The sequence below is a fragment of the Arachis ipaensis genome, chromosome B3 (assembly GCF_059453495.1).
Source record: "Arachis ipaensis isolate K30076 ecotype BB chromosome B3, ASM5945349v1, whole genome shotgun sequence".
Classification (NCBI taxonomy): Eukaryota; Viridiplantae; Streptophyta; class Magnoliopsida; order Fabales; family Fabaceae; genus Arachis; species Arachis ipaensis.
In genome coordinates this window covers 123,687,217-123,759,305 of record NC_142438.1, presented here as the reverse complement: position 1 = coordinate 123,759,305, position 72,089 = coordinate 123,687,217, and the positions used below count along the sequence as shown (strand labels likewise).

General features: G+C 36.8%; 1 protein-coding gene, 1 long non-coding RNA gene and 1 other non-coding gene across 8 annotated transcripts; 1 reads left to right on the top strand and 2 right to left on the bottom strand.

The window, feature by feature from the left end:
* Positions 1–34,605: 34,605 nt before the first annotated feature.
* On the bottom strand, positions 34,606–34,713 carry LOC148572338 (small nucleolar RNA R71). The gene has a single exon (XR_015880395.1). It is a non-coding gene; the product is annotated as a small nucleolar RNA R71 (small nucleolar RNA).
* Positions 34,714–54,431: 19,718 nt separating this feature from the next.
* Positions 54,432–60,715, top strand: DGK2 (diacylglycerol kinase 2). Of its 6 annotated transcripts, XM_021119268.2 has the most exons (10): positions 54,534–54,649; positions 54,757–54,800; positions 55,061–55,125; positions 55,475–56,628; positions 57,420–57,795; positions 57,868–57,944; positions 58,266–58,385; positions 58,496–58,660; positions 59,295–59,432; positions 60,174–60,715. In XM_021119268.2, the coding sequence occupies exons 4-10, from the start codon at positions 55,555–55,557 to the stop codon at positions 60,324–60,326; spliced, it is 2,103 nt and encodes a 700-aa protein (XP_020974927.1). In that variant the 5' UTR covers positions 54,534–54,649; positions 54,757–54,800; positions 55,061–55,125; positions 55,475–55,554; the 3' UTR covers positions 60,327–60,715. The 6 variants fall into 6 exon arrangements, with proteins under 6 accessions (XP_016189682.1, XP_088365783.1, XP_016189681.1 ...); XM_088509657.1 differs by lacking the exon at positions 54,757–54,800 and having other exon boundaries at positions 54,451–54,649; positions 55,067–55,125; XM_016334195.3 differs by lacking the exon at positions 54,757–54,800 and having other exon boundaries at positions 54,501–54,649.
* A 1,551-nt stretch (positions 60,716–62,266) lies between these two features.
* Positions 62,267–65,273, bottom strand: LOC107630909 (uncharacterized). The gene is made up of 3 exons (XR_002359687.2): positions 63,712–65,273; positions 62,948–63,059; positions 62,267–62,707 (listed from the first exon to the last, which is right to left on the bottom strand). It is a non-coding gene; the product is annotated as an uncharacterized LOC107630909 (long non-coding RNA).
* Positions 65,274–72,089: the final 6,816 nt, after the last annotated feature.

Sequence of the window (72,089 nt, the reverse complement as noted above, 5' to 3'; positions counted from 1 at the left end):
TCTGCCTCAACCCGAACTGACAGCAACCAAAACCTCAGCTCCCAGTCACGTTCGCAATAACCATAGCAACACTAATCGCAACATACAATAATCAGGACTCGACCCCACGTTATCAAAACTCATTCATTAACCGAACACAACAAAATACTAACGCGAGGTTTTCCGAAACATAAATACTTACTGAACTAGCGAAACGAAGCAGCTGCGATTTCGAACAGGCCCCGCAACAGCTCCGGCGGTGGCCAGAAGCTCCGATAGATCAACTATAAAGACTGTGCAGCGTTAAAACCTTCTCAAAATGCAAAAGGCAAAAACCTCAAATAAAACTCTTACCGGCATACTTTTTCAGCGACGGCAGCAAGGTCTCAAGTAGCAGAAGCTCAGCCCGGAGCTCCGGCGGTGATCCCGGAAGTCATAGGACCATCCCCGGCGGTCAGAATCACAGAGATGCGGCTCCTTTCTCTGGCAGCGACACCTGTGGCGGTCGAAACCCCTTTCTGCCGCGGCAGCTTGGCTCACCATCATCAGCAGCGGCGAACTCCGGTGAGGGCAAGGGCGACCCTAGCGACGGCGACCACCACAGTGACAGCAGCGATGACAGCAACGTTGCTTTTCTCTCTGGCTGTCGCGTTCGCTCTCCCCTGGACCCGATCGGCGACTGACCACCTTCAACAGCAAAGGAGCAAATGACAGCGGCGGCTGGGCGGTGATGGATCTGAAGCAGGGAGGTTCGGCCGCGTGAACAGTACCTTCCCTCCGCCGATCTCCCTCACAGTCGCGCATTTCATGGCGGTGGCAGATGCTTCATCCATGACGACGCTACAACGCGGTGACAGATCAGCAGCAAGGTGCGGCTCTACGGAACGGCGACGCATGCCAAAACGGCGGCGGTGAGGCAACAGGCGCAACCGGCTGGATGACGGCGCAACATGGTGGCAAACTGAACGGTGGCGCCAAGCCCTTTCCATCTCCTTCCCTTCTTCTGGCTCGATCCCCCTTTCCTGATTCTGTGAACTTGCTAAAGGTGAAAGGGAAGACAGGGCAGGGTTAAGGGAAAAAACTGTGTTGAGGGAGGTGAGGCTGCTGCCTGGTTCCTTTTTCCCCTACTGCTGCTGCACGTGAATGGAGATAAGGGGAGAAGAGGTGCGTTGCTGATGGGAAAACTGGGTAACCGGGTTAGGGTTTTAGGGTTTCATTTTGAAAATTAGGGTTAAAGGCATTATGGTAATTTCACATAAAATTGGGAATAATATAGTAATTGAAACCCAATGTAAATCCAACACTAATTGTATATGGAAAAATATTAATTGCTCATCAATTTCACAAATTATTTTCCATAAAATGCCCAAATCAAAATAATTAGAAATAATATAATTAAACCCTTTATTTTTCTAAAGTAGCAGTATTAATATTTAAAATATTACTTATCTAATCCAAATCATATAAAATCCTTATTATTTCATAACTACCAACTTTATAATTTGAATATAGAAAACATTCCAATAATTATAAAATTGGATAATAATCATAACTTATCTCAAATTCAATAAATTGAAACTTGCCTTAATTACCTTTAATAAAATAATTTCTGAAATTAAAGCTACAAAAATACTGAATTTGAGATTAGCTGATAATAGCCCTTTCTCAAAAGTCTGGGTCTTACATTCTACTTACCTTATAAAAATTTTCGCCCTCAAAAATTGATACAAAACGAAAGAAATTTCATAACAGTTCACCCTTGAACACATTTAAGGAAGAAGCAAAAATATCTCAACATATATATATATATACGGTTTTCAGATACTTGGGTTGTTGTATGCATAAGGATGCAAGGGTAGGAGTGTGATTACAAGGCAACCATTACAAGATAGGCTCAATGCACAAGGTCATATGATCTCAAGGATTTACAAAAACTTGAGGTGCCAAAATAGGGTGCAAATCAAGATAGGTGTTCACAAAGCAAAGTGGTAATTAGTGTGGTAAAAGGCTGCAAGGCATGTTGGTATTTAAACAGCGGCATAACATTCGCTAACAAATCTCGTTCCCACTTTAGAACTTCAATCTCCCAACTCTACCAAGCACTTTACAATCCCCATATCCTATCATAAGCCTAACAATCGCAAACCCATTCACAAGGAATAAAACACCACAATCATAACGTTGCACACCTACCGCTTCAACTTTCGTATACACATATCACGTCTTAAAGAACTAACGCATCGCGTTACTACGTCTACAAGTCGCACGTGACATCCAACAACTCTAAAGTCTACTCAGAAGAATACAAGATTTAGAACGGAGAGACAATTGTCAAGGATAGTACTCATAGATTTGAGATAATGTATCAAATTCCAGATAAACAAGGATGCTCAAGCAATGAAGTTTGCTAGACACAATTCAATTGACAACTTCAAAGATAACCATTGAATCAAAAGAATCCAATAGGGTCAATAAGGAGAAAATCAGCACATTAGTTTGAAACAAATCCAAGTTGAGTCGAAGAAGTATGAAGTTTACAAAAAAGAATATCTCAGACCCAAGACAAGGCTCACAGAACTCAAGAGCACGATTAAAAATACTTTCAAATACATTATTCATGAAAGAGTCAAAAACTTGCAAAAAACCACTTTGCAGTCTAGAAGAAAAGTTGAGCAACAAACATTCTTCAAGAGAGTAGCAAAAGCAATAAATGTGGCTTTACTTCAATACAATTTCATGTTGAAGTAGATCATGTAGAGTTTTAAAAACAAAATGCACATAAGTTTGGCTAAGAGCTAAAATATTTCCCCAAATATTTTAGAAAGATAATTAGATGCACAACCTAACCAAAAGCAATCATAAAACTCGGAAGAAAATCAAATGCTTGTTCAAAAATTCTCAAAATTCATATTCAAACAAGCGTGTATAACATTTATAGCATGGACGAAAGAGGAAGTTAAACTCTCTTTAGAAAAGAAATTCCGAGGTAGAAATTTGCTTACAATTTGGTAAAGAAAAAAAGTGGTGCGTTACAAACGAACCGGTTTCCACTAAACAAGGAAGATTTTCAAAACTTCATTTAAAATAGCGCATGCCAACTTTAAATTAACTTCGTCAAAATTGAACAATGTTTTCAATCTCAATCAAGCAACAGAAAATAAATTTCGTTTAATATTTCTTCAAAGAGAATTCAAAACTTCTTTAAAAAGTTCAAAACAAGACTCCAAAAGTGTTCTTGAAATCACCGTCTCAGAAGAACATTCAAGAAGTCTAAGACATACTAAAAAGGAGTCAAGCCATACTAGAAAGGATCTTAAATCAAAATAGTTCAAACAAGATCCACTAGGTATAAGACATCAAACAAGCTTTCAATTGATCCAAAAGAATACAAAAGTCATAGGAAAAGGCAACCCAATCATTAGTAATTTCCCAAGGAGAAATATTTGACTAAAAACTCTTGTAAAGACAATGAGAGGATAAACGATGCACTATTTTTGAAACAAATCAAACTGACTCATATAAGAATGAGATTCACCAGAGAAAGGAAAGTTGTGATTGATTGTAGTGTTCCCAAAAGGTAGATGTATAATTAAAAACAGAATCACGTATGACATTCATAGAGGTGAAAAGCTTAAGAAGGAACGAGTTCGCTCATAAGAAAGCCACGAGTCTAACATTTTCAAAAGAACAACAATGGCATAAACAATGTAGTATGCTAAATCAAACTCAAATCAAAATGAATTAAGTAAAGTTTATCAAACGAAACTCAACCGGGATAAAAGCGAGAAATCCTTTCTTTCCAAAATTTTGAAAAATACCCCAAATATATAATCAATTGAAGATGTGCATTGGAACTATAGTAAAATTACTAGAAAGTCAAATTGTATTTGAAGTAAATGCAGTTCCGCAAACCAGTAAAAGTACAGGTGAGGTATTAGAAATAAATAATTGTTAAACTATATAAGAAATCTTCAAAGTTTCACATATAGATAAGTGTATATCTAGTCAAAAGTAATTTTTATAAAAATCTCAAAATTAGCTGTAATCACTGTCAAATAAGAGGAAAACTGAATCAACAAGTTCTCTAAGATTGAACTCGGAACCCGGAGTTAAAAGTCACAGCACATTAAGACAAGTTCAAGGCTATATCAAAGAATACTTGAATCAAGAAGAACTCAAACAGAGGAAGATAGATGCAACAAGGATCTTAAACCAGCATATGCACTTAAGGTCAAACAATAATGCATATGGATAGAGGAATAGAGTTGAAAAATCAAACTACTTTTTAAAAGGACTAGCAAACAAGAACTTCAAGTTAGGATATAAAAGAACAGGTCGACTCGAACAAAATTCAAGACACACAACTGAATAGCCTCGAGAAATAGTTTCCAACTTTTCCAAAACCCACGATTCGCTTTACTCAAAACTCGGATTTCATCTACGATAACCCATCAGTGCTTTCATATACATAATTCACTAGTATTAAGCCGGCCAAACTTAATACCAATAAGTATGCAATGCAAGACTAACAGCGTTAATCAATAGACCGTCATGTGCATAAAGCTCTAATTCTCGTCTTTCGACAAGACCTAATACATGACAAACGCTCAGAGCATGCAACTGAAGCATAGTCGGTCCATTCCTCAGGCTCTACAAGAAAGACTGCTCTAAAACCATAATGTAACACCCTAACTACCAAAGCTCACGCTTCCGGCTGTGCGACTCTGATAGCTCGGATATTACAACGACTTTTATATTATTTCATACTAAAATATGAGCCTGTTTAAAACTTTAAACCGCAAAACCGCTCCCACAAATACATTTGCTATACAACGTACATCCATACATACCATACAACTTACAGAAACTCATAAAGAGTACATCCATATATATACATACAAATATATAAATATTATTACAAGCATTAACCAATACAATCCCTATCCCTCTTACAGAATATATCAAGATAAAGGCGAGGGTACAATAAATAATCTAAGGCAATACAAAGCATCTCAACAACTAAATAAACTCTTCGTAACTTCTGCGCCCATATCCTGAAAGGGGAAAAATGTAGGGGGGTGAGAACATCATCCTCGAAAGGGTTCTCAGCAGAGAGTTTTTGGGAATTACCGTAATAGGATACGTGAAGATAAACCGTACCAGTGATTAATAATCGTCTTATGCCCCTTTTTCAAAAATAAAGGTTTACAATAAAGAGAAATCTGAAATCCTTTTCTGAAGGAGGAAACTGTTCTTTTAAAACAATATTCAAAAGTGTTTCAAAAGGTTTATCTATGCTAAACCAAATTAGCCTTTCATACATTTCCAAATCATAACCACAAAACCGAAACCAACCATCGGTCCATCTCAATTCAACCACGGCCCTAGGCCCAAACAATCCAACCAACAACCAATCACCACAATCCAACAGAGTCCCAGTTGCAAACACAGATAGGAAGTTCAAGCACAAACAAACAGTTATAGCAAGTAGAACAAATAGCAGTTAATCACAAGTAGTCACAAAGGCAAACCAAGTACAATATGCAAACCCAAACAATGTCACATAGATGCATATGATGCATGCCTGTCCCTAGTGGCTGATGATATCATCTGTCGGTTATATAGCCAACCCGACACATCCTGGTAGCTAACCATGGACAGAAACACCCATCGCGGAGCAAGTAGGTTTGAGCTACAACCCCATTGCTACTACCCGCTCAACCCAGAGCCAGTGGAATAACCACTACTGCGGCTACTACCCAGGCGGGTGTTTAAAAGCTCAAACTGGAGTGAGTGGAACGAACCACAACCCTTGCTACTACCCAGGTATCTCAAGCATATATTCATTCAGTCCCAGCCATGGATCAACATCCATCTCAGCCATCCGGCTTAAATTCATAATTCATAGTCAGTCATACGGCCCATAACTTATTCGGCAATCAGCCATAAACCAATATCATATACAGCCATTCCGGCTTACGGTTTAATCCAGAACCAGCCAATATTCATAATCATACACAGCCATTCCGGCCCATAACAAAACAGCACTTCAACCATTCAACATCATCAAATTCATAAAACCGGCATTTAAACCACAAATCACTTTTCTCAAGCCATTTCACTTTGAAATCAAATTTCAACTCTTTTCAGCCTTGGCTTTAAAGATCTCATTTCTCAAATCATCTCAGGCTCATAAGCCAAATTTACTCAAAGTGAGTTCCTTGTTTAAAACAAAGCCACCCTCGGCATTCTCTTTCCAAAACTTCCAAAACCATGGCAAGTTAAGGATTTATTTCAAAGTATTAAAAACCACCCGTCCAACAATGGGATTTTATAACAAAAGCTTCTCGGCAGAGTCCCAAGTCTTTAGGGAAGGTCAACCTATATCAATTCCTTAAATTCATTGAAACTCTTAAAATCATGGATTCTCGGTTCAAGTAGATAAAACTGAATTTATTATGAAACCGACCATACAAAATCACAAGTTCCAACCCGGTCCAAAAATTAACTCATTTGAAAAGGAACCGGTTCATTTGAATCAAACCACTTTCAGATTTCTTTTTGGAACCCATTTTTCTAACTCTTCCAAAATGCCTCAAACTTAATTACTCAATCAAAAGTCTAGATTCCTTTGAAATCACTAAAAGCTCCTTTTTATATTGAAATCAATATTAGAGCATCATTCTTTCCTTCAGTGATTCAAACGATAAAAATAGTTCATTTCTAAATAAGTCAAACTCAAGGCATAAAGTTCACTAAATAAATTAAGTTTGAAAATATAAATATTCTCTTAATAAATCAAATAATACAACTTCTCAAATCCAATCCTTTTTAAATAACTTTTCAAACAAGACTAGGATTTTGTAGAAATTTCGGCAGCACCTTCCCTAAAACTTGGACTTTTGCCACCCAGTTCAGGTCCCAACTAAACCGTTTCTCATTCCTTTTCAACAGCTCAAAACCAGAAATCAATTCAAAGCAAGCTAAATCCAACAGTCGCCTCAGTGGCATATCTCAAGAAAACCATTTCAAAATCAACTCAATATCAACCGATTTAACTCATTTCCAAAGCTTTAAAGAAACGGTTCAGTAACAAATCATTTGTCCAAGATCAAGTCAATTAAAGTAAACCAGGCTGAATTCAAAAGTGCATTCGACTTTTCACATCATCAAATAGTTGACTCAAATCAAATCAATCCTCAACGGATTAAACTCAGATTTCAAATCTTTAAAGAATCACTTCAAAACATTACATTTCACAAAGCCGCACAACAATTCAACCAAACCAACATCCATAATCACTCGAGTCAATCAAATAACACATAAGGCAGATACAATCACCAAATACACAATATCTCACAACAGTATCCATATGTAATAATTCCAATACTTAAAATATAGTTTTTAGAAAGCGCCCCTACCTCAAAACGCAAATCCATAACCCAAACGCCTCATCAAGTCCTTTTCGCCTCAACCCGAACTGACGGCAACCAAAACCTTACCTCCCAGTCACGTTCGCAATAACCATAGCAACACTAATCGCAACATACAATAATCAGGACTCAACCCCATGTTATCAAAACTCATTCATTAATCGAACACAACAGAATACTAACGCGAGATTTTCCGAAACATAAATACTTACTGAACTAGCGAAACGAAGCAGCTGCGATTTCGAACAGGCCCCGCAACAGCTCCCGCGGCGGCCAGAAGCTACGGTAGATCACTATAAAGACTGCGCAACGTTAAAACCTTCTCGAAATGCAAAAGGCAGAAACCTCAAATAAAACTCTTACCAGCATACTTTTCCGGCGACGGCAGCAAGGTCTCAAGTAGCAGAAGCTCAGCCTGGAGCTCCGGCGGTGATCCCAGAAGTCACAGGACCATCCCCGGCGGTCAAAATCACAGAGATGCGGCTCCTTTCTCCGGCAGCGACACCTGCAGTGGTCGAAACCCCTTTCTGCCGCGGCAGCTTGGCTCACCATCATCAGCAGCGGCGAACTCTGGTGGGGGCAAGGGCGACCCTAGCGACGGCGACCACCACGGTGACAGCAGCGATGGCAGCAGCGTTGTTTTTCTCTCTGGCTATCGCGTTCGCTCTCCCCTAGACCCGATCGGTGACTGACCACCTTCAACGGCAAAGGAGTAAGTGACAGGGACGGCTGGGCGGTGATGGATCTGAAGCAGGGAGGTTCGGCCGCGTGAACAGTACCTTCCCTCTGCCGATCTCCCTCACAGTCACGCATTTCATGGCGGTGGCAGATGCTTCATCCATGACGATGCTGCAGCGCAGTGACAGATCGGCAGCAAGGTGCGGCTCTACGAGACGGCGACGCATGCGAAAACGGCGGTGGTGAGGCAGCAAACGCAACCAGCTGGATGACGGTGCGGCATGGTGGCAAACTGAACGGCGGCGCCAAGCCCTTTCCATCTCCTTCCCTTCTTCTGGCTCGATCCCCCTTTCCTGATTCTATTTCCTTCCTCCATGGAACAAGAAAAGAAAATCATGGGTCCTGCTATGGGCTTCAATTTCGGTGAACTTGCTGAAGGTGAAAGGGAAGATAGGGCAGGGTTAAGGGGAAAAACTGTGTTGAGGGAGGTGAGGCTGCTGCCTGGTTCCTTTTTCCCCTACTGCTGCTGCGCGTGAATGGAGATAAGGGGAGAAGAGGTGCGTTACTGATGGGGAAACCGGGTAATCGGGTTAGGGTTTTAGGGTTTCATTTTGAAAATTAGGGTTAAGGGCATTATGGTAATTTCACATAAAATTGGGAATAATATAGTAATTGAAACCCAATGTAAATCCAACACTAATTGTATATGGAAAAATACTATTTGCTCATCAATTTCACAAATTATTTTCCATAAAATTCCTAAATCAAAATAATTAGAAATAATATAATTAAACCCTTTATTTTTCTAAAGTAGCAGTATTAATATTTAAAATATTACTTATCTAATCCAAATCATATAAAATCCTTATTATTTCATAACTACCAACTTTATAATTTGAATATAGAAAATATTCCAATAATTATAAAATTGGATAATAATCATAACTTATCTCAAATTCAATAAATCGAAACTTGCCTTAATTACCTTTAATAAAATAATTTCTGAAATTAAAGCTACAAAAATACTGAATTTGAGATTAGCTGATAATAGCCCTTTTTCAAAAGTTCTGGGTCTTACACGTTGCCCACGCGTACGCGTGGAATGCAAAAAGTACAGGTGACGCGTAAGCGTCAGACTCGCGTACGCGTGGGTGTCAAATTGTGCTATTCGCACAAGACCAGCACCACTCCAGTGCAACTCTCTAGTTTTTGTACTAGGAGTCCAAATATGGCACACGACGCGTGTGCGTCGGCCATGCTTACGCATGGCGTGCACCTTTTTTTCTTTTTAGAAACATAAAAACAGAAATAGGGCACTCTCTTAATCTATAATTATTCTAAAGCAACCAAAATCCAAATTTAACAACAAATTTTTTGGTTTTTTGAAAAATTTTTAAATACAAAACAAACAAAACTTATACTTCAAGCAAAATATCATTTAACAACTATTCTACAACTTAAAGCATAAATCTAATCAAACAAACTAGCAACTAAAACACTAAAATAAGAGTATGCAAAGAAGAAAACTACCTAACAATGGCAACTCAATTCATTCATTGATTATATATACAAGAGAATGGAAAGAGTTTACCATGGTGGGGTGTCTCCCACCTAGCACTTTTAGTTTAAGTCCTTAAGTTGGACATTTGGGAGGCTCCTTGTCAAGGTGGTTTATGCTTGTATTCATCCTTGAACCTCCAAGAATGCTTGCTCCTCAATTGGTTGTCAGAATTTCCAACCATCTTCACCAAGCTTGGGTGAAGTTCTTCCCAAGGTATGAGCTCCCAAAATTGGTCTTCATGTTGTGATCCGAGATCCCATACCTTATTTTCACACCCATCTTTTAATTGATTATCATTGTTCTATTCGGGTGGTAGACACATAGAATTCTCATTGGGGCACCAAATTCTCCTCCTAGACCCATACAATTTAGCACTCTTCCAACCATGGGACCTATGCCTTGAGGATTCAACCTTTATGAGCCTAACATTATTATTCCAACCACTACACAATTCTCTCATACTCTTAACTCCACAAAGAGCTCTAAATTGACCATCATTTTCAATCAAACCATATTCAAGTGAGAAAGTAAAGCTTAGGGATAAGAAGTTTACCCACTTGAATGTTATGTTGGATGGTGACTTAGGAAGGGGTGGTTCCAATGATCTTGCAAGTTCCACTCCCTTGTGCTCTTCCTTGACTATCTACACCTATTTGCAAGCTTCTTCAATTTCAATTCCTTGCTCACCAACTTCTTCTATACACCCCTCATTGCTCAAACCATGTGTCGAAGGTTGTGCATGGTCCTCCTTGTCATCAATTTCATAACACAATGAGGGAGGTTCATCAATTCCAAAAGACATATTGGTTGGTATGGCATTATCCTCAATAATGGAGCTTACTTCTTGCTCAACCTCTTCCTCTTGGTAACTTCCTTCCAATTCGATCTCTTCTTCATTGCTTACCAAGGGTATGAGAGGTGAGGTATCTTCTTCTTTACTCTCTATGTCAAGCCCAATGGGAGAGGATTCAATTGTAGATAGGAACTTCTCAATGATTGAATCCATCTCTTGATCAACCTCTTCAAAGTCTTCAATCATGATATGCTTTGGAGGTTGTACACCCTCCTCAACATCAATATCAAGCTTCTTGGAAGAGGGCTCTCTAATTCTACATTCTATGGACTTCCAACATCTCCTAGGTCTTTAACCACTCCTTCCTTTTCAATAATCTCTACCCTCTCCTCTTGTTGCACTCCTTGCTTCAACTCCTCTTCTCCACCTTGAAGCACCAAACTCACTCCCTCACTATGTTCCTTGATTGCTTCTCCACATTCAACAATGGGAGTACCTTGATCGCATAGGCTTAGGCAGGAGGAGACCATGTTGCGAACGGCTTCCGCCACGGTGGCAAGCACAGCTTCTATCTTCTTGAACTCCTTTTGTGTCTCTTTTTGCCTTTGGAGGTAAGAGCTAATATCTCTTTATTGTGCTAGCTTGAAGGTATGGAGAGACTCATCCATTGGAGGTGGTGTAAGAGAAGGTTCATTGTTTGGGGGAAAGGGCTCATAATTGGAAGGTGGTTCATCTTGGTAAGGGTATGGAGATGGTGTATATGGAGGTGGTTCTTGGGAGTAATTGTGTTGGAATGGTGGTGGTTCCATGTATGGTTCATATGGCTCATAAGGTGGTTGGTATGGTGGATAAAGATTAGGGTCATAATGAGGTGTTTGGTGGTAGGGGGCTTGTGAGTAAGGTGGTTCAAAACCATGTTGAGGAGGTGATTCATAGGCATATGGTGGTGGTTGTTGACAACCACAACGAAGATCACCACATCCATTAGATAAATATGCATTAGAAGTGGAATTATACCTATAAGGGACCGGAGAAGGTTGTTTCCAAGAAGGTTGATCAATCCCTTGAGTCTCCTCCCATCCTTGATTGTTCCATCCTTGATGCATGTAGTTTCCATTTTCTACAACATAATTTATACCAAACTCATAGCCAAAGGGGTGAGAATTCATAGTGGCAAATAAAAATACAAGCTAACAAAAACAAGCAACAAAGTCCTAAATTTAGCAAAAACTAACAAACAAGCAAAAGGCAAACATATTCACATATTCACAATAGCCAATAATATAACACCATTGCAATTTCCCGGCAACAGCGCCAAAATTTTGATACAAAGAATTATTGTCGGTCTAAAATTTCTCTTAATAGAAATAAGAACTTCGTTGTAAGCATAGCTCCAAACCAACAAATAACTTTCACATCAAATTTTAATTGTTTTAGTTGTCACAAGTACAAACCTCAATGAAAATTAACTGAAGTATTCAAACCTCGGATCGTCCCACAAGGAATTGTAATGAAGTGATCAATTATTTGCTATGAAGAACAAGGGGGTTTGATTTGTAATTGACAAGAAAATATAATAACAAGAAAGTAAATGACAAATATTAATAAAAGAAAGGGAAAGAACTCTTGGCTAGACATGGGAATTGAGATCACCATCCTTGTCTACAAACTATATATTGACAGTTATGAGGGACCAACCCATTTAGTCTACTTCTATGCTTGAAGTAAGTATAATGTCTACCTCAACGCATTAAGTACGTCAAATAGGCTTGATCAACATCAATCCATAAGTCCTAACCTAGCTACTAATTAACTTAGTAGTAGGCTAGAGTCAATGGTTATCAAATTGACCATATAGGGTTCTCAAATCACCAATTCGTTGAGACCCAATGACTCAAGGTCACTCAATTCCCTTAGCCTAGGCCAAGAGTAAAGAAAACTACTCAAAAACTAGAGAAAATATTTCAACAAACACCTAGAGTGCAATAAAAGTAAACATCATAAAATGCAAGAATTAATAAAAGCTACAACTAACACAAGCAAAAAATCAATAATAGCAATTAAGATAAACATAAAAAGGACATGAAAACATGAAATTGCATTAAAGGAAAATTAAATCCACAAGAGTGCATGAATATAAAAGCAACAAAATAAAGGAAATGATAAGTAAAACTAGAAGAATGAAGAAGTAACAACAAGAAATTAAAAGGGAAAAACTAAATCAAAACAAGAATTGGAAGTTGGATCTAAGAGAATTAAACCTAAACTACCCTAAATTCTAGAGAGAAAGGAGAACTTCTCTCTCTAGAATTCTAACTACAACATGATGAAAACTACACTATGACTTCTCCCCTCCCATTCCCTTGCCATCCTTAGGTTCAAAAGCATCAAAAATGAGTTGGATTTGGGCCTCCTTGAGCTCAGAAATCACCCCCAGGGTTTTGCCTTTAAGTGAGTCACGTGACCAACATCACGCGTGCGCGTGCGCGTCACTTGATAATTCTTTGGTCACGTGTGCGCGTGGGTGACGCGTACGCGTCACTGGCAAATCTTCTTCTCACGCGTACACGTGGGTGATGCATTCGCGTGGCCTTCAGTTCAACAAATCCTCATTTCTTCATGAATTCTCCATTTTTTCATGCTTTTTCTTCATTCCTTCAACCCAATCTTTACCTTCTAATCCTGAAATCACTTAACAAATTTATCAAGGTATCGAATGGAATCAAAGTGAATTAAAATTAGCAATTTAAAGGCCTAAAAAGCATGTTTTTACTCTTAAGCTCAAATTAGAAGAAATTCACAAAACCATGCCATTTCATTAAATAAATGTGAGAAAAGATGATAAAATTCCCTAAAATCAACATAAGATAAACCACAAAATTGGAGTTTATCAGTATGCAGCCAACAAGCAATGAACTCACACCTAAAGTTGGAGGTGAAAATGTTGAGTCCGCGGTACGTTCATCAACGGACAGCGGTGTGCTTACCAAACTCCCGCCTCATTCTAGATCAAAGAAAAGGAAGGTTTATTCAACTAATATAGGAGAAACTCTTATAAATCCAGCTCCAAGTGTAACACCCTACCACACGGAGCTTTACATCTAGGATGTAAAGCAGAGGTGGTGAGGTGCTACAACCTCTAAAATAAAAATATAAATACGTATAATAGTCGAAAGAATGTAATATACTAGGAGCCTTGAAGAATGGGTAAAGCAAAATCACAAAATTAAAAGCGCAACACTCAGGAAAGAGATTACTTGCGTACGAAGAAAACTAAGGTTCATAAACATATATATAAAAGCAAGAGTAGAAGGTCAAGAGTACAAAATGTCAAGCTCTGAACTCAGTCTACGAAGCTAAGGCTGGCCAGAGAATAGTCATATATATATATATATAGAACCATAACCCAAAATACATACATGAGATGAGACCCTGGTTCTCCAAAAACCTCTATGAGGTGCAATGGTAAAGCATATATACATAGGGGGAGTCTATACATATAATATAACAAAATGGAACAAAATGTCAAATCCCAAAAGCCAAGTTATGGCTCGCCAAAATTCGGCCAAAAATCAATATTTCACAAAAATTCCAAACCTCTATTTTCACCAAAACAAGATTTTCACCCAACAATTCCAAGGTTTTACACAACATTTAAAACCATCCAAATTACCTTCTCCACATCCTCATTTTTTTCCATAGTATACAACACATCATTTCAACCACTCCAATCCAACAATCCATATCCAAAACAATATTATACATCAATGGTACAACAATAATAATTCATATTCATAAATTCTCACTACAACATCATCAACCACAAGCAATAACCATCAATCTATTCTCATACTCATCCAACATCCTTCATAAATTTTTCTAAGCATTAAGCACAATCATGCATTCCAACCTATCCTATGGTTATCTAGCCTAAATTTTCACAAGACATTATATATTAAATACGAGAAACGTAAACCATATCTTGACCGACTTTCTCGTATAACCCAAGACAAACCCCACAAAGCAAGCTCACAAGTTCAACCACCGAAATTCAGCCTCCAAAGTTTCACCAAGCATCCAACATTTGCAATTAAGCTCCTATTCACATATATACCCACCTAATTCACATTACCACTTCCATATACTAAATTTCAATACCCAAACACATATAATCAAGAAAATCCAATAGGGTTTAAGGGTTCTCACCTCACCAAAGGAGAATTGGAATAAGACCCGGCAAGTCCACCAAGTAATTTGATCCTAAACACCGAATTACACAAAATCTCAACACCAAAGCCCAAGACTTTCAAACTAAAGGGTGAACAGCTGGGAATGAAAGTGAGGCTTACCAGTAACTTTGTTATATGGGTTTTGTAGAGCTCGACGCTGCGGTCGCGTGGCCACAAATGGTGCGGGATCGGAGCTCGGAGCAAAAAAGTTATGTGGAATCAAAGGAGTGAGGGTTTGCAAGCTTGAGAGTGTTCTTTCCTCCCTCTTGGATGAGCTTCTATGTTTTGCATGTGGAGAGAGAGAGAGAGAGAATGAGCTGAAGCTCATTAAGTTAGGTGGGTTGGTTGGGCCCGGTTTGATCAGTTCAGTCCGTTCGGCCCAATTTTGGACCAAATTCTTTGAAATTAGTGTCGAAATTCTTATTTTAATTAGCTCTAACTTATTTTACTATAAAATTTATATTTCTAGTTTCTTTTATTAAAGATTAATTTATTGATTAATTATTTGCTAATTTTATGGGATTTACATCCTACCCACCTAATTAAGAATTTTGCCCTCAAAATTCAGATTTAGTTACCTGAAAAGAGATGTGGGTAGCCCTTCCGCATATTCGGTTCGAGTTCTCAGGTGTGTTCTCCAATTCTAGTTCTACTTTCAGCATCCTCTGCTAACAAAAACTCCTCCTCTACGTAGTCGCTTAGCCCCAATATCATATTATCAATTCTAACCGAAGTTACTTGAAGCGTTAGATTCTCCTTCAATTATGCTGGTTTAAGTTCTAATACGTGATTGACATCAGAAGTGTACTCCTAAAACTGAGACGTGAAACACGTCGTACCGATTTGAAAGATGTGGAGATAGAGTTACCCGATATGCCACTAGCCCAATTCTCTTCAGAATCTGAAATAGTCCGTCCTTGCCATTAATTCAAGTCCACATAACTCTTCTGTTGGCTTTTCGTAGTAAGAATCTTAATTCGAATTTGCATAGCTTTTTTTTTCATTGTCTCAGCTATCAAACTTGGGAACTAAAATGTTCGATGTTCTAGTTTTCGATCAATACAGAGGCGTTTAGTGCACCGTAAAGCCTCACCTTCATCCTGATGTATTGTCTTGTTAATATCTGTAAACCTCGCTAAAATTAGTAAATAATTAGTCAATAAATTAAATTTTAATTAAAAAAATAAAAAATATAAATCTAATATCAAAATAGGATAGAGCTCTTCAAAACGAGAATTTTAAAACCAATTTCGAAAAAATTTGGCCCAAAATTGGACCAGATGGGCCGAACCGGTTGAACTAGGTCCAAACCGGGCCCGTGGGTTCAACCGGACCCATAATTTAAAAGGGGCAGAATCATCTCCTTCCCCATTCAGCAACAAAAACGCTGAACAACTTTGGGAGAGAGGAGAGCTCACCAAACCCTCACCTATACTTCAATTCACCGTAACTTCTCCGTCCGAGCTCCAATCGCCGCACCGTTTGCAGCAACGTGTTCGGCACGTCGAGCTCTACGTTTCTATTGGATCAATTTCATAGGTAAGTCTCAATTCCATCTCAAATTTTCTACCCCTTTCTTGATTCTTGAATTAAGCCTTGTAATGAGATTTTGCCAAATTCGGGGTTCTAGGTTCAATTTAGCTTGCGGAGCTTATCGGGTTTGAGTTGCTATGCGTGTGGGTGCGGTACGAATCACCTAAACCTTAGTCAACTCTTGATTTTATTATGTGAAATCTGAATTTGAAGTATACATGTGTATTAGGTGTGAATTAAGTATATATTTGTGCATTGGAATTGAACTGTGGGCATTTGGAGGCTTGGTGGATGATTGGTGCTAAGATTTTGGTTGATTTCTCACGCTTGAGGGGCTGTGTATGTGACTAGTGTGGCTGCCTTGGACTAAACGTGGTGATCGGCCAAGGTATGGTTTAGGTTTCGTGCGTTTAATATATAAGGTTTTGTAAAAACTTAGGCTAGGGAACTATAGGATAAGTTGAAGTGATTAAATATGTTAAATGATTAGTCTTTATGATATTGATGGATAAGTTGATGTGGGCATGTGTTGAGTAATTGATAATGTGAGTTGAATGTAAATATATATAAATGCTAGAATAATGATGATGGACGAAGGATTTATGATTATGGCAATGTAATGATATGGTTGAGATTGAGTGGTGTTTATTTGGATTTGTTGGTATTGTTATCTTGATTAATGTTATGATGATGGTTGAAGAATTTTATGATGATGACAATATGTGTATATGGAATAATATGTTAGTTTGTGAGTAAAACTTGTAAAGTTGGATTGAAATAAGGTGTTATTGAGCTAAGAAAATGCAAGGGTTGCAAGAATTGTTGTGTTATGGTGAAGGGTAAGTTGTATTGATGGTTATGGTATGCTGAGCTAAATGAGATTGAGTTTTGAAAAGGGAATGTGATTTTGGGTAAAAATGGGGTTTGGCATGTTTTGGTAAAAATTGATTTTTGATGAACTTTGGTAGTCCATAACTTGCTCCTCAAATTTTGGATGAAAATGAGGTTTGTTTTGAATTAAAGAATGTTTTATAAGCTTGAGATTGATATAGGGTTTGCAGAAAACTAAATTCTGTAGAGGAAGTTATGGACGCCAGAAATCCGGTGCGAAAAACTGAAATTTTCAAAGTTGCAGCAGAATCATGTTTTCTGGTTTGTGCCCACGCACACTGTTGTGCGAACGCACCCAACAGAAGCAGAAATTTTGCGTGTGCCTACGCACGCCTTTGTGCGTACGCACACCTGGTAATTTTCAGAAAGTGTGCGTACGCACGCTCTTGTGCGCACGCACACACCAGGATATGCTTTCTGTTGGTGGCGCTCGCAGGGAGTGAGGTGCATGCACATACACCAAGTAATTTCTGGCTGGTGTGTGCACACACGCACTCGTGCGCACGCACACGTTCTGTTTTCTTGTTAAGCTGTCCGCACGAACACATGTGTGCGTACGCACACACTCTGTTTTTCAGCACCTGTGTTTTTATGATCTAAACATGGTTTTAAACGCTTAAACCTCTAGCTTTGCCCTGTTAACCTTAGATTTTAATAGTAAGCTTAGTACTTAGTGGAAGTTAGGAATTTGAGGTAGCTTGGGGAAGAAGAAAGAGGTAAACATGATGAAATATAAGAAAGAGATGTAGATGTTAAATGAAGTTATGATGTCATGGCTTTGATGAATGATTATTCTATGATTATGAATATCAAACGGCTTATGAAATGATGATATCTGAGACACGAGTTTCCCTGGGTAACAGAACCGTGGCTTGCCACTATGTGTTCCAGGTTGAAACTCGATACTCTATTGACCCTACGTCGTAAGGGTGACCGGGCACGTATAAATTCCCGGGAATGGATATCCCCCATTGAGTGATATATGAATGAATGATTAAATGATGAATGAATGAGAAATCTATGCATAGACTCATGGGGATGCGCGACGAGGGACCGTCTAAGGTTTTCGGGCTTGTCGGGTTGGCTGGATAACCGACAGATGAGCCTCATCAACCATAGGACAGTCATACATCATGTGCATTTGTTTGTTTTGTTTGCTATGCATTACTTGGGATTGCCTAACTGAAAATATACCATGCTAACTGTATATTTGATATTTGCACTACCTGTTTCTTACTTGTGCGTGAAACTATTTGTTTGTTCGTCTCTGCTGAATCAATGGTGATGGAGGAGCAGAGGAAGGGTGGATTGGTTAGGTGTTAATGTTAGGTTTAAAGTAGGTAAGTTTTGGATTCTTAGGTCACCTACCCCTTTTATGGCTTCTGCTTAGAGTTTAAGTTTTATAACTGCATGTTGGAGTTCTAGGATTGCCTCTGGCATTTCCATGACCTTATATATTATATGTGTGGCACCTTTACCATGCTGTGTTGCTATTTTTAGATGCAGGTCGAGAGGCTCCTCGCTAGGCGTCTAGATTCCTGAAGCGGAGTAGTCCCTGGGATATTTTGGTTTATCAGCTTATGTATTTATATACTTAGTTACTTAGCTTTCTCTCCAAGAAACTTAATTATTTTGTTCCTCATAGAGGTTGAGGGAGAGTTAGGGTCTGAGTCCTGTATTTTGAGTATTTTTGGGATACCTGTATATGTATGTATATATTCTTCGGCCAGCTTTGGCTTCGCAGGCTGAGTCAGGAGCTAGTTATGCTATATTCTTGGCTCTCTATTCACTCCTTCGCTTTCTCATATCTTTAACCTTTAGGTTTCTTAGCACGCAAGTAATCCCGCTCTCTGAGTGTTGCGCTTTTTATTTTACGATTTTCTTTATCCGTTTTTTAAGGCTCCTAGTATATTATATCTTTCCACTATTAATTGTAAATATTTCCTTATTAGAAGTCCGTAACACCACACTACCTCTGTTCTACGACTTAAGTGTAAAACTCTAAGTAGTAGGGCGTTACATTATGGTATCAGAGCAGTTCGTTCCTATAGAGCCTGAGCACGAACTGACTGTGCTTCTGTGCATTCTCTGCGTATGTGTCTATGTGCTATTAGGATATCTAACTAATATATGTGGCATAAACGTTCATGAGCATGCATTTGGGACTTAAAGCACTAGACTTGTGATATTGAGACTGATCAACTTGATATCACTTGTTTGGTGTGTATAGGAACCAGATGTCGACTCGCGAACGCGGATGCAGGCGAGGTAGAGACAGACTAGGCAATGCTATGCCTGAAGCGACATGGAATAATCCTAGCCCTGTAGACTTCATGGCTGCTCTAGGGAATATGGCCTCAGCGATGCAAGCGACAGCCGAAACCCTGGGAAACCAAATAAACAATGAGAATAATGGCAACAACGGCGATGATGGTCCTATGACACTTTCCTCCTTTCTGAAGGTTCATCCTCCGACTTTCAGAGGAACCTCGAACCCTACCGATGCGGATAACTGGATCCAAGCCATAAAGCGAGCATTACAGGCTCAGCAGGTTCCTGAGGAACAATGGGTTAAGTTTGGAACCTACTAGCTACAAGGTGAGGCTCAGCATTGGTAGCAGGGCATGAGGCGTATTCTGCAGCCTGATGGGGTTGTAATCTCTTGGGAGTTGTTCCAAATAGAATTTTATAAGAAATATTTTCCCAGTTTAGTCAGGAATGGCAAGGAACTTGAACTGCTTCAGCTGAAACAGGGCCAGATGACCATTACTGAGTACACTAGCAGATTTGAGTTGTGCTGTTTTTCACGGATTTGTCAGGGGGCTCCTAAGAACTTTGCTGAGTGAAAATGCATCAAGTATGAAGGAGGCCTTCGGAGTGACATTCTGAGCTTCGTAGCACCTATGGAGATTCGGGTGTTCTCTGAACTTGTGAATAAGAGCAGGGTGGCTGAGGAATGTGTGAGAAAGGCTGCAGCAGAAAAGGGAAGTATGAGGATGCCTTTCCAGAGGACTTTAGGGAGGAATTTTGCACCAAGGGGCAGACAATTTAAGTGTGGCGGCTTTGTCCCTCAGAATAATCAGGGACAAGGCAACTTCAGGAGGCCAAATACCAATGCCAATTAGGGAAGGAGGCATGGGAAGCAGCCACAGCAGGATTTGAGTTGTCATAGATGTGGGAAGTACCATTTAGAAGTTCCATGCAGGTTTGGAACTAGAGTATGTTATTCCTGTAGACAGCTCGAGAGAAGAAGAGGTATGAGACTGGCAGGGTGCAGCAGCCGGAGAGAGTATACACTACTTCTGCAATAAGGCGATGAGGGGTCAGAGACACTAATTAGAGGTAACTGTGAGATGGCCGGTAAAACTTTGAATGCCTTATTTGATTCTGGAGCTACACATTCATTTATTGCATTTGAGAAGGCTGATGAGTTAGGATTGAAGATAGTAATCCTGGAGTATGACTTAAAGGTGTATAATACTACCCATGAGGCTATGGTGACGAGGTTAGGGTCCCACAAGTTCCATTTCGAATACAATAGCGTGAATTCATGCATGACTTAATTTGTCTGCCAATGACTAGTCTTGATCTCATTCTGGGGTTGGACTGGTTATCTAAGAACCATGTTCTACTCGATTGTTCTGCAAAATTAGTGTGCTTTATGCCAGAAGACACAGAAGGGCCAGTTGTGGCGAATCATTACTATCTGAATTCCATGATGGTGAATTATTCTGGGGCTGAATGTCAGGGTATCATGTCGTTAACTGCGGATGTTTTGGGTGATAATCAAAGCTTGGAGCAAATTCCGGTTGTGTGTGAGTTTCCGGAGGTGTTTCCCGACGATAGTGATGAATTTTCACCTAACCGAGAGGTTGAGTTTGCTATTGAATTAATACCTAGGGCCGGACCCATCTCGAGTGCTCCTTATAGGATGTCACCTCTAGAAATGGCTGAGCTGAAGTCTCAGCTAGAAGATCTGTTGGGTAAGAACTTTATCTGACCAAGTGTTTCTCCGTGGGGCGCACCAGTGTTACTGGTGAAGAAGAAAGACGGGAGTATGCGCTAATGTGTTGACTATCGGTAGCTAAATAAGATTACTGTGAAGAATAAATACCCGTTGCCAAGAATTGACGACCTTATGGACCAGTTACAGGGAGCTGGAGTGTTCTCTAAAGATTGATCTACGATCCGGATACCATCAGATAAGGGTCAGAGATGAGAATATTCCCAAAACTGCCTTTAGGACGCGCTATGGTCACTATGAATACACAGTAATATCCTTCGGACTGACTAATGCTCCAGCGATATTCATGGATTACATGAATAGGATTTTCCATCCATATCTGAATAAGTTTGTTGTTGTGTTTATCGATGACATTCTTATTTACTCTAAGACAGAGGATGAGCATGCGGATCACTTATGGACGATGCTGCAAATCTTGAAGGATAAGAAGTTGTATGCCAAGCTATCCAAGTGTGAGTTCTGAAAGTCTGAAGTGAAATTTCTTGGCCACGTGGTGAGTAAACAGGGAATAGCAGTAGATCCTACTAAGGTTGAAGCAGTGATAAATTAGGAGCGACCAACTTCAGTGATGAATTGGTTTAATATTGGAAATAATTTGATATTAGAAATGATTTGATAATTGAAAATGATTTGATGTTGAAAATGGTTGAGAAGGGTCTGAGAGATGTTTGGAGGAAACCCTTGAAGGGTGGTAAAGTCCGGGTTTTAGAGGAGATGCTGCCAAAATTTTTATAAGTATTTAAGTGAATTTGAATAATTGAAATTTGATTGGTAAAATGAAACGATCTTTAAATCTCTTATGGGAGAAAGTCTTAAATTAAAGAAATAAAGTTGAAATTAGTTCTGGGGTATTTAATTGAACAGAAATGAGTTTGTTTGATTAATTTTGGTTTAAGGATTATGTTTTTGAGGAGTTTTAGAGAAAACTAAAGTAATAGAAGTGAATTGGAGATTTAACTTACTTTACTTTAATTAATTATAAAAAGAATTATGATTTGAGAATTTAATTGAACGGAAATGAGTTTTATTGAATTAATATGAATTAAAAAGTGATGTTTTGAGAATTTTAATGAAAAATAAAGTAATGTAAGTATGTGTTTAAAAATAAAGAATTTTTCGAGTCTTTGCGAAAAAGTTTTGAGTTTGAAAGAGAAGTTAAAGTATTCGAATTTGATTTGGCGAAACGGAATGATTTCCAAGTCTTTTGATAATGTTTTAAACTTAAGAATGAAATTGAAATCGGTTTTGGAAACTTGATTAACTCAAAAATGAGTTTACTTAATTGATTCAAATTAAAGAGTTATGGTTTAAAAATTTTAATGAATTTAAAGTAATGAAATTAATTATTCAAGGTTAAACAAAATTAGTTTTATAATTTTTTTAATTTGAAAAATTAGTTTATGATTTAACTCATTTAATTTTGAGATAATGGTTGAAGATCTTGGGAATACTTTAAATTAAAACGGAGGATTATGGAAGTTTGGCTCGTTAGCCTATAAAGTGATTATGATTAATGATAAATGCGATTGTAAAGAATTATGAAAATGATTTCGATTATGATTATGAATTGAGTTTGATTATGATTATTGATTACCTGTCTGGGTAGATGCAAGGATTGTGGCGTAGTCCCACTGGCTCCGGGTTGAGGTTTGAGACACTTGGACATAAGGGTTGTGGTTCACCCTACTTACTCCAGATTGAGATTTTAAACACCTGCCTAGATAGATGTGAGGATTGAGGCGTTGTCCCACTTATTTCAGAATGTGGTGAAAGGCAAATGCCTGTGTAGATGCAAGGTTGAGGCGTTGTCCCACTTACTCTAGATTGCGGTGTGAAGCACCTACATAGGTAGAGCAAGGATTGTAATGAAGGCTTCAGAAATTAAAAGAGTAGCTTCAAGGTTAGTAATTAATTACAAGCTTCTAAAATAAAGCCTTAAAATAGAAAAAAATATTCCTTACCCAACAAAAATGACTTAATTAAAAGATTAAGTAATGCTACTATCTTTTCTAAATTTGACCTAAAATCTGGATATTATCAAATATTAGTAAAAGAGAAAGATAGATATAAAACATCTTTTATCGCATCCTTTGGATATTATGATTAGAATGTAATGTCTTAAGGATTAAAAAATGCACAAAGTGAGTTTCAAGAAATTATGAATAATATTTTTTACTCATATATAGATTTCACTATAATTTACTTAGATGACGTACTTGTATATTCTAAAGGAATTAACAAACATATTCAGCACCTAGAAAAATTCATCAATATTATCAAAGAAAATGGTCTTGTCTTATTTAAAAAGAAAATGAAAATATTTATAATAAGAGTAAGATTTTTGGGGTATGAAATTTTTCAAGAAATAATTACTCTAATTAAAAGATCAGTTGAGTTTGCAGGAAAGTTCCCAAATAAAATTATTGACAAAAAATAAATGCAGAGATTCTTAAGATGCCTTAATTATGTAGCAGAATTTTTACCAGAAATAAGAACTTTATGTGAACCTCATATAAAAGGTTAAGAAAATAACCTCTTCCTTGGACAGAAGATATGTCTAAGATAGTTCGAAAAATTAAAACTATAGTTAAAGAGATCCCTTGTCTAAGTATTCCAGATCCTAAAACAAATCTAATTGTCAAGACGGATGCCTCAGAACTAGGGTATGGGAGAATATTTAAACAAGTCCTTCCAAACTCATCAAAAGAATAAATAGTTAAATATCATTCTGGGATATGAAATTCGACCCAAAAAAATTATGCCAATATTAAAAAAGAAATACTAGTTATTTTCTTATGTATTTCGTGATTTCAAGAAGACCTGTTTAATAAGACCTTTTTAATTAGGACTGATTGTAAAGCTGCTCCTAGCATACTAAAAAATGATGTTAAAAATCTAGTTTCTAGACAAATATTTGTTAGATAGCAGGTGACGAACGGATTTTTGCTAGTAAAGAATTTCACAAAAGTAATCACGTTGTAAGTATAGTTTCTAAACTAACAATAATTCTTTCGTACAAAAACTTGTTTGTCACTAAAGCAAACCCAATAAAATTAATAACCGAAGTATTTAAACCTCGGGTCGTCTCTTAAGGAATTGCAGGGAGGTGTATTTATTATTGGTTATGGAAGATTATCTTTTTGGGATTTTTGAATAAGGAACAAGAAAAATAAATTGCAAGAAAGTAAATTAATAATTAAGAAAACTCTTGGCAAGGTATGAAACTGGACCTCCTATCCTAGTTATCCTTATCAATTGTGATGAGAATTGTTTGTTGCTCACACTTAGTTAATCCATACTAAATAAAGGAAAGTCAAATGGACTAATCAATTTGATTCCTCAAGTCCTAGTCAACTCCTAAGGAAAGACTAGCTTAGAGGGATCCAAATCAACCAGCAAATTCCAATTATCAGTCAACAAAGGAGTTTGATAACTCAAGCGTCTCTAATTACTCAACCAAAGCTAAGAATGCAAAAATCTAAATTAAAATCATAAATATGAAATACCTCAAATTGTATTAAATAAAGAAATCAAATCTAACATGGAGTTCATAAACCAAATTGGGAAAATAAATAAACTAGAATGCTAGAATAAATAAAAGTAGAAGAAAAACTAAATTAAAGGAACATTGAACCTGGAATTGGGAAGAAATAAACCTAAAACTAAGAGAAATCATAAATCCTAGAGAGAGGAGAGAGCCTCTCTCTCTAGAAACTACATCTAAACCTAAATTATGAATGAGAAGTGTCTGAGTTGTGTCTTGTGTTTCTGGTGCACAAAATTGTGATCTCTAAAATGGCGCCAAAAACTTGGTACGCACGTTCATAATCTCAATTCTTTTTCACAACTCCGCACAACTAACCAGCAAGTGCACTGGGTCGTCCAAGTAATAAACCTTACGTGAGTAAGGGTCGATCCCACAGAGATTGTCGGCTTGAAGCAAGCTATGGTCATCCTTGTAAATCTCAGTCAAGTGGATTCAAATGGTTGTGAAGTTTTGATAATTAAAATATAAATAAAATATAAAATAAGATAGAAGTACTTATGTAATCCATTGGTGAGAATTTCAGATAAGCGTATGGAGATGCTTTGCTCCTTCTGAATCTCTGCTTTCCTACTGCCTTCATTCAATCATTCATACTCCTTTCCATGGCAAGCTTTATGTTGGGGGATCACCGTTGTCAATGGCTACCATTCGTCCTCTCAGTGAAAATGGTCCAAATGTGCTGTCACCGCACGGCTAATCATCTGTCAGTTCTCGATCATGTTGGAATAGGATCCATTGATCCTTTTGCGTCTGTCACTACGCCCAACACTCGCGAGTTTGAAGCTCGTCACAGTCATCCCTTCCCAGATCCTACTCGGAATACCACAGACAAGGTTTAAACTTCCCGGATCTCAGGAATGGCCGCCAATAATTCTAGCCTATACCACAAAAACTCTGATCGTGAACCAGGAGGCTAAGAGATATACACTCAAGCTATTGCAGATAGAACAGAAGTGGTTGTCAGGCACGCGTTCATAGGTGAGAATGATGATGAGTGTCACGGGTCATCACATTCATCAGGTTGAAGTGCGAGTGAATATCTTGGAATAAGAATAAGCTTGAATTGAATAGAAAAACAATAGTACTTTGCATTAATTCATGAAGAACAACAGAGCTCAACACCTTAATCTATGGGGTGTAGAAACTCCACCGTTGAAAATACCTAAGTGATGAAGGTCCAGGCATGGCCGAATGGCCAGCCCCCTAAACATGATCAAGAGATCAAAAGTGATACAAAGATAGTCTCAAAAATGATCAAAAGATGTGAAATAAATCACTAAAAGTAGTTTTTATACTAAACTAGTAACTAGGGTTTACAGAAATGAGTAAATGATGCAGAAATCCACTTCCGGGGCCCACTTAGTGTGTGCTTGGGCTAAGCATTGAGCTTTACACGTGTAGAGACTTCTCTTGGAGTTAAACGCCAAGTTGCAGCCTGTTTGTGGCGTTTAACTCTGGTTTGTAACCTATTTCTGGCGTTTAACTCCAGAATAGGGCAGAAAGTTGGCGTTTGAATGCCAGTTTGCATCGTCAAAACTTGGGCAAAGTATGGACTATTATATATTTCTGGAAAGCCCTGGATGTCTACTTTCCAACTCAATTGAGAGTGCGCCAATTGGGTTTCTGTAGCTCCAGAAAATCTACTTCGAGTGCAGGGAGGTCAGAATCCAACAGCATCTGCAGTCCTTTTTCAGCCTCTGAATCAGATTTTTGCTCAAGTCCCTCAATTTTAGCCAGAAAATACCTGAAATCACAGAAAAACACACAAACTCATAGTAAAGTCCAAAAATGTGAATTTTGCATAAAAACTAATAAGAACATAGTAAAAACTAACTAAATTATACTAAAAACTACCTAAAAGCAATGCCAAAAACCGTATAAATTATCCGCTCATCACAACACCAAACTTAAATTGTTGCTTGGCCCCAAGCAACTGAAAATCAAATAGGATAAAAATAAGAGAATATACTATAAATTCCAAAATATCAATGATACTTAGCTCCAATTAGATGAGCGGGACTAGTAGCTTTTTGCCTCTGAACAGTTTTGGCATCTCACTTTATCCTTTGAAGTTCAGAATGATTGGCATCTATAGGAACTCAGAATTTAGATAGTGTTATTGATTCTCCTAGTTCAGTATGTTGATTCTTGAACACAGCTACTTTATGAGTCTTGGTCATGGCCCTAAGCACTTTGTTTTCCAGTATTATCACCGGATACATAAATGCCACAGACACATAACTAGGTGAACCTTTTCAGATTGTGACTCAGCTTTGCTAGAGTTCCCAATTAGAGGTGTCCAGGGTTCTTAAGCACACTCTTTTTGCTTTGGATCACGACTTTAACCGCTTAGTCTCAAGCTTTTCACTTGACACCTTCACGCCACAAGCACATGGTTAGGGACAGCTTGGTTTAACCGCTTAGGCGAGGATTTTATTCCTGTGGGCCCTCCTATATATTAATGCTCAAAGCCTTGGATCTTTTTTATTTTTCCCTTGCCTTTTGGTTTAAAGGGTTACTGGCTTTTTGTGCTTGATTTTTCTTTTTCTTTTATTTTTTGCCATTTTTTTTCGCAAGCCTTGTTTTTCACTGCTTTTTCTTGCTTCAAGAATCAATTTTATGATTTTTCAGATTATCAATAACATTTCTACTTTTCCATCATTCTTTCAAGAGCCAACAGTTTTAACATTCATAAACAATAAATTCAAAAGACATATGCACTGTTCAAGCATTCATTCAGAAAACAAAAAGTATTGTCACCACATCAAAATAATTAAACTAATTTCAAGGATTAATTTGAAATCATGTACTTCTTGTTCTTTTGTGGTTAAAACATTTTTCATTCAAAAAAGGTGATGGATTCATAGGACATTCATAGCTTTAAGGCATAGACACTTAAACACTAATGATCATGTAATAGAGAATGAAAATAGAAAAAATAAATAGACAAGGAGATTAAGGAACGGGTCCACCTTAGTGAAGGTGGCGTCTTCCTCCTCTTGAAGAACCAATGGTGCTCTTGAGCTCCTCTATGTCTCTTCCTTGCCTTTGTTGCTCCTCCCTCATAACTCTTTGATCTTCTCTAATCTCATGGAGAATGATGGAGTGCTCTTGGTGCTCCACCCTTAGTTGTCCCATGTTGGAACTTAATTCTCCTAGGGAGGTGTTAATTTGCTCCCAATAGTTTTGTGGAGGAAAGTGCATCCCTTGAGGCATCTCAGGGATTTCATGATGAGGAATTTCCTCATACTCTTGTTGAGGTCCATGAGTGGGCTCTCTTGTTTGCTCCATCCTCTTTTTAGTGATGGGATTGTCCTCTTCAATGAGGATGTCTCCCTCTATGACAATCCCAGCCGAATTGCAGAGGTGACAAATGAGGTGAGGGAAGGCTAACCTTGCCAAAGTGGATGACTTGTCAGCCACCTTGTAGAGTTCTTGAGGTATAATCTCATGAACTTCCACTTCCTCCCCAATCATGATACTATGGATCATGATGGCCCGGTCTATAGTAACTTCAGACCGGTTGCTAGTGGGAATGATTGAGCGTTGGATGAACTCCAACCATCCTCTAGCCACAGGCTTAAGGTCATGCCTTCTCAATTGAACCGGCTTGCCTCTTGAGTCAATTTTCCATTAAGCTCCTTCCACACATATGTCCATGAGGACTTGGTCCAACCTTTGATCAAATTTGACCCTTCTAGTATAGGGGCGTGCGTTTTCTTGCATCATTGGCAAGTTGAACGCCAACCTTATATTTTTTGGACTGAAATCTAAGTATTTTCCCCGAACCATTGTAAGCCAATTCTTTGGATTCGGGTTCATACTTTGATCATGGTTCCTAGTGATCCATGCATTTGCATAGAACTCTTGAACCATTAAGATTCCGACTTGTTGAATAGGATTGGAGAGAACTTCCCATCCTCTTCTTCTAATCTCTTGTCGGATCTCCGGATATTCGCCCTTTTTGAGCTTAAAAGGGACCTCATGGATCACCTTTTTCTTGGCCACAACTTCATAGAAATGGTCTTGATGGACCTTTGAGATGAATCTTTCCATCTCCCATGACTCAGAGGTGGAAGCAATTGCCTTCCCTTTCCTCTTTCTTGAGGTTTCTCTGGCCTTAGGTGCCATAAATGGTTATGGAAAAATAAAAGCAATGGTTTTACCACACCAAACTTAAAAGGTTTACTCGTCCTCGAGCAAAAGAAGAAAGAAAGTAGTAGAAGAAGAAGAAAATGGAGGAGATGGAGGGAGATATGTGATTCGGCCAAGGGGTAGAAGTGGTGGTTGTTATGTGTGAAAATGAAGGAGTGGTGAAGGGTTTATATAAAGGTGGGGGGAGAGTTAGGTTTCGTGTATTAGGGTTGGGTTTGGGAGGGAAAGGATTTTGAATTCGGAGGTAGGTGGGGTTTTTGGGAAAGAGTGGATGGATGTGATTGGTGAAGAGGTGATGGGTAGGGGTGATGGAGGTGATTGGTGAAGGGTATTTTGGAAAGAGTGTTATGAAAAGGTGTGAAGAAGAGAGAAGTGGGGTAGGTGGGGATCCTGTGGGGTCCACAGATCCTGAGGGGTCAAGGACTTATCATCCCTGCTCCATTTAGGCGTGTAAACGCCCTTAGAGTGCAATCCTGGCATTTAACGCCAGACTTCTGCTTGTTTCTGGCGTTAAACGCCAGCTTTTCTCTTTTTCTTGGCGTTTAACGCCAACTTGGTGCCCTGTTCTGGCGTTAAACACCAATCTGGTGCCTGTTTCTGGCATTTAACACCAGCTTGATGCTTCTTTTTGGCGTTAAACGCCAGTCTGATGCTTTTTACTGGCGTTTAAACGCCAGGAAGCTTATCCTTCAAGGTGTGCTATTTTTAATACTATTTTTCATTCTGTTTTTAATTTTTCAGTTGTTTTGGTGGCTTCACATGATCATCAACCTACAGAAAACATAAAATAACAATGGAAAATAAATAGATATAATTAAATAACATTGGGTTGTCTCCCAATAAGTGCTTCTTTAATGTCAATAGCTTGACAGTGAGCTCTCATGGAGCCTCACAGATAATCAGAGCAGGGTTAGGGCCTCTCAACACCAAACTTAGAGTTTGATTGTGGCTTCCCAACACCAAACTTAGAGTTTGGTTGTGGCCTCCCAACACCAAACTTAGAGTTTGAATGTGGGGGTTTTGTTTGACTCTGTATTGAGAGAAGCTTTTCATGCTTCCTCTCCATGGTTACAGAAGGAGAACCTTGAGTCTTAAATACAAGGTAGTCCTCATTTAACTGAAGGACCAACCCTCCTCTGTCAACATCAATCACAGCTTTTGTCGCTAGGAAGGGTCTGCCAAGGATGATGGATTCATCCTCATCCTTTCCAATGTCTAGGATTATGAAATTAGCAGGGATGTAAAGGCCTTCAACCTTCACTAGCACATCCTCTACTAGTCCATAAGCCTGTTTCATTGATTTGTCTGCCATCTCTAGTAAGATTCTTGCAGCTTGTACCTCAAAAATTCACAGTTTCTCCATTACAGAGAGGGGCATGAGGTTTATCCCTGACTCCAGGTCATATAGAGCCTTCTCAAAGGTCATGGTGCCTATGGTACAAGGTATGAAGAATTTTTCGGGATCCGGTTTCTTCTGATGTAATGTCTACCTCATTAATGCATTCAGTTCATTGGTGAACAAGGGGGGTTCATCCTCCCAAGTCTCATTACCAAATAACTTGGCATTCAGCTTCATGATTGCTCCTAGATATTTAGCAACTTGCTCTTTAGTGATGTCTTCATCCTCTTCAGAGGAAGAATATTCATCAGAGCTCATGAATGGCAGAAGGAAGTTCAATGGAATCTCTATGGTCTCTGTATGAGCCTCAAATTTCTTTGGTTTCTCAAAGGAAAACTCCTTTCTGTCCAGAGAACGTTCCATGAGGCTTTTCTCACTGGGACTCACGTCCTCCTCACTATCTCCAGGTTCGGCCATGTTGATCATGATTATGGCCTTGCACTCTCTTAGGATTTTCTTCTGTATTTCTTGGGAGAGTACTGGGAGGAGTTTCAATAATCTTCTTACTCAGCTGACCCACCTGTGCCTCCAAATTTCTAAGGGAGGACCTTGTTTTACTCATGAAACTTAGTGTGGTCTTAGATAGATCAGAGACTATGGTTGCCACACCAGAATAGCTCTATTAAGAATTCTCTGTCTGTTGCTGAGAAGATGATGGAAAAGGCTTGCTATTGCTAAACCTATTTCTTCCACCATTATTGTTGAAGCCTTGTTGAGGCTTCTTGATGAGCGGATAATTTATACGCTTTTTGGCATTATTTTTACATAGTTTTTAGTATGATTTAGCTAGTTTTTAGTATATTTTTATTAGTTTTTAAATAAAATTCACATTTCTGGACTTTACTATGAGTTTGTGTGTTTTTCTGTGATTTCAGGTAATTTCTGGCTGAAATTGAGGGACTTGAGCAAAAATCAGATTCAGAGGTTGAAGAAGGACTGCAGATGCTGTTGGATTCTGACCTCCCTGCACTCAAAGTGGATTTTATGGAGCTACAAAACTTCAAATGGCACGCTCTCAATTGCGTTGGAAAGTAGACATCCAGGGCTTTTCAGAAATATATAATAGTCCATAATTTGCCCGAGTTTAGATGACGCAAATTGGCGTTCAACGCCAGTTCCATGCTGCATTCTGGAGTTAAACGCCAGAAACAGGTTGCAGAGTGGAGTTAAACGCCAGAAACAGGTTACAAACTGGCGTTCAACTCCAAAAGAAGCCTCTACACGTGTAAAGCTCAATGCTCAGCCCATGCACACACCAAGTGGTCCCCAGAAGTGGATTTCTGTATCAATTACTCATTTCTGTAAACCCTAGTAACTAGTTTAGTATAAGTAGGACTTTTTACTATTGTATTTACATCTTTGGATTATCTTTGGATTATCTTTTGATCTTTTGATCATGTTTAGGGGGCTGGCCTCTCGGCCATGCCTGGACCTTGTTCTTATGTATTTTCAACGGTAGAGTTTCTATACACCATAGATTAAGGTGTGGAGCTCTGCTGTTCCTCATAAATTAATGCAAAGTACTATTATTTTTCTATTCAATTCAAGCTTATTCCTATTCTAAGATATTCATTTGCACCCAAGAACATGATGAATGTGATGATTATGTGACGCTCATCACCATTCTCACCTATGAACGCGTGCCTGACAACCACTTTCGTTCTACATGAAGATGAGATAGAATGAATATCTCTTAGATATCTAATACAGGGGACCGAGTCCGAGATATTAGAATCTTCGTGGTATAAGTTAGAACCCATGGACGGCCATTCCCGAGATCCGAAAAGTCTAAACCTTGTCTGTGGTATTCCGAGTAGGATCTGGGAAGGGATGGCTGTGACGAGCTTCAAACTCGTGAGTGCTGGGCGTAGTGCCAGACGCAAAAGGATAGTAAATCCTATTCCAGTATGATCGAGAACCGACAGATGATTAGCCATGCAGTGACAGCGCATTGGACCATTTTCACAGAGAGGACGGGATGTAGCCATTGACAACGGTGATGCCCAACATAAAGCTTGCCATGGAAAGGAGTATGAAGGATTGGATGAAGACAGCAGGAAAGCAGAGGTTCAGGAGGAACAAAAGCATCTCTATACGCTTATCTGAAATTCTCACCAATGAATTACATAAGTATCTCTATCTTTATTTTACGTCTCATTTATCTTTTAATGATCAAATCTCTAAAACCATTTGAATCCGCCGGACTGAGATTTACAAGGTGATCATAGCTTGCTTCAAGCCGACAATCTCCGTGGGATCGACCCTTACTCACGTAAGGTTTATTACTTGGACGACCCAGTGCACTTGCTAGTTAGTTGTGCGGAATTGTGACAAAGTGTGATTCACATTTGAGAGCTCCAAGTTGTTGGCGCCATTGTTGATGATCACAATTTCGTGCACCAAGTTTTTGGCGCCATTGCCGGAGATTGTTCGAGTTTGGACAACTGACGGTTCATTTTGTTGCTCAGATTAGGTAATTTTATTTTATTTTAAAGCTCTTTTATTTCTTATTTTCGAAGAATAAAAAAAATATTTTTTCTTTTTCGTTTTTCCCAAAATAATTTTCGAAAAAACCAAAAAAATTAACAAAATCATAAAACCAAAAATAATTTTGTGTTTCTTGTTTGAGTCTTGTGTCACATTATAAGTTTGGTGTCAATTGCATCTTTTTAATTTCATTAAAATTTTCGAAAATCCATGCATTGCATTCTTCATGATCTTCAAGTTGTTCTTGGTAAGTCTTCTTGTTTGATCTTTAAAATTTCTTGTTTTGTGTTTTTTCTTATTTTTCATATGCATTTTCAATTTGTTAGTGTCGTTACATTAAAAATTTCTAAGTTTGGTGTCTTGCATGTTTTTCTTTTCTTAAAAATTTTCAAAAATAAGTCTTGATGATTCATCTTGATCTTCAAAGTGTTCTTGGTGTTCATCTTGACATTCATAGTGTTCTTGCATGCATCATTTTTTTTTATCCAAAATTTTCATACATCGAGTCTTTTTGATGTTTTTCTCTTTCTTCATTAAAAATTCAAAAAATCAAAAAAATATATTTTCCTTTTTCACTCATAAAATATCTTTCCCTTTTTTCTTTTTCAAAAATCAAATCTTTTTCATTTTTCTTTCATAATTTTTGAAAATTTCAAATTGATTTTCAAAAATCCTTTTTCTTATTTTGTTTCATAATTTCAAAATCTTTACTAACAATTAATGTGATTGATTCAAAAATTTTAAGTTTGTTACTTGCTTATTAAGAAAGGTTCAATCTTTAAATTTTAAACCATATCTTTTTAGTTTCTTGTTAGTCAAGTAATCAACTTTAATTTCCAAAATCAAATCTTTTTAAATTTCTTTTTTTCAAATCTTTTTAGAAATAAGTTTCAATCACATCTTTTTCAAAATCAATTTCAAAATCTTTTCTAACTTCTTTTCTAACTCCTTATCTTTTCAAAAATTGATTTTCAAATCTTTTTCAATTAACTACTTGACTTTTTGTTTGATTTTAAAAGTTTACTATTTCAATCATATCCTTTTCAAAACTACCTAACTAATTCTCTCTCTAATTTTCGAAAATCACCTTCCTCTTTTTCAAAATTTCTTTTCAATTAACTATTCGTTTTAAATTTTAGTTTGATTTAATTTTCTTTTTAAATTTTCGAATTCTAACTTTGATTTTAAATTAAAAACAAAAATATTTTTATTTTATTTTATTTAATTTTCGAATTATTCTCTCATCTCCCGTGTGCTTGGATTCTTATCTTCTTCTATTATTATCTTCTTCTACTCACATAAAGGAATCTCTATACTGTGACATAGAGGATTCTATATTTTCTTTTATGTTTTTTTATTTTTCATATGAGCAGGAACAAGGATAAGAATATTCTTGTTGAAGCTGATCCTGAACCTGAAAGGACTCTGAAGAGGAAGCTAAGGGAAGCCAAAGCACAACTCTCTGGAGAAAATCTGACAAAAATTTTCGAAAAAGAAGGAGACATGGCCGAAAATAATAACAATGCAAGGAAGATGCTCGGTGACTTTACTGCACAAAATTCCAATTTACATGGAAGAAGCATCTCAATCCCTGCCATTGGAGCAAACAATTTTGAGCTAAAGCCTCAATTAGTTTCTCTGATGCAACAGAACTGCAAATTTCATGGACTTCCATCAGAAGATCCTTTTCAGTTCTTAACTGAATTCTTGCAGATCTGTGATACTGTTAAGACCAATGGGGTTGCTCCCGAGGTCTACAGGCTTATGCTTTTCCCATTTGCTGTAAGAGACAGAGCTAGAATATGGTTGGATTCTCAACCTAAAGATAGCCTGAACTCTTGGGATAAGCTGGTCACAGCTTTCTTAGCCAAGTTCTTTCCTCCTCAAAAGCTTAGCAAGCTTAGAGTGGATGTTCAAACCTTCAAATAGAAAGAAGGTGAATCCCTCTATGAAGCTTGGGAGAGATACAAGGAACTGACCAAAAAGTGTCCTTCTGACATGCTTTCAGAATGGACCGTCCTGGATATATTCTATGATGGTCTATTTGAATTATCAAAGATGTCATTGGACCATTCTGCAGGTGGATCCATTCACCTAAAGAAAACACCTGCAGAAGCTCAGGAACTCCTTGACATAGTTGCAAATAACCAGTTCATGTACACTTCTGAAAGGAATCCTGTGAATAATGGGACGCCTCAGAGGAAGGGAGTTCTTGAAATTGATACTCTAAATGCCATATTGGCTCAGAACAAAATATTGACTCAGCAAGTCAATATGATTTCTCAGAGTCTGAATAGAATGCAAGCTGCATCCAACAGTACTATAGAGGCATCTTTTGAAGAAGAAGCTTATGATCCTGAGAACCCTACAATAGCAGAGGTGAATTACATGGGTGAACCCTATGGAAACACCTATAATTCCTCATGGAGAAATCATCTAAATTTCTCATGGAAGGATCAACAAAAGCCTCAACAAGGCTTTAATAATGGTGGAAGAAACAGGTTTAGCAATAGCAAACCTTTTCCATCATCCACTCAGCAACAGACAGAGAATTCTGAGCAGAGTCCATCTAGCTTAGCAAATATAGTCTCTGATATATCAAAGGCCACTATGAGTTTCATGAATGAAACAAGGTCCTCCATTAGAAATTTGGAGGCACAAGTGGACCAGCTGAGTAAAAGAGTCACTGAAACCCCTCCTAGTACTCTCCCAAGCAATACAGAAGAGAATCCAAAGAGAGAGTGCAAGGCCATTGATTTAACCATCATGGCCGAACCTATAAGGGAGGGAGAGGACGTGAATCCTAGTGAGGAAGACCTCCTGGGACGTTCAGTGACCAATAAGGAGTTTCCCTTTGAGGAACCAAATAAATCTTAGGCTCATCTAGAGACCATAGAGATTCCATTAAACCTCCTTCTTCCCTTCATGAGCTCTGATGAGTATTTTTCTTCTGAAAAGAATGAAGACGTCACTGAAGAGCAAGTTGCTAAGTATCTTGGTGCAATCATGAAGCTGAATGCCAAATTATTTGGTAATGAGACTTGGGAAGATGAACCTCCCTTGCTCACCAATGAACTAAATGCATTGGATAGGCAGAAATTACCTCAAAAGAAACAGGATCATGGTAAATTCCTAATTCCCTGTAACATAGGCACCATGACCTTTGAGAAGGCTCTATGTGACCTAGGGTCAGGAATAAACTTAATGCCACTCTCTGTAATGGAGAAACTTGGGATCTTTGAGGTGCAAGCTACCAGAATCTCATTAGAAATGGCAGACAACTCAAGAAAACAGGCTTATGGACTAGTAGAGGACGTGCTAGTAAAGGTTGAAGGCCTTTACATCTCTGCTGATTTCATAATCCTAGACACTGGGAAGGAAGAGAATGAATCTATCATCCTTGAAAGACCCTTCCTAGCCACAGCAAGAGCTGTGATTGATGTGGACAGAGGAGAGTTGGTCCTTCAACTGAATAAGGACAACCTTGTGTTTAAAACTCAAGGATCTCCTTCTGTAACCATGGAGAGGAAGCATGAAAAGCTTCTCTCACTGCAGAGTCAACCAAAGCCCCCACAGTCAAACTCTAAGTTTGGTGTTGGGAGGCCACAACCAAACTCTAAGTTTGGTATTGAACCCCCACATTCAAACTCTAAGTTTGGTGTTGGGAGGTTCCAACCTTGCTCTGATTATCTGTGAGGCTCCATGAGAGCTCATTGTCAAGCTATTGACATTAAAGAAGCGCTTGTTGGGAGGCAACCCAATGTTATTTAATCATATCTATTTTATTTTCTTTTTGTTATTTCATGTTTTATTAGGTTGATGATCATGTGGAGTCACAAAAACTACTGAAAAATCAAAAACAGAATGAAAAATAGCATTAAAAATAGCACACCCTGGAGGAGGAGCATTCTGGCGTTTAAATGCCAGAAACAAGCATCTGTCTGGCGTTTAACGCCAGAAACAAGCACCAAGCTGGCGTTTAACGCCAGAAACAAGCATTTACCTGGCGTTAAACGCCAGAAACAGGCTACATTTGGGCATTTAACGCCAGAAACAAGTAGCAGTCTGGCGTTAAACACCAGGATTGCACAGCAAGGGCATTTTACATGCCTAATTGGAGCAGGGGTGTTAAGTCCTTGGCCCCACTGGATCTGTGGACCCCATAGGATCCCCACCTACCTTCTTCTCTCCTCTTCACACCTTTTCATAACTCTCTTTCCCAAATACCCTTCACCAATCACCTCACTCACTCTTCACCACTCACATCCATCCCCTCTTCCCCAGAAACCTCACCTACCTTCAAATTCAAACTATTTTCCCTCCCAAATCCAACCCTAATGGCCGAACCCTAACCCTCTCCCCACTCCTATATAAACACCTCATTCCTTCTTCATTTTTACACAATACAACCCTCTCTTCTTCCCCTTGGCCGAAACCACCTTTCTCTCCCTCTTCTCCATTTCTCTTCTTCTTCTTCTTCTTTATTTCTTCTTTTGCTCGGGGACGAGCAAACATTTTAAGTTTGGTGTGGTAAAAGCATTGCTTTTTATTCTTCCATAACCATTAATGGCACCTAAGGCCAGAGAAACCTCTAGAAAGAGGAAAGAGAAGGCAATTGCTTCCACCTCTGAGTCATGGAAGATGGAGAGATTCATCTCAAAGGTCCATCAAGACCACTTCTATGAAGTTGTGGCCAAGAAGAAAGTGATCCCTGAGGTTCCTTTCAAGCTCAAAAAGAATGAGTATCCGGAAATCTGACATGAGATCCGAAGAAGAGGTTGGGAAGTTCTCACCAACCCCATTCAACAAGTCGGGATCTTAATGGTTCAAGAGTTCTATGCAAATGCATGGATCACTAGGAACCATGATCAAAGTGTGAACCCGAATCCAAAGCATTGGCTTACCATAGTTCGGGGGAAATACTTAGATTTCAGTCCAGAAAATGTAAGGCTGGCGTTCAACTTGCCAATGATGGAAGAGAACGCACGCCCCTACACTAGAAGGGTCAATTTTGATCAAAGGTTGGACCAAGTCCTCGTGGACATATGTGTAGAAGGAGCTCAATGGAAAGTTGACTCAAGAGGCAAGCCGGTTCAATTGAGAAGACTGGACCTTAAGCCTGTAGCTAGAGGATGGTTGGGGTTTATTCAATGCTCAATCATTTCTACTAGCAACCGGTCTGAAATTACTATAGACCGGGCCATCATGATCCATAGTATCATGATTGGGGAGGAAGTGGAAGTTCATGATATTATACCTCAAGAACTCTACAAGGTGGCTGACAAGTCCTCTACCTTGGCAAGGTTAGCCTTTCCTCACCTCATTTGCCACCTCTGCAATTCGGCTGGAATTGACATAGAGGGAGACACCCTCATTGAAGATGACAAGCCCATCACTAAGAAAAGGATGGAGCAAACAAGAGATCATGGATCTCAACAAGAGCATGAGGAAATTTCCCACCATGAAATCCCTGAGATACCTCAAGGGATGCACTTCCCTCCGCAAAACTATTGGGAGCAAATCAACACCTCCCTAGGAGAATTAAGTTCCAACATGGGACAACTAAGGATGGAACACCAAGAGCATTCCATCATCCTCCATGAGATTAGAGAAGATCAAAGAGCTACGAGGGAGGAGCAACAAAGACAAGGAAGAGACATAGAGGAGCTCAAGAGCACCATTGGTTCTTCAAGAAGAGGAAGCGCCACCCTCACTAAGGTGGACCCGTTCCTTAATCTCCTTGTTCTTATTTTTCTCTGTTTTTCGTTTACTATGCTTTATGTTTATTTATGTTTGTGTCTTTACTATATGATCATTAGTATTTAAGTGTCTATGCCTTAAAGTTATGAATGTCCTATGAATCCATCACCTCTCTTAAATGAAAAATGTTTTAATTACAAAAGAACAAGAAGTACATGGTTTTGAATTCATCCTTGAAACTAGTTTAATTATTTTGATGTGGTGACAATACTTTTTGTTTTCTGAATGAATGCTTGAACAGTGCATATGTCTTTTGAAATTGTGGTTTATGAATGTTAAAAATGTTGGCTCTTGAAAGAATGATGAAAAAGGAGAAATGTTATTGATAATCTGAAAAATAAAAAAAATTCATTCTTAAAGCAAGAAAAAGCAGTGAATACAAAAGCTTGCAAAAAAAAAGAGAAAAGAAAAATGGCAAAAAAAAAGAGAAGAAAGAAAAAGAAAAAGCAAGCAGAAAAAGCCAAAAGCTCTTTAAACCAAAAGGCAAGAGCAAAAAGCCAATAGCCCTTAAAACCAAAAGGCAAGGGTAAATAAAAAGGATCCAAGGCTTTGAGCATCAGTGGATAGGAGGGCCTAAAGGAATAAAATCCTGGCCTAAACGGCTGAACCAAGCTATCCCTAACCATGTGCTTGTGGCGTGAAGGTGTCAAGTGAAAACTTGAGACTGAGCGGTTAAAGTCAAGGTCCAAAGCAAAAAAAAAGTGTGCTTAAGAACCCTGGACACCTCTAATTGGGGACTTTAGCAAAGCTGAGTCACAATCTGAAAAGGTTCACCCAGTTATGTGTCTCTGGCATTTATGTATCCGGTGGTAATACTAGAAAACAAAGTGCTTAGGGCCACGGCCAAGACTCATAAAGTAGCTGTGTTCAAGAATCAACATACTGAACTAGGAGAATCAATAACACTATCTAAATTCTAAGTTCCTATATATGCCAATCATTCTGAACTTCAATGGATAAAGTGAGATGCCAAAACTGTTCAGAGGCAAAAAGCTACTAGTCTCGCTCATCTAATTGGAGCTAAGTTTCATTGATATTTTGGAATTTATAGTATATTCTCTTCTTTTTATCCTATTTGATTTTCAGTTGCTTGGGGACAAGCAACAATTTAAGTTTGGTGTTGTGATGAGCGGATAATTTATACGGTTTTTGGCATTGCTTTTAGGTAGTTTTTAGTATAATTTAGTTAGTTTTTACTATGTTTTTATTAGTTTTTATGCAAAATTTACATTTCTGGACTTTACTATGAGTTTGTGTGTTTTTCTGTGATTTCAGGTAATTTCTGGCTGAAATTGAGGGACTTGAGCAAAAATCATATTCAGAGGTTGAAGAAGGATTGTAGATGCTGTTGGATTCTGACCTCCCTGCATTCAAAGTGGATTTTCTAGAGCTACAGAACTCCAAATGGTGCACTCACAATTGCGTTGGAAAGTAGACATCCAGGACTTTCTAGCAATATATAATTGTCCATACTTTGTCTGATTTTAGATGACACAAATTGGCGTTCAATGCCAGTTCCATACTGCATTCTGGAGTTAAATGCCAGAAACAGGTTGCAAAGTGGAGTTAAACGCCAGAAACAGGTTAAAAATTGGCGTTTAACTCCAAAGAAGCCTCTACACATGTAAAGCTCAATGCTCAGCCCATGCACATACCAAGTGGGCCCCAGAAGTGGATTTCTGCATCAATTACTCATTTCTGTAAACCCTAGTATCTAGTTTAGTATAAGTAGGACTTTTTACTATTGTATTTACATCTTTGGATTATCTTTGGATTATCTTTTGATCCTTTGATCATGATTAGGGGGCTGGTCTCTCGGCCATGCCTGGACCTTGTTCTTATGTATTTTCAATGGTAGAGTTTCTACACACCATAGTTTAAGGTGTGGAGCTTTGCTGTTCCTCATGAATTAATGCAAAGTACTATTATTTTTCTATTCAATTCAAGCTTATTCCTATTCTAAGATATTCATTCGCACCCAAGAACATGATGAATGTGATGATTATGTGACGCTCATCACCATTCTCACCTATGAATGCGTGCCTGACAACCACTTTCGTTCAACATGAAGATGAGATAGAATGAATATCTCTTAGATATCTAATACAGGGGACCGAGTGCGAGATATTAGAATCTTCGTGGTATAAGTTAGAACCCATGGACGGCCATTCCCGAGATCCGGAAAGTTTAAACCTTGTCTGTGGTATTCTGAGTAGGATCTGGGAAGGGATGGCTGTGACGAGCTTCAAACTCGCGAGTGCTGGGCATAGTGACAGACGCAAAAGGATAGTAAATCCTATTCCAGTATGATCGAGAACCGACAGATGATTAGCCATGCAGTGACAGCGCATTGGACTATTTTCACAGAGAGGACGGGATGTAGCCATTGACAACGGTGATGCCCAACATAAAGTTTGCCATGGAAAGGAGTATGAAGGATTGGATGAAGGCAGCAGGAAAGAAGAGGTTCAGGAGGAACAAAAGCATCTCTATACGCTTATCTGAAATTCTCACCAATAAATTACATAAGTATCTCTATCTTTATTTTACGTCTCATTTATCTTTTAATTATCAAATCTCTAAAACCATTTGAATCCGCCTGACTGAGATTTACAAGGTGACCATAGCTTGCTTCAAGCCGACAATCTCCGTGGGATCGACCCTTACTCACGTAAGGTTTATTACTTGGACGACCCAATGCACTTGCTGGTTAGTTGTGCGGAATTGTGACAAAGTGTGATTCACGTTTGAGAGCTCCAAGTTGTTGGCGCCATTGTTGATGATCACAATTTCGCGCACCACTTCTATTGGTCCTTCCATGAGAAATTTGGATGATTTCTCCATGAAGGATTATAGGTATTTCCATAGGGTTCTCCCATGTAATTCACCTCTGCCATTGCAGGATTCTCAGGATCATAAGCTTCTTCTTCAGAAGATGCTTCTTTAGTACTGTTGGATGCAGCTTGCAATCCATTCAGACTCTGAGAAATTATATTGACTTGCTGAGTCAATATTTTGTTCTGAGCCAATATGGCATTCAAAGTATTAATTCCAAGAACTCCCTTCTTCTGAGGCGTCCCATTGTTCACAGGATTCCTCTCAGAGGTGTACATGAACTGGTTATTTGCAACCATTTCAATGAGTTCCTGAGCTTCTACAGGGGTTTTCAGATGAAGAGATCCTCCTGCAGAATGGTCCAATGACATTTTTGACAACTCAGACAAACCATCATAGAATATACATATGATGCTTCATTCTGGAAGCATGTTAGTAGGACACCTTTTGATCAATTGCTTATATCTTTCCCAAGCTTTATTGAGGGACTCACCTTCCTTCTATCTAAAGGTTTGGATTTCCACTCTAAGCTTGCTCATCTTTTGAGGTGGAAAGAATTTGGCATGGAAAGCACTGACCAGCTTTTCCCAAGAGTTCAGGCTTTCCTTAGGTTGTGAATCCAACCATGTTCTAGCTCTGTCTCTTACAGCAAAAGGGAAAAGCATAAGCCTATAGACCTCGGGATCAACTCCATTGGTCTTGACAGTGTCACAGATTTGCAAGAATTCAGCTAAGAACTGATGAGGATCTTCCAATGGAAGTCCATGAAACTTGCAATTCTGCTGCATTAGAGAAACTAATTGAGGCTTAAGCTCAAAGTTGTTTGCTCCAATGGCAGGAATTGAGATGCTTCTTCCACAGAAGTCAGAAGAAGGTGTAATGAAGTCACCAAGCATCTTCCTTGTATTGTTGGCATTGTTGTTATTTGGTTCGGCCATGTCTCATTCTTTTTCGAAAATTTCTGTCATGTCCTCTCCAGAGGGTTGTGTTTTAGCTTCTCTTAGTTTCCTCTTAAGAGTCCTTTCAGGTTCAGGATCAGCTTAAATAAGAATGTCTTTGTCCATGTTCCTGCTCATATGAAAAAGAAGAGAACAGAAAAGAATAGGAATCCTCTAAGTCACAATATAGAGATTCATTTATGTGAGTAGAAGAAGAGAAGAATAGAAGAAGGAGAAGAGAAAAATTCGAACACAGTGAAGAAGAGGGGGTTCAAATTTTGAGTGGAAGAGGAGTGTTAGTAGATAAATAAATAAATAGAAAGAGATGAGAGAGAGAGAATTTCGAATTTTAAAAAGAATAAAAGAAAAATATTTTTGTTTTTATTTTAATTATTAGTTAGAATTCGAAAATTAAAAAGAGAAACAAAATTAAAATTAAAAATTGAAACTATTAGTTAATTAAAAAGAATTTTGAAAAAGTGGGTAGGAGTTTTCGAAAATTAGAGAGAGAAAATTAGTTAGGTGATTTTGAAAAAGATATGATTAAAATAGAAAACTTTTAAAATCAAACCAAAAAGTCAAGTAGTTAATTGAAAAAGATTTGAAAATCAATTTTGAAAAGATAAGAAGTTAGAAAAGATTTTGAAACTGATTTTTGAAAAAGATATGATTGAAAATCATTTTGAAAAATATTTGAAAAGGAAATTAAAAAGATTTGATTTTTGAAATTAAAGTTGATTACTTGACTAACAAGAAACTAAAAAGATATGATTCTAGAGTTTAAAGATTGAACCTTTCTTAATAGGCAAGTAACAACTTGGAAATTTTTTAATCAAAATATTAAATGTTAGTGAGATTTTCGAAATTATGAAGTAAGAATAAGAAAAAGATTTTGAAAATAAAAAAATTTCTAAAAATATGTAAAAAATAAATGAAAAAGATTTGATTTTTGAAAAAGATTTGAAAAGATAGAATTTTGAAATTGAAATTGATGAGTAAAATAAGGAAAGATATATTTTTTATTTTTGAATTTTTAGTAAAGAGAGAGAGAAAACACCAAATTGAAACAAAACATAAAAATTATGAATCAAAACAACTAATGCATGCAAGAACACTTTGAATGTCAAGATGAACACTAAGAACACTTTGAATGTCAAGATGAACACCAAAACTTATTTTTGAAAATTTTTAAGAAAAGAAAAACATGCAAGACACGAAACTTAGAAATTTTCAAACTTTAGACACTAACAAATTGAAAATGCATATGAAAAACAAGAAAAGACACAAAACATGAAAATGCAAAGATCAAACAAAGAAGATCATGAAGAACACCATGCCTGAGTTTTCGAAAATTTTCAGGAAATTAAAAGGATGCAATTGACACCAAACTTATAATTTGGCACTAGACTCAAACAAGAAACACAAAATTATTTTTTTGGTTTTATGATTTTATTAATTTTTTTTGTATTTTTCGAAAATTATTTAGAAAAAGAAAAATAAGGATTTCAAAATTTTTAATGAGAATTCCAGGAATCATGCAATGTTAGTCTAAAGCTCCAGTCCAGGAATTAGCCATGGCTTACTAGCCAGCCAAGCTTTCAGTGAAAACTCCAGTCTAAAACACTAGACATAGCCAATGGCCAGCCAAGCTTTAGCAGATCATTACATACAACAACTAATTTGCTGAGAAAGACAAAGAAGCTCTTCTAAGGATAGTTGAAACCTCGGTCCAAAAAATTAGACATGGCTTAATAGCCAGCCAGGATTCAACATATCTCATGAAATTCTAGAATTCATTCTTAAAAGTTCTGAAGAACATAGAATAATTTATTTTTTTAAAATTTTTTTTTCAAAATTAAAAATAATAAAAACAAAAAGCTTAAAATTAAAATAAAATTACCTAATCTGAGCAACAAGATGAACCGTCATTTGTCCAAACTCGAACAATCCCCGGCAACGGTGCTAAAAGCTTGGTGCACGAAATTGTGATCTCTAAAACGGCGCCAAAAACTTGGTACGCACGTTCATAATCTCAATTCTTTTTCATAACTCCGCACAACTAACCAGCAAGTGCACTGGGTCGTCCAAGTAATAAACCTTATGTGAGTAAGGGTCAATCCCACGGAGATTGTCGGCTTGAAGCAAGTTATGGTCATCCTTGTAAATCTCAGTCAGGTGGATTCAAATGGTTGTGAAGTTTTGATAATTAAAATATAAATAAAATATAAAATAAGATAGAAGTACTTATGTAATCCATTGGTGAGAATTTCAGATAAGCGTATGGAGATGTTTTGCTCCTTCTGAATCTCTGCTTTCCTACTGCCTTCATTCAATCATTCATACTCCTTTCCATGGCAAGCTTTATGTTGGGGGATCACCGTTGTCAATGGCTACCGTCCGTCCTCTCAGTGAAAATGGTCCAAATGCGCTGTCACCGCATGGCTAATCATCTGTCAGTTCTCGATCGTGTTGGAATAGGATCCATTGATCATTTTGCGTCTGTCACTATGCCCAACACTCGCGAGTTTGAAGCTCGTCATAGTCATCCCTTCCCAGATCCTACTTGGAATACCACAGACAAGGTTTAGACTTTCCGGATCTCAGGAATGGCCACCAATAATTCTAGCCTATACCACGAAGACTCTGATCGTGAACCAGGAGGCTAAGAGATATACACTCAAGCTATTACAGATAGAACGGAAGTGGTTGTCAGGCACGTGTTCATAGGTGAGAATAATGATGAGTGTCACGGGTCACCACATTCATCAGGTTGAAGTGCGAGTGAATATCTTGGAATAAGAATAAGCTTGAATTGAATAGAAAAATAATAGTACTTTGCATTAATTCATGAAGAACAGCAGAGCTCCACACCTTAATCTATGGGGTGTAGAAACTCCACCGTTGAAAATACTTAAGTGATGAAGGTCCAGGCATGGCCGAATGGCCAGCCCCCTAAACGTGATCAAGAGATCAAAATTGATACAAAGATAGTCTCAAAAATGATCAAAAGATGTGAAATAAATCACTAAAAGTAGTTTTTATACTAAACTAGTAACTAGGGTTTACAGAAATGAGTAAATGATGCAAAAATCCACTTTCGGGGCCCACTTGGTGTGTGCTTGGGCTGAGCATTGAGCTTTACACGTGTAGAGACTTCTCTTGGAGTTAAACGCCAGGTTGCAGCCTGTTTGTGGCGTTTAACTCTGGTTTGTAACCTGTTTCTGGCGTTTAAATCTAGAATAGGGCAGGAAGTTGGCGTTTGAATGCCAATTTGCATCATCAAAACTTGGGCAAAGTATGGACTATTATATATTGCTGGAAAGCCGTGGATGTCTACTTTCCAACGCAATTGAGAGCTCGCCAATTAGGTTTCTGTAGCTCCAGAAAATTCAGTTCGAGTGCAGAGAGGTCAGAATCCAACAGCATCTGCAGTCCTTTTTCAGCCTCTGAATCAGATTTTTGCTCAAGTCCCTCAATTTCAGCCAGAAAATACCTGAAATCACTGAAAAATACACAAACTCATAGTAAATTCTAGAAATGTGAATTTTGCATAAAAACTAATAAAAACATAGTAAAAAGTAACTAAATTATACTAAAAACTACCTAAAAGCAATGCCAAAAGCGTATAAATTATCCGCTCATCAGTTTCCCTCATTCTGTAGCTCTTATTCTGTGTTTTTTGGGCTTGGAACTAGGCCAAAAAGAGTCTAGAAATCGCACACAGTGCTTTCTGCAACTTTCTGCACGTAGCGCATGTCACGCGTACGCGTAGGTCACGCGTACGCGTAGGTCACGCGTGCGCGTCGTTTGGTGAAATTCCTTGTCACGCGTACGCGTAAGTCACGCGTACGCGTCGCTTGTCCTCTGCTCTAGGCACGCGTACGCGTCACCCATGCATGCGCGTCGTTGCCAGCTTCTCAAAACTTCATTTTCTCGCGTTCCTTCTACTTTTGCACGCTCCCTTTTCATCCTCTAAGCCATCCCTGCCCTATAAAGCCTGAAAAAACTTAACACACAGATCACGGCATCGAATGGTAATAAAGGGTAATTAAAATTGATAGTTTAAAGGCCTAGGAAATATGTTTTCAACTATATCAGAAAATCAGAAAGGAATTGTAAAACCATGCAAATTATATGAATAAGTGAGCAAAGAATTGATAAAAACCACTTAAATTAGCACAAGATAAACCATAAAATAGTGGTTTATCAATCTCTCCACACTTAAACATTAGCATGTTCTCATGCTAAGCTCAAGGAGACAAAAGAATGAATGGGAGAACGTAAGACTCACGAGATGCAACCTATGAATGCAACTATATGCTATGATGATTTTGTCTACTTGGTTAAAAGCAAATAAGTTCTTCAAGACAAAGATAGACCAGATTCCACTAATTCAAATCATATAATAAAAGACAAGTACTTGTAAGAAGATAGCTCATGAAAGCAGGGAACATAGAATCAAGCATCGAACCCTCACTGGTAGTGTATATCACTCTAATCTCTCAAGTGTCTAAGGTTAATCACTCTACTCTTCTCTAGTTATGCTCTCTAGACTTTGTTCTTCATCTAACCAATCAACAAAAATTTAGTATACTAATACAAACATCATGAGGTCTTTTCCAAGTTGTAATGGGGCTAAGGTAAGGGTGAGGATATATGTATGGCCAAGTGAGCTGAAATATGAATCTTTGACTAACCTAAGCTCTTACCTAACACACACACACACACTATGTAACTCTAAAATCATGCCTAGCTACCCATAATTCCTACCTTTGTATCATATACTCATGTACCAAATATTTCTTTAATTTTATCACACATGCATTGATCTTTTATTAAACTTAGCATTGGGGTAATTTTGTCCCCTTATTTAATTACTTATTTATTTATTTATTAGATTTTTTTTAAGTAAAAATATAAAAGTAAACATAACATATCAATGCACATGGATTTTTAATTTTCTGGTCTCACATGAGTAGGTACCCAAATTCCCAATATTTTGTTAATAGAACACAACACACTTTCATCAACCCAAGTTCTCACAGTTTCCCACACTTAATTTGACACAAATCCCTATCTTAAGCTAGCCAAAGATTCAATTGGGGTAGTTCATTATTTTTCTGCTTAAGGCTAGTGATGTGGTAACATAAAGAATAAAAGGGGATTAAAAGGCTCAAGGTGGCTAACAAAGGTGATTGAAAGGGTAGGCTATTTGGGATAAGTGAGGTAATAACAAACGATAACCTCAATCATATGTAAGCATGTAAATATACTAAACAATGGACATATAGAATAGAACAAAATATAAATTACAATCATAGAGAAGAAAATACACAAGAATAAAATATTATGGTTAAATAATGTAACCATGTAATTAAGCTCAAATCTCACGGGTTGTGTGTTCTTAGCTATAATTTATGTTCCAAATTATAGTCTTCAGACAAGTTTAACACAAATTTTCAAAATTAGTGAAATGCTATAAAACAGGGTCTTGAAAAGAAATTATTACTTCGACCAAGCAGTGGTAACATATGCACAAAATCAAACAAACATGCAATCAAATATGCAAATGCAACAATTAAATTAACATAGAAAATTAAAAATTTGTGTTAAGAAGCAAATAACTAACCCACGAAAGTCGGTATCGACTTCCCCACACTTAAAGATTGCACCGTCTTCGGTGCATGCTGAGATGTGCAAGTGGACGGATTGCTACAACTGATGCTTTTCTCCAAAGATAGTGCAGATGGACTTGTCTGTCGCCCCATTGAGACGCTTCTCGTTTTCCGTCTCGGTGGCCATCCTGAAAGAAGAGGACAAAGAAGAAAAGTAACCCAGAAATAAATATAAGAGAATAAATAAAATATGGATGGGCTAATGCCAAATAATGAGGGTCTCAATTACATGGTAGCTACAACATGCAAGTGAGAAAACAGTAAAAGCAAATGGCATATCAATAGTGCAAAAATTGCAACGAAGGGGAAAAGACAATAGATAATAAAAGATGATATAAATTCATGTCAATACAAAAAAGAACACAGGTGTCATAAAAGATTGGCATGGACAGATAAATAATATCACCCAACAGTGTAAAACAAGTCACGAAGCAATCAGGATGTAAAAGAGATGCAATCACTTGAATAAGAACCGTTTAACACCAATGGTAAAATAATAACGTAGAGAAGAAAATAAAAATATGCACAAAATTAAAATGCAATGAATGAAAGTATGCAAATGCAATAGGAAAAATAGAATGAAAGAGAATAAGGATGAGAAGTTAAATAAATGAAGAAAAAGAAAGTAAGAAAGGAGGAAGAAAGAAAGAGAAAAGAGAGAAGAAAGGAGAAGGGAATGAAAAAATGGGACGCGACGTGCGCGCAGGCATCACGCGTACGCGTGAAAACTCAGTTGGCCATTCGACGCGTAAGCGTCGCCCACGTGTACGCGTGGGTGGTCTGAAAGTGAAATAACGCGCCCGCGTCAAGGATGCGTACGCGTGGGGTGATTTTTCGCCTCTAGTACAGTGCCAGCCCTATACCATCACAACTCTTTGTTCAGCACGCTTTTACGCCAATTTTCGTGCCCACGCGTACGCGTCGCTGACGCTTACGTGTGGGTTGAACTTTTTGCAGGGGATGCGTACGCGTGAAGCACGCGTACGCGTGGGGTGGCTTGTGTGCCATGCACCCCTCCTGCGCGTCTCCATCTCAACTCTCTGGTCGTTTTTTTTGTTGCGTAGTCACACACGACGCGTGCGCGTCGTAGACGCTTGCGCGTCGATCCCCCTTTTTTTTTAAATATGCAGAATGTAGATGCAGATGATTATTCAAAAATTATAGATGAACATTGATAAAAATCAAAATAAAATAAAACTAAGAATAAAATTGAAAGATCATACCATGGTGGGTTGTCTCCCACCTAGCACTTTTAGTTAGAGTCCTTAAGTTGGACATGTGGTGAGCTCCTTGTCATGGAGGCTTGTGCTTGAACTCGTCTTGGAATCCCCACCAGTGTTTGTAATTCCGATAGCCTTCGGGATCTCACACTAGTTGCATAAAGCCTTCAAGCAAGTTAAAGCAAGTGACAAGGCCCCAAGAGTGTTGATTGCTAGAATGGATTCCGGGGTCCCAAACCTTGCTTTTGCACCCGTCTTCTTGTTGATCATCATTTTTCCACTTGGGTGGTGAGCAATTGGAATTCTCACTTAGACATCCAAACAACCGCCTAGACCCATTCAATTGAGAATTATACCAACCCATGTACTTCAATTTGGAGCATGCAACCATATTGAACCTTGCATGATAATTCTTACCACTAACCATCTCCCTCTTACTCTTATAGCCACAAAGAGCTCTAAGTTGCCCATCTGTCTCAAGCAAAGCATATTCAAGTAGGCTAATTAAGCTTAGAGATGAGAGATTTATCCACTTGAATGAAGGAATGGATGGTGATGGCTTTGGAGGAGAGGTCTCCAACAACTTTGGCAAGGTGATTTCCAGCTCCATTCCCTTGAGCTCTTCCTTGACAACTTCCACCTCTTGACAAGCTTCTGCAACAGTAACCTCTTCCTCTAGTTCAATGGGAGAGAGTTCAATTGTAGGTAGAAACTCATTTACTATTGAACTCATCTCATGATCAACAACTTCCAAGTCTTCAACCATGATATGCCTTGGAGGTTGTACACCCTCTTCAACATCAAATTCAAACGTCTTGGAAGGAGGCACTATGACTTGAGTTTCTCATGGAGGTTCTGCATCTCCTAAGTCTTCGACCACCTCTTATTCTTTAATAGTTTCGGCTTTCTTCACTTGCTCTAACACAAAATCAGACTCCTCATTGATGTCTTTCACCTTTTGGGCTTCCTCGTGCTGCTCTTGTTCCGTGTCAATAGCATAATTGCGATTATGTTGCTCTTGGATTGATGTATCCACATGGGATACAAGAGTTTGGAGAGCAGAGGTGAGACTGGTGAGAGCAGAGGTAAGTGTGGTTTGAAGCTCTATTTCCCTTTGGCAAATAACATTAAAGATGTTGTCATCCAGTGGAGGTTGGGGTGGATAGAGGGTTCATTATTTTGGAGAAAGGGTTCATAATAGGAAGGTGGTTCTTCTTGGTAAGGGTATGGAGATGGTGAATATTGAGGTAGTGGTTCTTGGGGGTAATTCTGTTGGAATGAGGGTGGGACTATGTATGGTTCATACGGTTCATATGGTGGTTGGTTGGGTGGATAAGGATTAGGGTCATAAGAAGGTGAATGGTTGTAGTGGCTTGTGAGTATGGTGGCTCAAAGTTATATTGGGGAGGGGGTTCATAAGCATATGGTGGGGCTTGTTGGTAACTACAAGGGGTCTACCATATCCATCATCTTGATACGCACCCTGGAATGGCTCTTGACCATAGTAATTTGATGGAGGTTGGTTGTCACGAAAAGGTCCACTATAACTATTGTCTTGGGATGCATCGTAGAAGGGTCGTTGCCCATGGCACCTTGGAGGAGGTTGTTGCCAAAAGGGTTGATCAAATCCTCGTGGCTCCTCCCATCTTTGATTATTCTGACCTTGATGCATGTTCTCATTATAGCGTCCATTCCCTACAACATAATTTGAACTAAGCTCATAGCGAAAGGGGTGAGAATTCATAGTAGCTAAAGAAAATAAAAACAAAAACTAGTAAAAATAAGCAACTAAGTCCTAAACTAACAAAAACTAGCAAACAAGCAAAAAGCAAATATTTACAATAACCAATAATAAGGCACACATTTGCAAATCCCCGGCAATGGCGCCATTTTGACGATCGGATTTTTGCTAGTAAAGAATTTCACAAAAGTAATCACGTTGTAAGTATAGTTTCTAAACTAACAATAATCCTTTCGTACAAAAACTTGTTTGTCACTAAAGCAAACCCAATAAAATTAATAACCGAAGTATTTAAACCTCGGGTTATCTCTCACGGAATTGCAGGGAGGTGTATTTATTATTGGTTATGGAATATTATCTTTTTGGGGTTTTTGAATAAAGAACAAGAAAAATAAATTGCAAGAAAGTAAATTAATAATTAAGAAAACTCTTGGCAAGGTATGAAACTAGACGTCCTATCCTAGTTATCCTTATCAATTGTGATGAGAATTGTTTGTTGCTCCCACTTAGTTAACCCATACTAAATAAAGGAAGTCAAATGGACTAATCAATTTGATTCCTCAAGTCCTAGTCAACTCCTAAGGAAAGACTAGCTTAGAGGGATCCAAATCAACCAGCAAATTCCAATTATCAGTCAACAAAGGAGTTTGATAACTCAAGCGTCTCCAATTACTCAACCAAAGCTAAGAATGCAAAAAGCTAAATTAAAATCATAAATATGAAATACCTCAAATTGTATTAAATAAAGAAATCAAATCTAACATGGAGTTCATAAACCAAATTGGGAAATAAATAAACTAGAATGCTAGAATAACTAAAAGTAGAAGAGAAACTGAATTAAAGGAACATTGAACCTGGAATTGGGAAGAAATAAACCTAAAATTAAGAGAAATCATAAATCCTAGAGAGAGGAGAGAGCATCTCTCTCTCTAGAAACTACATCTAAACCTAAATTATGAATAATGAGAAGTGTCTGAGTTGTGTCTTGTGTTTCCCCCATTCTGCAGCTCTTATTCTGTGTTTTTCGGGCTTGGAACTAGCCAAAAGGAGCCCAGAAATCGCGCCCAGCGCTTTCTGCAACTTTCTACACGTGGCGCATGTCACGCGTACGTATAGGTCACGCGTGCGCGTCGTTTGGCGAAATTCCTTGTCACGCGTACGCGTAAGTCACGCGTACGCGTCGCTTGTCCTCTGCGCCAGGCACGCGTACGCGTCACCCATGCATGCGCGTCACTGCCAGCTTCTCAAAACTTCATTTTCTCGCGTTCCTTTCCATCCTCTAAGCCATCCCTGCCCTATAAAGCCTGAAAACACTTAACACATAGATCACGGCATCGAATGGTAATAAAGGGTAATTAAAATTGACAGTTTAAAGGCTTAGGAAATATGTTTTCAACTATATCACAAAATCAGAAAGAAATTGTAAAACCGTGAAAATTATATGAATAAGTGAGGAAAGAATTGATAAAAACCACTCAAATTAGCACAAGATAAATCATAAAATAGTGGTTTATCAGTAGGCTATATTATCATGCTTTGATTTTACTATTGAACACATTAAAGGTGAATCAAATGCATTACCTGATTTTTTAACAAGAGAATTTTTGCAAGGTAGAAATAAGCAAGAAGCAAGTAAGCAGTGAATTATGGTCAACCACTTGACCAACCAGCGACTTCATTACAAGCTAAACAATTAGCCATTAAACCTTTGACCGTTAAAAGCGAAAAATTATCTACATCAACTAAAAGCTTATTTAAAGTTCCTACTGTTAACAGATATACATTATTACAACTATCTGATCTATTTAAAATTAAACCATTATCCGAGGAACATCCTTACCATGAAAAATCTATACCTATGAAAATAATGGCCTTAGAGAAAGAATGGTTTAAGATGGACAGAAGAACCCTTTACAAAATAGTTTTTTCAAATACTTTTCATTACCCATCAGTAAGTATTCAAAAAACTCGAACCTTCTATGAATTTATTTTAGTTGACACAGGATCTATTGAATTAACGCATAATAAAGACCCAACCACAAAAGACACAATATACTCTAAAATTAAGATCCTCAAAGTAATAACTCTGCTAGAATGGAAAAGACATTTTTTTAAATGTAAAAATTTTACTAAGAAATTCGAACATCAAAATTACTCCTATTATGATTACATAGATGTCTGATGGTATACCTTGTATCTTTCTCCAAATTCACACTCCTAGTTCATATGGTTTGGCAAAGGAATTTTTCTACAATTTCCTAAGTAGCTTCAGGTATGGTTCTAAGAGTTCGGACCAATAGAAGCTATTTTTCCAAAAAAGGCTAGCATAGCTTATGAATATTTTAAAAACAAAATCTTATTTTTAAATGGATATAAGCTGATTTCCTTCATTCCCACTATGGGAATATGTTGGATTATGACCTTAGAATATGACTCCACAGGATATGAAAATACTCCAAGCGTACAATGTTTAATCAAAAACATAAAAGTAAAATGATTGAACAAATCCGACCTTAACTTAATTAGTAAAAGGATCATTGATAACTGGATGATTATATCTCAAAAAAGATCAGAACCGCCAAACCACAGTTTGGGATTTGAGAAAATATCATACGAAAAAGAGACTCGTTTCTTAGCCCATAAAAACAGATGATGGCAGCCCTTGGAGCAGCCACCTCAGAAGAAGGAATTCATAATTCTCTAAAAACAATAAAAGCAATTCCAGCAGATGAAGACGAAGAAGTTCAGTCCAACCCAAGACTGTACATACCAGACACCCAAGATCTATTTGGAGATTAAAAAAAAAGATTCTCAGAATCAGAAAAATAGACACCTATCCAACAACAGAGAAAAATGTGTCAAAACAGCCCAAAAATCAATAAAGACATTATATACAGAAAACAACAAAAATTTTCAACAGAATAACAATAAAATACCAACAGAGTTATAAAAAACAGCTATTGGATTTGTAAAAAACTATGACAGAACACATCAAATTCTAGACAGAATCCTTGAATCACCCACAGAAAGAACAAACAGATTTGTAAAATTAGGAATAAAATTGTAAAAGAATAAAGGGAATAACCCACTATAAAAGGAAGGAAAAGAGGAGAAAAACTGAAAAAGTTGTATTTACACACAATCTTTCATAACCTAAAATACATTTAAAGCTTTTGTTGCAATTTTTGTATATTGAATAAGCTTCTTTGTATTATATTCAAGCTTTGAATTATAATACAAGCTCATATTATTCGATTATATTGTGAGTATTAATATTTATTATTAATTTACTAGATATTATTTTGTTATTGATATTACTCTTGTTTAATTTGTATCTAATAGAATTATATACTCAATTAAGAGGTTGCGAGTTCGTGTGGTAAAAAAAAAAAAGATATTAGCACAGGTTGGTATATGTATATAAAATCTTACTTCCCATATAAGTAAAGGGACTTCAAATTAAATATAAATAAAAATAAAAAATAAACATTATTTAAATTTTTGAAATGAAAAATAACGCAAATAAATAAACAAACAAACATAAAGAATAAATGAATGAGGTGTGAGGAATTGGAATGCATGTTGAGGAAGTTCGATTTAATCGATGCAGACGTCTGAATTCGGAGCAACAGAAAGGAGAAGAAGAAGAGAAGGGGGAAAAGGAGAGTTCATTCCCCATTGTCCTTTCCTCTCTCCCTCTTCTTCGTTCGTAGATTCACGTGACCGAATCGTATATATTAATATTCTGTCGTCTCTTTCACACCTTCTCAGGTTTGTGAATTTTGATATCAACGTTATATATATATCTTCTCTGATTTATTCATTCTGTTACGTAGATCGAATGTCTTTCTCAGTTCCTTCGATTTCTCAATCTCTAGATTCGATCCTTTGCTGCTGCATTTCCATTCTCGCTAATTATACCGTAATTTTTCTTCATCTCCATTTTTTATGTTACTTTCTTCTTTGTTTTCTAAATTCACTTTACCACTTTAACGTCACACATTCGACAATTTATTGCCCTATGCTTTCTTTTTCTATTATATTATTATTATTATTATTATTATTATTATTATTATTATTATTATTATTATTATTATTATTATTATTTTACTTTCTTAATTGTGAAGCTAGTTTTTCTTTGGAATTAATGGCTTCTGCCTTTTGGTTTTGCATATGGTTAAGGAGCAGGGAAGTGGTGTAAGTGAAAGCGAAAGCATTATGATTTCCAATTAGACTTAGCTTACTTGGTATGATTTTATTTGGTTTGTTCATGTGTCCTCCCTGACTATTCAATTTTTTTCCTTTTGTATTATTCTTGAATACTTTATTTCTTTTGTTTTTGTTGTTTATTACTTTGTTTTCACACTGAACTAAGCTTTTGAACTACCTGTGGGTCTCTCGGACCAATGATTTTCCGGAAGAAGCGACTATCATGTTCTGATTTATATTTATCTGCCCTACGACCTGCCGATCAACTTTTGCTGCCCATACTCAATTATTCTAGATTTTCTGACTAGTTGTTGTTGTCAGTGAGATAAGCTTCATTTGTGTATGATTCTGTAGTAATGGTTGGCATTTGTATGAAAAACTGCCCAGGCTCTGTGCACATAAATCCTGTGTTTTCTGATTTGAATTGGATAGTCAGAGACATCAGACAATAGTTCATAAGTTCCACCATGATAGATTTGGGGATTTCATTTTTGAGGCTTTTCACTAGCCTGGATGCTTCTGGGGCATCTATTCTTGGATGGCTGATTACTGGATCATTTGGAATTTTGGCTGTCATATATGGCATTCTCAAGTGGCAGAGAAGATCATCCCTGAAATGGATTAAAGCTGCAGCCAGAGCAAAGAAGAAAGTTTGGAAGAAGTTTAAAGTACCTTTGTCAGAGCACTTGTGGGTTGAAGATTTTACTCTCAGGGAGCAGCCATCCACTTGCTGCTTCTGCTTGACTTCCCTGTGGCCTTCTCATAGCTTAGGTACCTCAACAATGACACAACGTTCTCCTATCCATCGTTGCTCTGTTTGTGGTGTTGCAGCCCATTTCATCTGTTCTCAGTTTGCAGCAAAGGATTGTAAATGTGTGGCTCAATCTGGTTTTAGCCACATTCGACACCACTGGTCTGAAAGATGGGTTAATGCAGATGAATATCATGAGATGTCTGCCTTTTGTTTTTACTGTGATGAACCATGTGGTGTTCCATTTGTCAAATCTTCCCCTACGTGGCATTGTCGCTGGTGTCAGCGCCTCATTCATGTCAAATGTCATAATAAATTGGTCAAAGATTCTGGTGATATTTGTGATTTGGGTCCTTTGAGGCGACTTATCCTCTCTCCTCTCTATGTCAAAGAAGTTGATGAAGATCCAAAAGGAGAAAAACTGAGTTCTATTATAACCTCTTCCGTTCGTGGTCAGATGAGAAAACGGCGTAATCGCAATAATAAGCATGGAGGTAGTTCGCGTAATAATAGCAAGCCACGTGACCCCTCGGTCACTGATGCAATATTGTTTGACTATGTATTGAATGGTATAGAGGATTGGGACCTGTCTGGTGATGAGATGCTCTTTGACTTCCGTCGCATGAACAATGGTAGAGTTCTAGTAAATCCTAATCCAATAAAGAAATACACATTGGTTGATTTGCCATGCGATGCAAGGCCACTTTTGGTCTTCATTAATGCCAGGAGTGGTGGGCAGCTTGGGCCTTCTCTTCAAAGGAGATTGAACATGCTACTAAATCCTATTCAGGTGATTACATTATTCTTTGATAAACAAATATGCTATTGCCTTTTGTCAAAGCTCTGACTTCTGTCATAAAGCCTGTTAGAGATATATTGTTAGGTCTTCTCCAGTGTCGTCATGGATTATATGGTTATGCTTTGGGAGTTTGTTTGATCATTGGTTGAAATTTCTTTATTCAACCCTTGTTGGTTGTTGCCCTTCATATTGCCATGAATAAATTATAGACACTAAAATTTCTTTTTCCCCAATTAATTACATTGTGGCTGTCTGTTGAATTCATAAAATTCCTGATTTCATAGGTAGACTTTAGAGCATACTTCTTAATGTATCTGTTCATAAAGGTTTAAAGCAGAGCATATACTTTGCTGCTGTTTTAAGTATTTCTTGCTCTTTAAAATTGTTGACAAGCTAATAAAAAGAATAGATACAAGGTTTTTAAGCTTTTTAGCTTAATAGCATTAAGCAGAATAACTCAATACAAATGAACCTGGAAAAAGATTTTATGTTTTCTATTATTGCTATCTTCCAGTTTGCTTGATCAAATATGGGTTCCTATCAATCCCTTGTTCTTTTTTTTATGCACTGTGTAAAAATATATGATATCTGTATTATAAAGATTAACATCTCACTAAATCCTACTTAAAAACTCCAATCATGCTAATTATTGATGTCTTCTTTTTTCCAATCTTCTGTAAACTAGTAAACGAACAATGCTTGTCTGGATATAGATTTCATGTTTCTCATTTCATATCTTTGTCCCGTTGGATGTTTCTGGTTTGGCTATTTTTCTCCTGTAGATATTTGAATTGAGTGCTTCTCAAGGTCCTGAGGTGGGACTGGAAATGTTTAAAAGTGTGCGATATTTTAGAGTGTTAGTATGCGGTGGGGATGGCACTGTTGCATGGGTCCTTGAGTCTATAGCAAGACTGAATTTTGAGTCACCTCCTCCTGTTGCAATACTTCCACTTGGAACTGGAAATGATTTGTCCAGGGTACTGAATTGGGGAAGAGGCTTCTCTGCACTTGATGGACAGGGTGGGTTGACCACTCTTCTGAATGACATTAACATTGCAGCAGTAACCATGCTGGATCGCTGGGAAGTTAAAATTACAGAAGAGAACTCTGAGGGAAACCCAAACAAAGTGAAAACTAAATCTATGATGAACTATCTAGGTATATCTCTGCAACAAATACTGTCTAGGGCGATTCTGTAAGTAACTGACATCTGTGAACTGATTTTTATAGGGATTGGATGTGATGCAAAGGTTGCATATGAATTTCATGTTACAAGACAGATAAATCCAGAAAAGTTTTCCAGTCTGGTAGATATTTCCCCTTCCCCTTTTATTTTTACCGGAACATATTCTTCCATCCTTGATAGTAATTTATCAAATTGAAATATTTATTCATGTTAGACCATGCATGACAATGTCTAGTTTGGTTTAAGCGCACCTTCTTTAACCTACCATTTTAGAGATTCAACAATAAAATTATAGTGCTGGTGCATACCACTACATCGATAAGCTTTAGCTCAAGAATTTCAAAATTATATGTTTCATGCTAGCTCTTCTTCATTAAAAATCTTGGCTATATTTTTGTTAATTTTTCCAGGTTAAAAACCTTCATAATGTATATATTTTCAGTTTGTTAATAAATTGAGATATGCCAAAGAAGGAGCAAGAGATATTATGGACCGAACATGTGCTGACTTGCCATGGCAAGTATGGCTTGAAGTTGATGGTATAGACATTGAGATTCCTAAGGTGAATTACTGATACTAAGACTTATTTTCACATTTAAGTCATTAATTAACGTTAAGAATATTGTCCAAATTTATATGTAAATCATCATTTATTAATTCTTCTTCATGCAGGATGCAGAGGGCTTAATCGTGCTCAATATTGGGAGCTACATGGGTGGAGTAGATCTTTGGCAAAATGATACTGAGCATGATGATGATTTTAGTCTTCAATCCATGCATGACAAAATGCTTGAGGTGGTATCTGTTTGTGGGGCATGGCACCTAGGGAAACTTCAGGTCTGGTATAATCTAACGACCTTTATTTTCCCCGCTTAAATATAAATCAAGTCTTTATGATGATACATTTACATAAGCATACTTATAAATAAAGCTATTTTACTCTTGTCTGTTTAAAAAAAAATTTATATGAACATATTTTCATATACGTATAAAATAATGTCGTGAATGCATTTAGGTATCATTAATAATATAGTTATGTACACAGATTTTACTCATTAAAAAGCTAGTTATCGTGCTCATTCTTCTTTAGTCAAAACTTCAATCCAATGAATTGAAGTTTTTATTCATGTTGATTATAGTCTATCATCTTTCTCCATTTGATAATCTAATTTGTTCTTAAATAAATGTTTATTGTCACTATATAATTGTTTTTGCCATTATTAGTTTATTACTATCCTTAAATTATGAATTGCTTCATTATTGTACAAACCTTTCTTTCTTTTTATATATTAACTTCTATTTTATGAATCCTTGTCTTAAAAATGACATCTAGATATAAGAAAACAATTGTAATTAACTGGTTCATGTCTTTTTACAATTATTTCATGCTTATATTTTCTGCAATGTATGGAAGATAAATTTTCAAATGTATGTTAAACTACTAAATAGTAATGATTGATTTGTTGTATAGGTCGGACTTTCACAAGCAAGAAGGCTAGCTCAAGGTAAAGTCATTAAGATACACTCTTCAAGTCCTTTCCCAGTTCAAATTGACGGGGAACCATTTATCCTACAACCTGGCTCGTTAGATATAACGCATCATGATCAGGTAATTGCACGCTTTAGGATTTTTGTAGTAAATTGACTCTCACATCCTTCTACTAAATGTTACACCTCCTATATGTGGGTTTGGAAAGTACTTCCGCTGGTTAACATTGAGTTGCTCCATTTTTCTCATAAACCCTGCGCAGTCTTCTAGGTTTAAACCAGTGATAACTCATCCAGTCATTCATGAAAGAAATCAAAATTTAGATAATCGTTTGTATTATATTCACATGGGAAATAAAGAAAGGAGAGAGGGGCTTACTACTTACGAGAAATTATAAATCCACCTAATTGGTATGCCAATTGCCGAAAGATCCTTGTAATCTAAAATTTCACTCACTAGTAAATTACATAACATGTCACATTCCCTAATAAGCGAGATTTTGAATTAGAAAGATTATTAGGCCTGATAGAGGCTATATTAACATTCTGCTATTTGTAAATTGTAATACCTACTGCAATAGTTAAGAATACTAGCAAGTGTAACACATGCAGATTAAAACAAGATTGTGATTATGCACAAGTTAAGCACTGTAAGTGTTAAAAGAGTAGATGTAATTATGAGCATCATGCATTCTCCAATACCCTTGCTCTCCAACTGATCTTTCCCTACTCCCAATTCCACCCCATTTGAAAGAATTGGTATTGATGAAGACTTCCCCAGAAGATTGATTAGTTAAACTGATCGAATTATTAACTTTTGTATGACGGTGGAAATCATGGGATTTCATTTTGCTATATTCAGGTATTCATGGTGAGGAGGACATCAGAAGATGACCCGAAAGGGCATGCAGCTGCAATTATGACGGAGGTGTTACTAGATGCCGAGTGCAAGGGCATTATCAATGCATCTCAAAAGAAAGTTATTCTCCAGGACATGGCCATCAGTCTTTCTTAATTCACCATGTTGATGTGGTTACCCATAAAATGGGTATTTTCCCACCCTTTAATCCCTTTATTATGGGAGCAATTTTTGGTAACTATCAGAGATACAGAGAAATGATATAGTTCCACAAAGCAGCAGCTAATAGACGAGAGTGAAAATTGTACGGCGGCTTGGTTATTTCTTATTTTTGTCAAGCTGTGTATATTTCTAACCCAGTGTAACATATCTTCAAGCCAGAAAGGCCCTCCTCTAATTTTTTCGGCCTTTAACGTTGATTTGCTAGGTCCTCTCATTAACTTCTAAACAAGAATCGTGCATTTGTTGACAATAGTTTTTCTTTGATGAACGTAACATTACCGTTGATTAAAATTATGATATGATAATTAAGTATTACTAGTCTACTAGCATTTTAAAATGGAATGAGTGCAATTCTTGTTAAAACAATAAATTGCTCTTACGACGGAAGTTATTATTACACGTATGGTTCATAATGATGCCCTTAAATCCTTCTTGCGGTTCACATTCATCAAGTGGCGTTAACTCGGCGTAGCTGTCATTCTGTCAATTTGTTAAGGGGGCAAACACATGTTCGAATTGGAACGAAGTTCTTCGTTTCTAAGTTGCAGAAGCTCAAGTAATTAATTAGTCACGGCTCAGGAATCGTGTGATCTTTTATTAATATTTATTGGAGGCATGTTCTGTGGGCCACAGTGATCTCAATGTCCTTTTTTTTCAAAAATGTTTGAGTGACCAAAAAAAAATCAATCCAAAATTATTTTATTTTATATTTATTAATTATATCTAAAATAAATAGATGCAGTGGGGGCCTAGCACAGATAGCATGCTTATGTGCCTCTTGCAAGCTGCACTCGAGTTCAAATGCTTATGTATCCATGTAGTGTGTGTTGAGTGTGTTGTGGTGAGTGTGTGATGCATGGATGTAATGCCTAAGATTGGAGGCAATATTAAATATAATAAGTATGTAATTTTAGATATTATAAATATTAGGTCCTTTTTTTCATCCACAAATGCATATAAATCTTCATCCTCAAAGTTTAAGCCAAACAAATAACTACGGCATCTGTGTCATGTCATCATGTGCCATGCAAACGTCGACCTAACGCGTTTATTAATCTTGAATTGGTCGATCGTTATTGGTCCTTCCTTTAGTTTCTATGTTCCATCAAAATCAAAAACATTGCATGAAACAACATAACAAACTGGTTTGCTTATTCACTGGTCTCTGGTCTCTACCTTTGTCTCTTGTGTGTGATACATAAAGTTATTTCTAGAACACGTTTTGTTTTCTTTACCATACATTATATCTTACATAGTCGGAAAGGATAACATGATAGCATCAAATTTCTTTCAAAAAAAATGTAATAGCAATATAACTAATTTTGCTTGGAAGTCAAGAATCCAATTACATTGAAAGAAGCAGCAGCTTTGTTTAGAAGCAAAAATATAACGTCAAACACAACAGAAGAAAATAAGGTGTAAAATAATTGCAGGGACTCGTAATGCATTTGAGTATGGCCTACTACAAAAATATATATATTATTACTGAAATATCTAATAATAAAAAGTACAAACAGAAAAGGCATAAAGATACAAGTCACGATTTCCAAAATATGAAGACCGAAGGTAGCATGGAAAATAATCAAAATATAAATTAAGGCGTGATAATCTAAACAATTTTTTCTAAAAAAAAAAAATAGTATTACTATTCCAAGCTTATTATACCGAATTTGTTAACTAATGTAGTTTGATTATTTGTGAGATGAGCATCATCACTTGCGACATTAGCTAAGAGCTACTGCGTCTTCTTCCTCTGAGCTCATGAGTTTCGTTTCCCAAGAAGAAGAAAACGTCAGATAGTCTCTGCATTAATTTACTCTCTCTCTCTCTCTCTCTCTCTCTTTCGAAAATCGAAATGCCAAAAGATGAAAAGGTGGAGGAAGAAGTTGATATTGCTGATCGAAGCTGTTTCCGAAGATGGTTCCTGAATTTTCAACAACTTTAAAAGCTCCATTATTACATTACACTAAAATACACCTTCTTACATATATACTTAGAAAAGAAGAGAAGAGAAGAGAAAGAAAACCATGATGTCTCGTCTCTTTCTCTTCTTTCCATGTTTAGTTTTGCATCATCATGCATCGACCTCTTGAGTCAGTGATCTTAGATGCATCTTCTGCTACATCTATGTCATTGATAGAATCCATTGCTTCTTCTTCTTCTTCTTCTCGTTAACCGTTCCAGCACATCTGATCTATCTCTCATCTCTTTCTTTAATTTCTTTCATTCATAACTCATCAATTTCCTTAATAGATATGCCTCTGCAGCAACTAGGGCATCATCAATTAAATTAATACTCCTCACTGCCATTTTCGCTGCACAACAAGATATAATAATAAATCCAGTACTACATTAACTTAAACTAAACAAGTGACCTCACATCATATTTATTTAATTATATCTATCGATATTGGATATCATAACAATAACAATAATAATAATGTAGTTATTTAAAAAATAATAAAGGATATATGAATGAAGAACCGTATTAGTATTAGTATTACTAGCTAGCTGGCTAGTTGGTGCTTTACGGGGTGGGTATCTGTTTAATTTACCTGAAGTACATTGCATTCAGATTGATGAAAATGATGCCTTTTTTCTTTCGCAGTTGAATGTATGTAAGCAGGTTCCCTTCAAATCACTATACTTTTCACGATGCAGAAGAGCCTGAAAAACGGGTTAAAAAGCTAAACAAGCAAATAAAGGTGAAAGGACTTGGAAGAAGAGAGAGAGAGAGAGAGTCAGTAAGTATATAGAAGCTATTAGCTATATAGCTAGTGGTAGAAAAGGAAGATAGATTAGAAAAAGAAAGAATTTCACATCTGATGTATGTATATATGTTAGGATACTGTTGATGGCTTCAGTGGCTTTCTTGTCCACGTGAAATAAGCTAAACATTCCTCGGGGCCCGGAGACAAAGCTACTACTACTATTTCACATTTTTATATATCTATCTTAATCATGAATTAACATACATAGATATATAGCAGAAAACAAGACACATTTTAAGCATATACTTGATTACTTGTCTCTCTTTCAGTTTGGGTGATTTCAGCTTAGTTATATCTAAATCTAATAAACTCGATCCCTTTGTTTTTCTAAAATAGGTTACTAATAAAACCATCATGTATGTTAAGCTGTACTTTCTCAATTGCTTGAAAATTGAGGGCAAAAGCTAATGAAGAAAAGAAAAGCATGCTCCAAGAACCTTACAATAATAATTCACTGCTGCAATCTTGAAGCATAACTTACAGAAGCAGTAGTGATAGATATCTATCATCATTATTAGAACAATAATGGAAAATAAAGTCTGAGCTACCTTTCAACTTGTTCTGCCTTGATGTGCATTGTTTTGGCTCACTTGCCAGTTCATTTTATTTTCCGTTGGAGTGAAAGATATTATAATTAATTTGGAAAACTTGGAGGTTGCAAAAGAGGAACTTAACATTAAAAAGAAAGTGAAAGCAAGCAGAAGCATATAGCAAAGGTTGGATGGGGGGAATGAAGCCTGGTCCGAGATTATTAGACACTTTGACTAATCATCATCAAATCAAACAATTCATGAAGCTAATAAGACCTCTCGAGCCAGACAACATTCCTCTCAACCTTAACCTTTGCAGCAGAAGCAGCCACCACCTCCCTCATGAAGAAGAAGAAGAAGAAGAATATAATGATGGAGTTTAGTTAGTTTGAGAGGAATGAAGCCTGGTCCGAAGCCCAAACCAAATTGAAGCCTCGAGCCAGCCAACATTCCCCTCAACCACCAACTCATCCTCTCTAAACCCTAACCCACTCTTTGCTTCTTTATATATACACACATGTGTGAGTCAATGAATGAAAGAGAGAGAAAAAAGCACTGACTCACACTAATAATGGTGCTTTTTAGTTACCACTCATGTTCCAAAATTAGGTTATGCAAAACGGTGTTTACTTTACACTAATAACTTACATCATCACGACATGTATATTATTATAAAATAAAATAAACAAACATACCACAAACATAACCAAAGCAAAGCGTTCCTTATTGCGTTGAAATATTATTTACCATATTCGTTCATCTACACCGACCTTAATTAAATCTATCCATATCATCTTATTAACGGAAGAGAAATAAATTTAACACTACATTAACCTGTTTTTAGTTTTTTGCATGTGTGACTTGAATTATAAAAAACAAAATAAATTAAAGGATAAAATAAAGTCCACTATACTAGTACTGTCCAAGCATGATTTGTTTGTTTCCAGGTAATAAAGTCAGAAACACATTGGAAATTTATTATGTGGTGGTGGTTGTGGTGGTGGTACGGTGGAGCAACCGAGGCGTTACTGTGTAGGAGGAGGCGTTGCATGGAGATGAGAAGGAACAAGACAAAATGAGTATTCAAAAGCACACAGCATAGTGACATAGTACAGAGACATAGAAGCAAGTCTCAATGCAAGTCTTGGGTCTTTCATCATTGCCTTATTATTACTATTATTATTGTGATCCCCACTTTCAATCTACCCTCTAACTGTACCATGCCCTTTATTATTCGCATACTATATATTACTCTCTCTACCTACCTTCATATTTCTTCTGGGACACCACACCACCTATTAAACTATCCTCATGGCTGAATTAGATAATGTCATGGCACCTCTTATTATACATACATACATACATACATACATACATAATAGTATAGATACCATGCATAGTAGCTTAATAAGTAGTATATATGGGGAAACTAATAATATTATATTATATATTCATTGAGATCTTACAGCGGTTATGCCTGCAAGTTTTACTTGCTCCTCCTTAATTGGCCTATATACCCTAATTGATGATAGCCGTTATAGTGTGATGAGAGAATTGGATCATATTATATAAATAGGAGTATCTTGGTTATGGATAACAAACCTGGACCTGGTGTAGTTGTTTCATGAACCTCCCTCCCATTTACATGTTACATTTTAATGCCTTCACTTGCTTTTATATACAATCACGGTGCTGCTGTACTGTACATACCTCCTGCATACAACTTCCTTTGTCTTTATACATAATTAGTTTAATTATATGCATGTCTTAATAATTCTAGATTTCTGGTAACACTCTCTAATTTAATTTTAATTTTTAAAATATTTTATATAATTATTTAATTATAATTTTTTTAATGATCATTCATGTGATTACATATGTAAAATTATTTTATATATATAATATTTATAATTAAATATAATACTAACGAATTATTTCAATGTTAATTAAATAATATAAAATAAGATAAAATTTAATTAAAAAATATAAAATAACAAAACTTCAAATTTTTTTAGCTGATTTTTTTTTTCTAGAACATTTTCGTGAGAATGGTACCATTTTGGATATAGCTAGAAAATTTTATTAGAGCTTTATCATTAGTTATTTACAAGCTCACAAGAAAACTGTTACTACTGTACTAAAGGGTGGATTATATAAAACATTTTACTCTAATACATGTAATTGATTGTATTATTAAAAGAATTTAATTCTACGATATAAAATATTTTTACACAAATTTTAATTGTATATTTTTACATTTATTAAATATAATTCATTTTAAAATTTATTATTTAAAAAGATTTAAATACATAATTTTGATAAAATGGCAGATTAGAATTAAAAATAGTATTGTGAAATGTATCTCTCAGTCTCTCACAATAGGAGAAAATATATTTTTTACTTTTTTTGTTAATTGATTTTATAAAATGTGATTTATATTATATAAGATTTTTTCGCATTTTTATTTTGTCTCTTTAAATAAGACAAAAATTATATATAATAAAAAATAAAAATACTATTTATATATTAAAATCAACTACAAAAATAAGTCGTTATATATATATATATATATATATATATATATATATATATATATATATATATATATATAATATTTATTTTATATTTTATAGTAGCTAATTCTAGTATATATCTAAAATGATTGAAAAAATATTTTATAATAAAAAATATTAGAAGACTTTTTATAAATAAAATAAAGAATGATTATTACCAGAATTTTCTAAACAAATTTTTAAAATGTGAATTTCCTATTCTTATTAATATATAAATCGTTCTAGGGTTGTGTGATTAGATAATATATTAAATGCTATATCCTAGAATGATTTATGCATAAAAGTCTTTAAAAAAAATACACATAAATTATTCCAGAATCCTGAACTTTCCAAGTTAAACGTAACTCGTTCCAAGATAAGAAGAGTTACATGTTTTCTACCTAAAACACAAGCTAGGGGCAAGTATACCTGGAATTCGGCCACTTTGTCCTGGTAGTATAAGTGTCTTTGCAGAATTGCTAACCAAAATATTAAGAACCTAGTGGCCACTAGCATTACTGTAATCTTGAATATTTTGGAGGTTTCCCATATTCAGACCCAGAAGGTTTGACACCATTTTCTAGCCGCTTGCATCCAGGTCAGTTTGTTTCATGAATGAGGTTTATACTGCACTAGTTCATATACCTTTTTTTCCTAAATTTAATGCTTATCATTATGAATTTTCTATATATTGACTTAACAAGTGAACCTATGGGTAGGTTACGTATACCCTTTAGGATGACATTAATTCACTCAAAAGTGTTGGTTGTCATATGACCCTATCAACGGCTGCTATCGCGATGTTGTGTCCACAACTCTAATTCGATCCTGTTGCACCAATCAACTATTGTCGGGTCTTCTTACTTCAAGATATCTATATAATATTGATGCTCCTGTACTTCAGTCTTTGTATATGCTGTATTCACAAGAATCTTTCGTGCATCTTTAGATTTGAAGTTTAACGCAAAATTAGCAGTTATGTGTCTTGCACATAATTCACGATGTGCGATCGATGAGAGCCACCCACTATCTTTGGCAACCAAGGCAGCCTTGATTGTGTGGCACTAAGAGATAACTAGAATGCCAAGTTGCGGAGTCATGTGCTAACGAAGGCGACTTAGGAAAAACTTTCATGAATCTGTGTTCTCGCCCTCGACTAACCCGAATGCCACTGGAAAAATATTTTGAGTTTTCATCGGTTAAAAATTTTAATTCAAATTCACACATCACATGTTCATCATATTCTACACATATCCAAATATCAAACATTCTTAAAACAACAAAACATATCCAAATACTAAACATATTAATGATAATCTAAAATCATAATCTCATGATTTTTTTCTATACATCTTCCATTATAATACATAATCAAAGAAGAAAAAAAATCAACTAGTTTCTAATAGAGTGATGATAAGGAGCACAATTTTCTGCAATAAATACAGTAGTTAAAAATTGGAACAAACTGAAAATTAGAACAAAAATTAGAACAAAACTGGAAATCAGAACAAAAATTTTTATCTTACCACTCTCATCTTGTTGAAAGTAAACAATTCTTGAATATGGTTGCATTCTTTTGAACTAATACTACCATGATACCACTCTAATCATATTAGTTTCAGACTACAATAAGAAAAAAGATAATTGATTTCCAACAAAAAATAACCATCATAACATCTCTAATAAAAAAAATAAACTTATTGAATTAACTATCTTCTATTTGAACAATTAGGAACAGCAAGCAATACTACACATTTTTAATACTAAATAGAAGAAGGAATAATTTACAACTGACAAATGATTTCAAGACATTCTTAATATCCCGAACTTGAAAGTTAGAATAAAGTAATCCATATACACACCTAAAATTTGCAACGGCGAAGACGGCTCTCCTTCTAGACAGCGATGAAGAGAGACAAAGAAGACGGTGATGAAGACGGTGACGCTGATGCGACGAAGATGGCGAGGGGAGCAGGACAGAGAGGGGATAGAAGGGTAGCGGATGGGGATAGTGGACGACGGCGGTGAGAGGAGAGGTGGGCTGGAGAGAATTACTACCTTAGAGTTTCATTAGATGAAACTAGGAAGAACTGAAGAAGAGAGGGAGTGACGGCTAGAGTTAGGTGAATCACATGTATATATACGAAGGGTCAATTTTACTGGTAGATTTACCGTCGAAAAATTCACCGGTAACGTACAGCCTGTGACCAAAACGGCGCGTTTCATTTAATTACCTTACCGTTGGATTTTTTTTACCCTAAATCCGACGGTAATGATCGCACCAATTTTTTTCCTCCAATTTACTACAAGAAAAATGCTGAGTATTGTTGGATTTACCGTCAGATTTAGCAGCGAAATATATCAGATGGTATAAACCTTGCTGATAATTGTTTATCGTCGGATTTTTCGTCCGTCGCTAATTACCGGCGGATATAACTTTTAATTGCAAAATTCTAGAGCTTGTTACTATCGGATTTATCCCCCGATAAATCCGACGGTAATATACTATTTATTACTAATAACTAAATTAATAGTTACCGTCGGATTTAACCGTCGTAAATCCGATGGTAGTAAACTTAAATTTTAATTTTTTTTAAATTTATTTAAAAATTTAATATATAATTTTAAATATTTAATTCTAATAATTTCTAAACTAACAATTTAATAATTTTTAGTTGAAAATTCACAAAAAAGTTTAAATATCAAACTTTATTATTAAAAAAAAGAATTCAATTAAACAGAAAAGTCATATTTAAAATGCATAAAACCCTCAATTAAAAAAATTGAACAATATTAAATTAGAAATCGCAAGAGCAATATTGATGAGCATTAGAGATTAGGCTATACAAATACTATTACATTACATAAAAAATCAACCATAGCAAACTATTTATGATATTAATAATTAACTAATTTATCGTTCACAACATCAACCATACATTATCGTAAATTAAGCCAATACAATATCCAAATCAAACACCAATTCATCATAACCAATAAATATTTCATTGTCAACTATTATTAATATTAATCATCTGAGACAATTCTAAACATTGCAAAATAAATAAATTTATTAGTTACCCAAGGTTCAATCCTGGTTCTTCAATTAATAAGTTTGATGAAACTTGACTTGTCAAGTTGTTATTTTGTAGAAATCTACAACAACCAAAGAGAGTCCAATAAAGAACTTAAAACAAAAAATCTACACCATCACTATTAACGTTCAATCATAAGTGCACAAACCATACACGAACTAAAACCAAGCAAACATCAAAAGCATCCAAACCATAAAAACTTTGCAGATCTATTCACCAAATCTAAAATCTATAACATCAGTCAAATACAACCATATACAAAATCAATCAACTAGCCACATCACATACTAATTGACATTCAGCCATCATTAATCCAGAAACATAACTTAAATCAATAATTAACTCAAAAAATAAATAAGTTAAGATTAACTCTGACAATTAACAATAATTAACTAATTAGTTCAGAAAATAATTAACTCAAATAATAATAAACTTAAAAAATTAATAATAATAAATAATAAGTCAATAATTAACTTAAAAAATAAATAAATTAATATTAACTCAGATAATTAACAACAATCAACTAATTAAGAACAGAAATTAGAACAATACAGTTGGGGACCTTACATTTGCAAAATAATAAACAGAAATAAAACAATAAACAAAAATTAGAATAATAAATACAGAATTATCAAAACAAAATTCAAAATCAAAATCATAAACAAAAGTTCAAACATAGAATAATCAAAACAGAATTTAAAAAAAATCCTAAATCTAAATTAATACATGAATTAAATCTGAAAAATAGTTAAATCTCTAATACAAATATCCTAATTACAAATTTTCTAATACATAACAAATTAAAATTAGATAAATTAGGGTTTAGAATATTTTTAAATAAATTTAAAAAAATAGTAGGAACAAGAAAAAGGACAACATACCTAGAGGGAGAGGAAGGAGCCAGCTCTGGCGACACAAGGAGCAACGGTGACAACGATAGAAGCAGTGGTGGCAGCAGCAGTGGCGGAGCGACAAAAATGGCGGCGATAGAACGACCAACGCAACAAAAGGAGTCCACAGTCTTTAAACGCTGTTGGTGGTGGCCGATGGTGGTGGAGGAGCTGCCGGAGGTGGTTTGTGGGGGAAAGAGAGGGAGGGAGGGAGGGAGAGAAAGGAGAAGGATAGAGAGAGTGAGTAGTTCAGAAATGAGGGGAGAGGGTTCACGATTCGAATTTAGGACAAGATTACCATTGGTCGTCGGATTTACCGGTAGATAAATTCGACGGTAATGCTTTGCGAATGACCAAAACGCAGCGTTTCACTAATTTGGATTACTGTCGGATTTATCCGCTGGTAAATCTGACGATAATGATCGCGCCAATTTTTCTTTTTTCTTCCTCCAATTATTACCGACGAATTTACCGTCGTAAAGCCAAATTTGATTTTTTACTCGGCAAATTTATTACCAAATCCGCTGGTAAATCCATCGGTAAACCCACCGCTAATGTCCGACGTTAAATCCGACGGTATTCAACATTTTTCTTGTAGTGATTATTACCGGCAAAGTTACCATAAAAAATTCAAATCCGATGGTAATCTTTTTATTCGACAAATTTATTGTCAGATTCACCGATAAATTCGTCGGTAAATCCGCTGCTAATCTCCGACGCTAAATTTGATGGTATTTAACATTTTTCTTGTAGTGACATATAGAGGAAACATCCAAAACAATCAAGAAAAAATACCATCATTCCATCAACCATATTACCAGCCCTAACAAGTGAAGTACGCAACACTACTATAGTGCCAGGCATATATATCTGAACCTTGATTATCCACCTCGGAATCAGGTTGTAAGATTCTTCCCAATCTCTATATATCTGTGCAATTGTCTACTGCTTAGCCATCTACACCTTCTGATAATTGGGCTTGAAAGCAAATTTTGATGAGACCACATTCTGCAATACATTCACGGAGATTAATGTATTTGCCATGACCAATGATAGAATTGATGCACAGATGACATGATAATCAGGCTGCCTGTGATCGGTGGATATCTATGTTGCAAGACATGTGTGCAACCCATTGTACTTTCTAACTTCCCAGTAGCCTTTCCTCTGCCGCATAGTCACACGTATCAGCCAATTACATCCATTCCCAAACTATACACAATTTTTATGATACTTCAATTGATTGAATTCAAACACTTTATACTCAACACCCCGACAAATATTGTAACTCTTTACTGTCAACCCAGCTTCCTCTTTGCTTTGGAACCGCTGGCCAATTTGAAATTCGTTTGTGCCAAGCATACCAGGCCCGTCTCTATGAATAGTAAGGAGTTGTTGATCTGAAAATACTGATTGATTCATTGCCTCAAGATCCAAATTAGAGAAGTGTGGAGGGTACTGTTGTGTCTGGGAGCTTGATTGAGCTTGTGATCTTCTGATACGTGTTGTGTCTTCCTCGTTGTCGGTATTATCACCAATAATGGGTGGTTTCGAATCCAACCCATCATCGCCTATAGCCTCGGCTAGTGGATCCCTATCTCTGACCTCCATGAATTTTGGTGCACCATCCAATACAGGTGCTGCTCTCATTGTAGCTGCAAGTTCTCCGAAAGTATGCACATCACCCAAGTCATCAGCATTATCTGCTTGAACGAATAAATCTGCTGTAAATGATGGAAACGAAACATGGGTAGTAGCCTCGTGACTAGTTGGAATGGCACTAGAACTTCCTTTTATCATGCTAGTTGGCAGATTCAGAGCAGATCTACCAGAGCTACCTTCTACATCAACCATTCTCG

Bases quoted from the DNA above. Each gene is read 5' to 3' on its own strand.
- DGK2 (XM_016334196.3), top strand. From the start codon at position 55,555: ATGATAGATTTGGGGATTTCATTTTTGAGGCTTTTCACTAGCCTGGAT. The intron at 56,629-57,419 runs GTGATTACATTA...TTTCTCCTGTAG, and splicing joins TGCTACTAAATCCTATTCAG to ATATTTGAATTGAGTGCTTC. The intron at 57,945-58,265 runs GTAGATATTTCC...ATATATTTTCAG, and splicing joins CAGAAAAGTTTTCCAGTCTG to TTTGTTAATAAATTGAGATA.